We start from the raw sequence: 71,401 nt of genomic DNA, 5'->3' as shown, positions 1-71,401 counted from the left end.
TGCCTGGGAAATCCCACGGATGGAGGAACCATGGGGTCGCCAAACAGTCGGTGCTACTTAGCAACTGAGCAACAACAGCAACAAATAACAGGAGGACAAGTTTTGTTTTGTTTTCTCTCTCTGCTCTGAAAGAAAGACGTGGGCTGGAAGCTGGAGATGTGACTAGAGGCCAGGGGAGCTGATTTTGCTTTTGAACCGAGGACGAGGGTTGTTAGAGCCTGCAGTCTGCCCCTGAGGGCGGTCCAGTACAAGCCATTTATGGACTGTACAGGAGGAAGAGGAAACATAGTCAGGAATGAGGTCCTTGGAGAGGCAGAGAGAAATGGCATCCATGACCCCGTGGACAGGAACCCAGGTTCCACAGGTGCCTCAGCACGGCTGACCTCAGGGCAGGGACGCCGACCCAGGTCCTGACCACAGAGGATCTGAAGCGGCTCATTCAAGGCTGAGAGGATGAGCACTTGCTCACTGACTGCTGAGCCTCCAATGCACGATGCGCGCACTTTAGCCCCTTCTGGTCTGTGGTTGCTATGGTCACCGTCCTCATTGTCATACAAATAGCTTAAAGAGGTGAGGTCATCTGATCCCAACCACAGAGCTCCTGGAAGGCAGAGTAGATCTGAACTCAGTTCTGCCAGCTTCCCATCTCAGGGCCTTGCTACCTCTAGCACCAGATTGCTGGGATCAGCTCAGCACATGGGTGTGGCTGAGGCTATAGTGGAGAGACCCTCCACGGCTGCCCTGAAGGGGTCCTGAGACAGGGGGCTCAGGGACATTGCTGTGGATGAGGGCTCAGGTAGTTTGATAGAAAAATAAGAACACAAGTCAGAGAGCCTGGATGTTTTAACAACCCATCCCAGGAGACTCCTTTGATGGTTCTGTGGATAAGGCTGAGCTCCCGATGTAGCAGGCCCCAGTTCAATCCCTGGTCAGGGAAGTAGACCCCACCCGGCACAATTAATTTTTTTTTTTTTTCTAAGTCCAGGCTTAAGGAATCTCTCTTTATTCTGTGGATAGAGAGAAATTCTGAGAACTCAGGGGCTGGGAGGACAGATGCCTCATCACCATCCTAAAGCCTGCCTGGAAAAACAGCAGGGCCCAGCTGTTCACCTTTGACACTTTCTCCTCCCTAGGGTCGCAGATGTGTTTGTGCCCAGGTTGACCGTCACCGGTAACTACGACCTGAAGAAGACGCTTTCCCACCTGGGCATCAGCAAGATCTTTGAGGAACATGGTGATCTCACTAGGATCTCCCCTCATCAAAATCTGAAAGTGGGTGAGGTAAGCCTGCCTGGCCGGGATGCTACCCTCCTCCAGCTCAGGGAGCCTTCTTACCACCCCTGGCCAGACACACTATCACAGCAGCTGTACAAGCCAAGAGTGCCCCCACCAGTCAGGCCAAGCCTAACTGCCCCAAACTGCCTATGGTCCTGGGCAAATCACATACCCTTCCAAGCCTCATGTTTCTAGTCTTCAAAATCGGAACTGTCCATGTCCTATTCCTACTTTGGAAGTTGATTCAGTGCAACAGTGGATGGTGGCTTGGAGCAGTCATCAGGCCTAGAAGTGACCCAGGCTTGTGACGAGTAAGTTGTGAACATTTTTCTGCATAATGTAGAGATAAGCAAGGTAAGGACCCCTCGGTCTCCAGCAAGGCTGAGCCCCTGCCTGCTTGTGACAGTCAGAAGGACCAGATGGCGGAGGTGCCCAGATGTAGCAGACAGACTGCCATACACCAGGGACTGCCCTGGTGGTCTGGTGGTTAAGACTTCGCCTTCCAGTGCAGGAGGTTAGGGTTCAGTCCCTGGTCGGGGGATCTAAGATCCCACATGCCTCATGACCCCAGAAACCAAAACATAGGACAGAAGCAATGTTGGAACAAATTCAGTAAAGACTTTCAAAATGGTCCAAGTTAAAAAAAACTTAAACTAATAAAACACAGGACATCAGCGACTTCAAATTTCATATAAGTGATGAATGAATATTTTTTGTATAGCCTAAATATTGCATGGGATATACTTATGCTGAAAATTTCATCATTTATCTGCAATTCAAATTTAGTTGGAAATTCAAATGTATCTGTACTTTATCTGGCAATCATACCTGGAGATTCAAAAGGCACTGAGATCGGGGAAGATCTCAGTAAGCAGAGACAGGTGGGAGGAAGATCTTTCAGGAGGAAAGCACCCCAGCCTGAGGCTGGAAGGTGAGAAGGCGTGGAGTCTAGGGGGTGAAGTTTACAGCTGTGATTCTATGTGTAGACATCAACTATTGACTTGCCAGTAAAATAATTAGCATTCTGTAGAACAGAGTGAGATGACGCTAGTGGTAAAGAACCCACCTGCCAACGCAGGAGACGTTAAGAGACTCGGGTTCTATTCCTGAGTTAGGAAGATCCCCTGGGCCAGGGCCTGGCAACCCACTCCAGCGTTCTTGCCCAGAGAATTCCACGGACAGAGGAGCCTGGTGGGCTACAGTCCATGGGGTTGCAGAGTTGGACACGACTGAAGGGACTTAGCAGCAGCAGCAGCAGAATAGAGTGAAATGTATCAATATTTAACAGAAGCCCATTAATTTTCCAGTGTCCATTACTTCCTCGCGGATGTTGATGCCTTTGGGGTGGATCTGGGACCTGAGTCATCTCTAACAGCTACCCTGGAATCAGACTCCCTCTTAACATTCCACCAGGAAAATGAAAGGAGTTAAGAGGGGCTGGCTGCTTTGGGCCAGGGGTGCCTTCATCTCCCTCCCATCCAGCTAAAGTTCAGCCTTTCTGCGATTATTACCATTGATGAATCCCTGCAAGTCTTGGGAAATATAGAAAATCCCACTCCGTCTCCCCTCCCAGTAACTGATGCTCTCCTGCATCACTTTTTTTTCAAGCTGCATCTCCTTGCTGAGTATCCTTAGCTGATGACAGCAGAACAGCCATGAGCCCTGGGGTCACTGGCACCAGTCAAGTTACTGGGTGACGCAGGCAGGGGCTTCTTCTTCTCTGAGCCTTGTTGACTTAAAAAACAGGCGCAGTCTCAAAGTTGAGAGTTATGTTTTATTCAACGGGAATTTTTAGGACTGCAAGCCTGTGAGACAGCATCTCAAGTAACCTTGAGAAAACTGTTCGGAGGAGGTAAGGGGGTGGGGGGTGAAGGAGCTAGGTTATATAGACGTTGGTGACAAGGGGCAGGTAGTCTGAACATCAAAAGATTATTGTTAATTAAAGAAAACCAGAGATTTCAAATAAAGGAATTTACTGTTTTTCTATGTCTGGGAAGATGCAAGTGTCTGGCTTCACTGAAATCATTCCTTTCATATGTATCTCAGCTATCTGGGGCCAGCATCCTGTGATTTGATTTTTCACATCCTTAGTTCCTTGACCATCGTTGGATCCTAGGCACTGTTCTTTCTGAATGCTCTCCAGGCTCAGAAAGTCCCATCTGGAGGGCCGGAATAGCTGATGGCTCTGACATCCTTGTTTATTGATATGGCAGGAAATACTTCATTTCAAGGATTTCCCTGGTGGTGCTAGTGGTAAAGAGCCTGCCTGTCAAAGCAGAAGAAGTAAGAGAAGAGGATTTGATCCCTTGGTTGGGACGATCCTCTGGAGGAGGGCATGGCAACCCGCCCCAGCACTCTTCCCTGGAGAATCTCACAGACATGGGAGCCTGGCAGGCTGCCATCCGTAGGGTCACAAAAAGTCGAACATGACTGAAGCCACTTAGCACGCATGCATGCACTCTGTTTCACAGCCTCTTGTTAGCTTTTGCCCATCCAGGGCCTCCAAGTGGCTTCCCAAGCACTGACCCTACTCCCGCTTCCCGCAGGCAGTACACAAGGCTACCCTGAAGATGGACGAGAAGGGCACAGAGGGAGCCGCAGGCTCTGGAGTGCAGACACTGCCCATGGAGACACCGATTCGGGTCAAGATAAACCGCCGCTTCCTGCTGATGATCTGGGAGACTAAAATGAATAACCTGCTCTTCTTTGGAAAGATTGTTAATCCTTCTGGGAGATAAGGCGGAAACCCGACCTCCTGCAGACCCCAGCTATGTCCTGGGGTTGGATACTTTTTGTCTCCTTGAGACCACAGGAACTTTCTCATCTCATCTCACATTATCCTGAGCTCTCCACACCACCATCCAAACAGGCAGCACCACTGGCTTCTGGGCACCATTCCCCCCCCCCACCGCCTTAGCCCCCTCACCGCCCATTCAGATTTCAGGATTAGATGCGCCATCCCTACCCAGTTGATAGTAACCTTCTCCCCTGCCCCTGGTAGGCAGAGGGATTTTGTGATTTAATAAACGACACTCCCAAGATCTGCTGACTGTTGGTGGATAATATGGGGATGCTGTGAACCAAGGAGAGTACCCGCCTGGGGTTGAGAGCGAAGGAGACCTGGGTTCCATTCTCAGAAACAGTCTTTGGGAAAGTTATACACTCTCCGCACTTTTGTTTCCCCATAGAACTAGACCAAGACTGAGGACAATGATACTTCTCCAGGGCTCCGAGGAAGCTACCACGCCACTTGAGTAAAGTTGGTTCCTCTTTGTGAGCCCTTGGCTTGGGGTGTTTGGCATGTGAGCTACACAGATATCCTCTGCACAGAGTCCACTTGGGAGCTTTGGGCTCAGCCAAGCATCCAGGCAGATGACAAAACAGGAGTGGGGCTGGACCAGCATTAGGCGGATGAAACCCAGAGTAGAGTAGCCAGGAGACCCAGAACAAGGTTTGTCTGACTCCAGAGCCGCTGTTTCAGGCACAGCGTGGAGAGCATGGGGTTTGAACCTGTCAGCAAACTCAGCTGAAGTCATCGTTTCGGTGCACCTGCCCGGAAAGCATGGCCATGCAGGGTCTGCCTATAACCACTAGAGGGCACCAGTGTTCGCAGGACTAACTATGCCTGTGGGGTTTCTTTAAGCACCAGATTGCTTGGTGAATACTCAAAGCCAGTGCTGAAGGTGTTTAAGGAGGAAGAATCCTCACTGGCTTGGCACTAAGAAGTCTGAGCTGGCACCAGTTGCCGTCCTCTGTCAATTCACAGCTCACCATGCCTCTCTGTCCTGGTTACATCTACCCTGTCCGCAGCCAGAATGGACATTCGTATGAGAAGATGTGGGAAGTGAGGCTCGGAGAGGAGAAGTGACTTCCCTGTGTCTTTGTGGTTAGTGACAGGCAGCAAACAGCCGTGTCATCTGGTCTGGGGTGGGAAGGGAGGGGTTCCACATAGACCTGGGGGCCCAGCTAGTCATTGCATTTCTCAGATACAGTCCCAGGTGAGAGAGCTGCCCTGTCCCATTTGGCGTGTGTGTGCACGCACGTGTGTGTGTGTGCGCGCGCGCGTGCACGTGCGCGCGCACGTGCACGTGTGTTCAGTAAGCACCTCCTCCTCTGTCCTGGACCCTTGCAGGGCCCTGGAGACCCAGCTGCCACACAAGCTGGTAGGGAAGGTAGCCTAGAGAGGGAGAGGACTAGTTTAAGATGCTAAGTGCTAAGATCAGGCAGCACCAGAGTAAGCAGCCTCTGTCTGAGAAGGTGGGAAGGGTGAGAAGGTTGAGATTCTGCACCCAGGACACAGATGTGGGGGGGCAAAAGCACCCCCTGGAGCACTTTGCTGACGATCACCATTTCCCAGGTACCAGCCTGGGGGCTGAGGGGAGGGAGGACACCAGGGGAACCCCAGAATCGCCAGGAACTCACTCAGGTCCATGACATGTGCCACTGAGGACAGGGGACAAGAGGGTAAGCCATTTAGTAACTGGGTGACTTGGGTATGTCATTTAAAGCCTTTGAGCCTGAGCACCTCCTCATGTGTTGAAAGTTGCTATCTCCTCTACCGGTCATGCTCACCTTCTGCCTAATGAGCTCCTACTCATCCTCCAATGCCCAATCCATAATAATCTCTTTATGGAATTTTGTCTACCAAGCAGTTGTCCGATAAAGTACTCACCTCCCATGCATTGTGATGGCTCATGGATCTGAATTTCCCCACCACTCCCACATGGGTTACAATCAATCCTGCATGAAATGATGGCTCATGGGACAGCAACCCCTGGGCTAGTTGTTGATATGAACAGACCTGGCCCCTGCCTTCATGGAGCTAATATCCAGTAAAAGAAACAAGCATGAGTCAAATAATGACATGACCATGAGCTCTAGTGAACATGATGCCAAAGCTGGCCACGGGTGCTTTGAGAGTTTGTAACAGGTCGGTCTGACCCAGCCTGGGGACTCAGATACTGAGAACATGACAACTGGGAAAAGTTCTGAATGTGGAGAGCATGTCTGTTTTGAATCATAGCTATTAATTAAAACTGCATAAGGGTGTGCTTTTCCTCATATAGTTAATAATATGTAAAACCCTGATTGGTCTTTCAAATATTAATAGAAATGAAGGTTAATGTCTCATGCTCCATTCATCTTTATTTTAACTAGCTTTATTCTAAATAGGACTGGTGTTGTTGGTCAGTCACTAAGTTGTGTCTGACTCTGTGACCCCATGGACTGCAGCACACCAAGGCCTCTTTCACTGTCTCCCAGAGCTTGTTCAAACTCATGTCCATTGAGTCAGTGATGCTACCCAACCATCTCATCCTCTGCCTTCTCCTCCTGCCCTTAACTTTTCCCAGCATCAAAGTCTTTTCCAATGAGTTGGCTCTTTGCATCAGGTGGCCAAAGTATTGGAGCTTTAACTTCCCCACCAGTGCTTCCAATGAACAATCAGGGTTGATTTCCTTTAGGATTGAAGGGTTTGATCTCCTTGCAGTCCAAGGGACTCTCAAGAATCTTCTCCAACACCACAGTTCAAAAGCATCACTTCCTCGGCACTCAGCCTTCTTTATGGCCCAAGTCACACAACTGTACATGACTACTGGAAAAACAAAAGCTTTGACTAGACAGACCCTTGTTGGCAAAGTGATGTCTCTGCTTTTTGATATACTGTCTAGGTTTGTCTTAGCTTTTCTTCCAAGGAGCAAGTGTCTCTTAATTTCATGGCTGCAGTCCCAGTTTTTCTGTAAGATTTCCTACTTATTTATTGTTCAGCCATTCAGTCATACTTGCCCCTTTGCAATCCCATGAACAACAGCACACCAGGCTTCTCTGTCCTTCACTATCTCCCAGAGTTCGCTCAAACTCATGTCCATCAGGTCAGTGATGCCATGAAACCATCTCATCTTCTGTCATCCCCTCCTCCTCCTGCCTTCAATCTTTTCCAGGATCAGGGTCTTTTCCAGTGAGTTGGCTTTTTGCATCAGGTGGCCAAAGTATTGGAGCTTCAGCTTCAGTATCAGTCCTTCCAATGAAGATTCAGGGTTGATTTCCTTTAGGATTGACTGGTTGGATCTCCTTGCAGTCCAAGGGACTCTCAACAGTCTTCCCAACACCACAGTTCAAAGCATCAATTCTTCATTGCCCAGCCTTCTTTATGGTCCAACTCTCCCATCCATACATGACAACTGGAAAAATCATGGTTTTAACTATACCGACCTTTGTCGGCAAAGTGATGTCTCTGCTTTTTAATACACTCTCTAGATTTATCATAGCTTTCTGTCCAAGGAGCAAGTGTCTTTAATTTCATGGCTGTAGTCACAGTCTGCAGTGATTTTGGAGCCCAAGATAATAAAGTCTCTCACTATTTCCATTCCCCCACCCCCATCTTTTGGCCGTGAAGTGATAGGATTGGATGCCATGATCTTAGTTTTTTGAATGTTGAGTTTTAAGCCAGCTTTTTCACTCTCCTCTTTAACCTTCATCAAGAGTCTCTTTAGCACCTCTTTGCTTTTTGCCATTAGGGTGGTGTCATCTGCATATCTGACGTTACTGATATTTCTCTTAGCAATCTTGATTCCAGCTTGTGCTCTTCCAGCCCGGCATTTCACATGACATACTCTGCATATAAGGTAAATAAGCAGGGTGAGGAAATACAGATTTGACATACTCCTTTCCCAATTTAGAACCTGTCTGCTATTCCATGTCTGGTTCTAACTGTTGCTTCTCTACCTGCATATAGGTTTCTCAGGAGGCAGGTAAAGTGATCTGGTATTCCCATCTCTTTAAGAATTTTCCAGTTTGTTGTGATCCACACAGTCAAAGGCTTTAGCATAGTCAATGAAGCAGAAGTAGATGCTTTTCTGGAATTCCTTTGCTTTTTCTATGATCCAACAGATGTTGGCATTTTAATCTCTGGTTCCTCTGCCTTTTCTGAAGGCTTGTACCTGGAAGCTCTCGGTTCACGTAATATTGAAGCCTAGCTTGAAGGATTTTGAGCATTATTTTGCTAGCACGTGAAATGAGTGCAGCCATATTTTCATTCTTCACTACAGAAATAAATTCTATCTGGGTAACCAAGAGAGGGAAGGCTGTGGTGGGGAGCAGAGGGAAACTGTCCCAAGCAGAGAGGATGGTGTGTGCAAAGGTCCTGAGGTCAGAAGGTGATGTGGACAAAAAACTGAAATGAGATGAATATACTAGAGTAACAAAATAAAGCAAGAAGAAGTGGGCAGTGAGGCTGGAGAGGTAGACTGGGTCCTCCTGGGCCACAGGGAAAATGGTGGTCTTGAATTGAAGGACTATGGGGAACTTCAGCAGGCGTTTAGTTAGAGGGTGACCCAGACAAACTCTGTGTTGTAAGTGTCCCTAAGGCTGCAGACTGGGCATCTCCGAGTCCCCTGGGGCCCAGTTGTCAATGCATGTAATGGAGAAGATGCCCAGCACATGTTTGCTGAAAAGAAAGAACACCCCAGTCATCGCCCACATTCCAGGCATGGCCAGCCCCTGCCCGAGCTCTCCCCTGCTCAGGGAGGGAAGGCCACGTGCCTTAGCCCGCCTGGCAGGCCCATCACGGGGCTCATCCATGCCTCTTTTTCACATGGATCTGCGGAACACACCCTCTGCGTCACACCCTCCTGCCATCCCACCCCTCCCAGATACCTCCCGTGTTTCCCATACTCTCCGCCTCCCGGAGTTCCTCTCAGCATGCTACTCATCTTTCTAGAAAAGACTGACCCCTACGTCTTCTAAGAAAGACACAGGAGTCAGACGCAGGCCTCACCAGGCCACGTGTTTGTGGACTGACAGACCTCATGAGCAAATGAATATGTTTAAATGCCTCTTAGGAGCCTGGCACTAAATAGGACTTGCCCCCAAGCTCCTGTCAGCCCAACTCTTCAAGTTAGTATGGCCATTCCATTTTACAGATGAGAAAACTGAGGCTCAAAATCACTTAATTTGCCCAAATCTCCACAGCTAGAAAGCCACAGAGTTGGGACTCTGGAACATTTGTCCAGCCAGCCATCCATCCAACAAATATTTGCCATGTCTACACGGTGCCAGGGATTGTTCTAGGGGCTGGCACGTATCAATAAACAAAATGTGCCAGACTCCTTGCCCCTGCAGGAGTTCCAGGCTTGGAGGCAGAGGCAGATCATAAACAGTATGAGTAATAAATAAATAAGAACATTGTATAGAGCAGGTCATGGTGATTGGAGGGACAGCGGTGGTCAGTTTGCCCTCTTTGGGAAGGTGGCACCACTGAGATACTCCTTTCCTCAGTCTGTGAGGCAGTGCCTGGAGACTTCTGAGCCAGGAGATGCCCATGGGTGGGTGTACTCCTCGAGAGGAGAGGGATTAGTCTCCATCCTCCACCCAGGATGGAAGTGCCTGACATCACAATCCCAGAGTAGGAAGGACCCTGGGATGTGATCCAACCTGACCTTCCAAGTAATGCAGAATGCCTTCGGGCAGCTTCCGAGCAGATGGCTTTTCAAGTGCCCGGCAGGTGCCAGGAGGCTGGCTTCCTGTCTTCCCGAGTGGAGGTCATTCCTGTGGTCACACACTGGAAGTGACAGGCTGGCATGCTGGCGAGAATAATCACAGGTTAGAAGCTCCTTCCCAGCCCTGCTCTTCCCTGCACTGTGTGGTTCGAGCAAACACCTCCTTCTTCCCAGACCTGTGTTTCCCATTTGTGCCATGATGGGGTGTCCCTGGATGGTCCCCCAAGGCCCTGCTATCTTGGACAATACTTTGACACTCGTACTGGAAATCCTCAGAACTAACTCCAGAGCTTTATTTGCATTTTCATTCTTCCGCGCCTTTAGTCAACAAATAGTTTTTGAGCATTTGAGTCTGGGCCAGGCAGGGTCCCAGGCTTCCCAGGTGACCCTAGTGGTGAAGAACCCGCCTGCCAATGCAGGAGACATAAAAGATGCGGGTTTGATCCCTGGGTAGAGAAGATGCCCGGGAGGAGAGCATAGCAACCCCCTCCAGTATTCTTGCCTAGAGAATCCCATGAACAGAGGAGCCTGGAGGGCTACAGTCCATAGCGTTGCAAAGAATCAGACTTGACTGAAGCGACTTAATGCGCACCCACGCAGGAAGGGTACCAGTGTGGTGAAGCCAGGTGAGAGTTTAGGGTCCCGTGACTGACTTCCTCTGGCTCAGGTCCAGCCAGGAGAGCGTTTCCCATCCCTCCTGGGTCACCAGGTCAGTGATCAGGTGTAATCTTAAGCTGTCAAGGCTGACACATCCTCTCTCTTTGTGAAATGTTGCTTCCATTTCCACTTAATTTCCCAACTTACATCCATTCCTGAAGCCCTTTTCTGATTGTGGCTGAGTCCTCATCTCTTTCCTTCGGTTATTGACCTTTAAATCAATTAAAAAAATGTTTCAACAGGAAAATTAATATCACAGTCGTATATAGAAAACCCCCCAAAACTTGCATAAATAAAAATTAATTATAAAAAATATACAGCAAAACCAAGCCAGTGATTAAATTCCACTGAGACTATTGTTTCCTAAAGCCTCTGAACATGAAGCCTGGTCTACTTTGTTGAAAAGGAAAGTCAGCAGCCATCCAATGGCTGTAAAGACATGCTGGAACCAAGGAGAGACTATCTCCTTGAGGAGATCAGGAAGCAGAGCTGGTAAGGGAAGGATACAGTCACTTCGTGGGTCCATGTCAGGGGAAAAAAGCACAGACTTTTAATGTGTGAATGCAAGGAAGTTACCTTCCCCACCCCACGCCCCACCACGCAGAGTCTCAGATCAACGTTGGAATGTGTTCATGACTTACATACCTGATTGGCTATTCTCTTTAAGATAAATTTTAAATTTTTGAATAATTTTAGACTTACAAAAATGGTATGAACATAGTATAGAGTTTCTGCATTCTCCGGCCCCGATATCCTCAATACTAATATCTTATATAACCTGTAAAGTGAAAGTCGCTAAGCTGTGTCCGACTCTTTGCAACCCCATGGACTACACAGTCCACGGCATTCTCCAGAGCAGGAAACTGGAGTGGGTAGCCTTTCTCCTCTCCAGGGGATCTTCCCAACCCAGGGATCAAACCCAGATCTCCCACATTGAAGGCGGATTCCTTACCAGCTGAACCACAAGGGAAGCCCAGGAATACTGGAGTGGCTAGCCTGTCCCTTTTCCAGGGGATCTTCCCCACCCAGGAATCGAACTGGGGTCTCCTGCATTGCAGGAAGATTTTATACCAACTGAGCTATCAGGGAAGCCTTCATATAATCAGGAGACATTTGACACAAAGAACTAAAACTGGTACAGTACTGTTAACTGAACTTTATTTGGATTTCAGCAGTTTTTTCACTAAAGTTTCTTCATCTGTTCCAGGCTAAAAGCCAGGGTATTGTGTTGCAAATTAATGACTTTTCATTTTAAGGACTTTGGCAGGGCCTTCAAAGGGCTGGAGATTGGGGCAGGAAGCCCTGGTGTCAGACAGGCTGAAGTTCATGTTCAAAGCTCTGCCTTGCATTTGGATTGTGACATTAGGCAAGGCACTTAATTGGGCCCGACCCTTAGTTTTTCCTCTCCGTGAAGTGGGGATCTAGAGAAGGGAATGGTAATTCACTTCAGTATATTCTTGCCTGGAAAATCATCATATCCATCTCACAAGGCATTTGAGGGGGATTAGGTGATGAAATGCGTGTGAATCTACTTTGCACCTGGTGGGCACCCCTCCATATCTGAGATGCCTGTTAAAGGCACCAGATCTGTAGGGCAATGTACTGTGCGTGCTCCCGTGAAAGCTGCTTGCCCTTCCAGCACGAGTCACATTTTGGCTGTTGTTTTTCTTGGCTTACTGTGAACAGATGATTCACAGATTCCTGGACTAGGAATAACCAACTAGAAACAAACAGAAAAAAAAGCTCCTCGGGGTTTGGGCATCTGTCTAGACCTGCCTCCCTTCCCCATCTCCACCCTCAGCTTGGCTCAGATTCCTGAAAGTCAGGCGACCATCCAGGCAAGCTAAGAAATGAGCAGTTCTGCAGCAAAAGAGGTTGCCGGGAGCTCTGGGGAGCCCTTCCCCTTGAGGCAGGTGCACAGGTCCACAGTGGGTTACGTTGGGTCCTTGTTGGGAAGCTCTGAAGGGTCACTTCTGGTTAAGATGGTGTTGCAGGGTCAGCCTTGAGGCACCCAATCTGCTCTACAGTTAAGAGCAAGAGTACATTAAATAGGACTTCTCTGGGGCACCAGTGGTTAAGCATCTGCCTGCCAATGCAGAGGGCATGGGTTCCATCCAAGATCCAGGAAGATCCCACAGGCTGTGGGGCAACAAGCCCCATGTGACACAGCTGCTGAGCCCGCGCTGTGGAGCCCCCTAGCTGCAGTTACTGAAGCCCCCACACCCCAGAGCCCACACTGTACAGTCAGAGAAGCCGCCACAGTGGGAAGCCCGCACACTGCCCCCAGAAGGCAGCCCCTGCTCACTGCAACTAGAGAAAGCCCCTGCACAGAAGCAAAGACCCAATGCTCTTCTTGTTCAGGCACTAAGTCCTGTGTGGCTCTTTGAGACTCTCACGGACTGCAGCACGCCAGGCTTCCCTGTCCTTCACCATCTCCCAGAGTTTGCTCAGACTCATGTCCAATGAGTCGGTGATGCCATCTAACCATGTCATCCTCTGTCATCCCCTTCTCTTCCTGCCCTCCATCTTTCCCAGCATCAGGATCTTCTCCAATGAGCTGGCTCTTCTCGCATCAGGTGGCCAAAGGATTGGAGCTTTAGCTTCAGCATCAGTCCTTCCAATGAGTATTCAGGGTTGATTTCCTTTAGGATTGACTGGTTTGATCTTGCTGTCCAAGGGACTCTCAAGAGTCTTCTCCAGCACCACAATTTGAAAGCATTGGTTCTTCAGTACTCAGCCTTCTTTATGGTTCAAAAGTCCCTGGGTCTGGGTGAGTCAGCAGAACCTGGCCCTTGGGGCTCCCATCTTCCCATCCACAGCCTCCACCATCTTTATATTCCCCTTTAATCTTCTCCCCATTCCTCCCTGATCATATTTCCTGCCCCAGAGGAAGCCACAAAAGGTCCAGACTCTCCAACCAGGGAAACAGACACACAGGAAGGTAGATCACTAGGGTTTGTTGCAGGGGTTTGTAAAAGGAGGGGCAAACATTCTGTGGGATCCAGGAATACTTGGTGCCCAGGTGATTTGGAACTGGAGCTGGAAGGATGAAAAGGAGCTTGTCAGGTGGGGAGAATGGCCAGGGCAATCTGGACAAATGGACAGTGGTGCAGGATCATACAGCATGAGGGAAAAACTGGCAGGGCTGCCTTCATTTCATGTTATTGCATTTAGTCTTTTTTACTTAGGTATTGTGAATATAGGGCGAATTGCACAGTATTTCAGGCAATTATTTCTTCAAAGCTTCTTCTGTCTTCCCATACCCAGCTTTTGCCTAGATTATAATTACAAGTATGTTAGGCCACTTCATTTTGTCCCATGGGTCCCTGGGACTCCTGTTTTTTCCACCAGTTTGCCGTCATCAGTTTGGATTTCTCTTCCTGCTCTATTTTCAAGCTTGTTGATCTCCTCTATAATTTAAATTTTCTCATAAGGCTAGCCAGCCAGTTTTTCATTTTGGATACTGAATTTTTCATCTCTAAAAGGTCAATTTGATTCTTTTTATACATTTGATTTTTCTCATGTTATATCATGCTTGATTATAAAAGCTTCCCAGTAGCTCAGAAGGTAAAGATTCTGCCTGCAATGTAGGAGACCTGGGTTCGATCCCTGGGTTGGGAAGATCCCTTGGGGAAAGGAATGGTTACCCACTCCAGTATTCTTGCCTGGAGAATCCCATGGAGAGAGGAGCCTGGAGGGCTATAGGCCATGGAGTCACAAAGAGTCAGACACTCCTGAGTGACTAACACACACAAACAGCTGTTTTAAAGTTGCTGTCTGTTAATTCCATAATTTCAGTCAGGTCTGCGTCTGTTTCTATTGACTAATTTTTTTTTTTTCTGGACTTGGATAACATTTTCCCATTTCTTAGAATATTTAGCCTTTTTGGCTGGATGCTGGACATTGTGGCATTGCAATTTTTAATCTAGATTTTGTTGTCTTCCTCTGTGGTGTGTAACATTGATTTTGACAGTGAAAATTACCTTCAAAACTGTGGAATGATCGCCCCAATTAGGACCCTAAAAAAAAATCTCTTTTGATCATTTCCAGTCAGTGTCACCCTTCAGAATGGGTACATTTAAACTGGCAAGTGATGTGTTGACACGGAGAACGAGGAAGAAGGAGGTCCAAGCACAAATCCTATGTTTGAATAGCTAGTTGAGTGGTGGTGGCCTGGATGGAGATGTTGAAAGGAAGTTTCAGTTGTAACTCTCCTTGGGAGAGGGTGTTTGGAAAAGAGTGTCAGTTCCATTTGGGTCATGTCGAGCTTAAGGTTCACTTGTGGCATCAGGAGGAAATATCAAGCAGGTGGTTAGATACAGGAAGTTCAGATGAAATGGAGATTGAAAGTAATGAGTGATTTGAATCTTACTAGTGGACCCGTGGGTGTGATGAGATCAGCTGGGTAAAACAGAGATATTAAAGTGAGGAGGGCACCACAGCCAAGTACAGATGCTGAAAGGCTTGCCAACACATGAGGACATGGAGGAGAAGAGGGACGAGCAGAGGGGACCAGGAAGAGGAGCAGAGAGAGAGACCAGGAGAAGGTGGTGTCCCAGGGCCAAGGGCACGACTACTTAAGGGCCGAGTGTGGTCTCCAGTGTCAGAGGCTCCTGGGAAGTCAGGTAAGATGAGAAATCAGGTATGCTCTTGGACTGGTCCTGGGTCTCTGGACCCAGAAGCCAGGCTGGAGTGGACCAAGGAGTGAGTGAGGGGTGAGCCCGTGAATACACAGCTCCTGTGGATTTGGGCCATGATGCGGAGGATGGAGACAGGGCACTGGCTGGAAGGGAATGTGTTGTTGGTCATAGTGGTTTGTCTTACTGGACAAGACTTGAGCATATTTTTAAAAACAGACTTATGGTTACCAATCAACCCTGAATATTCATTTGAAGGACTGATGCTGAAGCTGAAGCTCCAATATTTTGGCCACCTAATGTGAAGAGCTGACTCACTAGAAAAGACTCCTCAATCTGGAAAAGATTGAAGGCAAAAGGAGAAGAGGGCAGCAGAGGATGAGATGGTTGGACAGCATCACTGACTTAATGGACATGCATTTGAGCAAACTCCGGGAGATAGTGAAGGACAGAGAAGCCTGGTATGCTGCAGTCCATGGAGTCACAAAGAGTCAGACACAACTGAGTGACTGAACAAAAACAATGGTTACCAAAAGAGGGGGATAGGGATAAATTAAGAGTTTGGAATTAATATATACACACTACCATAAATAGCATAGATAACCAGCAAGGACCTATACTGAACTATACTCATTATCTTAAAATAACCTATAAAGGAAAAGAATCTGGAAAAAAAATAGATATACATGTATGCATAACTGAATCACTCTGCTGAGCCCTTGAAACTAACACAACATTGTAAATCAACTACACTTCAGTAAAAGAAAATAAAAAAATAATTTTTTGAAAAGCCTATGGCAAGGACCCAGTTGAGAAGTAGTATTTAAATTCAGAAGAGGGGGCTGTAAGGCTCCTCATCAAACAGACACAAAACTGTGAAACAAAAAAAATGCTGAATTAGATAAGTGGAAATGGAGAGAAACTTGCAGTTTTCAGAAATTTGCAGATAGATGGGGAAACAGTGGCTGACTTTATCTTTCTGGGCTCCAAAGTCACTGCAGATGGTGATTGCAGCCATGAAATTAAAAAACACTTACTCCTTGGGAGAAAAGTTATGACCAACCTAGATAGCATATTGAAAGGCCTAGATACTACTTTGCCAACCAAGGTCCATCTAGTCAAGGCTATGGTTTTTCCAGTGGTCATGTATGGATGTGAGAGTTGGACTATAAAGAAGGCTGAGTGCTGAAGAATTGATGCTTTTGAACTGTGGTGTTGGAGAAGACTCTTGAGAGTCCCTTGGACTGCAAGGAGATCCAACCAGTCCATCCTAAAGGAGATCAGTCCAGGGTGTTCATTGGAAGGATTGATGTTGAAGCTGAAACTCCAATACTTTGGCCACCTGATGCAAAGCTGACTCATTTGAAAAGACTCTGATGCTGGGAAAGATTGAGGGCAGGAGGAGAAGGGGACGACAGAGGATGAGATAGTTGGATGGCATCACCAACTCAATGGACATGAGTTTGGGTGGACTCCCGGAGTTGGTGATGGACAGGAAGGCCTGGCGTGCTGCAGTTCATGGGGTCGCAAAGAGTTGGACATGACAGGACTGAACTGAACTGAACTGAATTTATCGTTTGTCCCGTCAGACAGAATTTTCATATATAGTTATGTGAAAGTTATTAAGTATTATTTCTGAGTATTAAGTACCAATCTGTCCATTATAAAAATTAGTTACATCTGTTTATGAAAGGTTATTAAACCATGAGGTGTTAGTCGCTCAGTCATCTCTTTTCGACCCCATGGACTATAGCCCACCAGGCTCCTCTGTCCATGGAATCCTCCAGGCAGGAATACCGGAGCAGGTTGCCATTCCCTTCTCCGGGGGAGCTTCCTGTCTAAGGGATCGAACCGGGGTCTCCTGCATTGCAGGCAGATACTTTACCGCTGAGCTACCAGGGAAGCATTAAACCATAGCATGTTCATTTATTTACTTACTTTTTATTTTGACTGTGCTGGGTCACTGGTGCTCAGCTTCTCCCGGTGGCCACTCTCTAGCTGTGGTGTGCAGGCTTCTCATTGTGGTGGCTTCTCTTGCTGTGGAGCATGGGCTCTAGAGCGCATGGGCCTCAGTAGTTGTGCACACGGACTTAGTTGCCCCATAGCACATAAAATCCTCCCAGACCAGGGATCGAACCCTTGTCCTCTGCATTGCAGGCAGATTCTTAACCACTGGACCCCCAGGGAAGTCCAAGCTTCTGATCATATTCAATGCCCGCCCCCCCCATCCTTTCAGGCACTCAAGCTAAAAACCCTGGGATCCTCCCTGATCACTCTCTCTTCTCCAGCCCCTCATCCAGTCCGCCAGGGGATCCCAGTAGCCCCACTTTAAGAAATACCTGCAGTCTGGTCCCTGCCCCCCATCTCCATGACCCCCAGCATCTGACCGTGGCACTCAGCAGCTTCCAAATGACAGCAAGAGCGGTCTGGATCCTGTCCTCTGATTCTTCAGAACCAGAGCTGCAGGGGGTGCAGAGACTGCTCCACTCTCCTCCCCCCCTTCCTCCACCCTCCTCTGCCAGACAGGGTATTCTGGCTCCTTCCTTTTTAGATTCTGGGGGTGCCAGTATCCCATACCACCTCAGATGTGCTGCTGCTGCTGCTAAGTCACTTCAGTTGTATCTGACTCTGTGTGACCCCATAGATGTCAAATGTGCTAGGGAGCCTTATGTTGTCTTTTCCAAGTTCTTTAAACAAAAAGAAATAGGGAGAAAAGCAAATAGCATGTATTAACCCATATATAAGGAATATAGAAAAAAGGTACTGATGAGAGTTGGACTGTGAAGAAGGCTGAGCGCCAAAGAATTGATGCCTTTGAACTGTGGTGTTGGAGAAGACTCTTGAGAGTCCCTTGGACTGCAAGGAGATCCAACCAGTCCATTCTAAAGGAGATCAGTCCCGGGTGTTCTTTGGAAGTACTGATGCTAAAGCTGAAACTCCAGTACTTTGGCCACCTCATGCGAAGAGTTGACTTATTTGAAAAGACCCTGATGCTGGGAGGAACTGGAGGCAGGAGGAGAAGGGAACGACAGAGGATGAGATGGCTGGATGGCATCACTGACTCGACGGACGTGAGTTTGAGTGAACTCCGGGAGTTGGTGATGGACAGAGAGGCCTGGCGTGCTGTGATTCATGGGGTCGCAAAGAGTCAGACACGACTGAGCGACTGAACTGAACTGAACTGAACTGAGCCTATTTGCAGGGCAAGAACAGAGACACAGACCTGGAGAACAAACATGTGGACCCTGGCATGAGGGGAGGGGAGGGTGGCATGGACAGGGAGGCTGGCACTGACACACAGGTGCTCCACGTGTAAGGTAGACAGCTAGCAGGAAGCTGCCGCACAGCGCAGGGAGCTCAGCTCTGCGCTCTGTGATGACCTAGAGGCGTGGGGTTGGGGCGGGAGGGAGGCTCCAGAGGGAGAGGATATATGTACACGCTTATAGCTGATTCACACTGTTGTATAGCGGAAACTAATACAACATTGTAAAGCAATTATGTTCCAATAAAAAATAAGTATACAGTGACAATTTTCTTTTTTTTTTAAAGAAAGGAGCAGGGACTTCCCTGCTGGTCCAGTGGTTGAGACTCCGTGCTTCCACAGCATGGGACCCTGGGTTTGAACCCTGGTGGGGAAACTAGATCCTGCCTGCCAGTGTGTTGCAACCAGAGAAGCACAGAAACAGCCTTTCTAGCCAATCAGTGCATCTCCCACACCGATCATTTCTTTATTGGAAAATCCCTTTTTGAAAAACCATCCATTAGGCTTATTAATGTGGATTTTGGATCCAACATCTCAGATCAACCTAACATTGATGCTAGTTAGCCAGAGCAAGCCAGCCACCTCTGTCAAATGCTAGGTCCCCCTGAAGTGTCTATTACTAATGGGATTCCTCAGTTGTTAATTCACTATCCCTAGGATGTAAAAAAAATAAGTAAATAATTGCCACCTCCCTCATGTCTGTGCTGAGTGTTTTAAAGGCATCATATAAACACTTGACCACTCAAAATATTGGAACATCTGGCTTTTCTAGGTGGGTGTTACTTCTCCACCTACCCAGTGCCCTGCCCAGTGAGTTCACGGGCAGCCATTGAGATGAACTGGGCACACGCTATGGGCCAGACAGAGCGCTGAGACTGGGCCTACAACAAGGAACTAATCCTCCTCATAGTGCTTATAATCCTGGGAGGGGGAGATGCTGTAAGTGATGGCTCAATACAGCCTTTCACGAGATTTCAGGATAAGAAATTGGAGCTAGCGATGTGACTCAAAAACATCCTCCTGGGCACAAGCACTGAGAAAGCTCCCTGAGGGCAGTGCAGTCACCCCAAGTGGCATCTCTGCCCCCTGGGGAATGACGGCCACTGTGTGCCAAGGCAGGCAGGAGCTGGGACTGGAGGTGTGGCACCCATGTCCCCACCCACCCCCACCCCTGTGCTGGACGGATAACACGGCACAGGGATGACGAAGTTCGGGAAAGAGAATTTCAAAAGGTCCCCCGTTCCAGCTCCCAGTCACGGTCGGACACCCAGGGCTCCTGCTTCACTGGGTGGTCATATGAGTCAACATAGACAGTCCTCGGGACAATACCTTGCCGACTGTTGGCACCCCGTGAAGTCTACCCATTAATGTCATTGTTCTGACTGTTTCTATACCAGGAACATTTTAAAACAACAAAGATGTTTCTTTCTAGCTCCTTCCCCGTCTGGGAGTTGAGAAGAAAAGACACCTGTTTGTGCAGAATGTTGTCCTCAGCAATATCCCTCACTGTCTGCCCAGCATCCTCCAACCCACTCCAGCTCAGGACCATCCGCAACCCAGGGGACCCTTTGCATTCTGCAGTGTGGGGCTGATCTCTGGTACTAATACACCCTCTACCTTCCCCAGCTCAGCAGATTCACAGGAAGTGTGTTCAGAGGCCCCGGTTTAAAATGAAATGCTACAGAACTTATTCGGGCTTACCACGTGGCACTAAAGGGAAAGAATCTGCGTGCAATGCAGGAGATGTAAGAGGTGCGGCTTCCATCCCTGGGTCAGGAACATTCCCTGGAGGAGGGCATGGCAACCCACTCCAGGATTCTTGCCTGGAGAATCCCATGGACAGAGGAGCCTGGTGGGCTACAGTCCATAGGATCGCACAGAGTTGGACATGACTGAAGAGACTTAGCACACAGGCATAGAGCTTATTTATATCGATTGAAGACGAAAATTAAAATCTGTCTGTACCAAAGAACAAAAGTTACTTAAGAAAGGAGGCTGATGTTGCTGCTCTCTGTAACAATGTCATTGCAGGGACTTCCCTGGTGGTCCAGTGGTTAAGACTTCACCATCCATTGCAGAAGGTGCAGGTTCGATCCCTGGTCGGGACATGCCTCAAGCCAAAAAACCAAAACATAAAACGGAAGCGATATTGTTACAAACTCAGTAAAGACTTTTAAAAAACGGTCCACATCAAAAAAAAAAAAAAACCTTCAAAAACATATTATCATTACTGAAGATGAGAGGAAGTAGTTAAAGAATTTTTAAAAGCCATTTTCTCCAAGAGTTTTCGACACATTATAGTCCAGAATCTATCACCATTAAAAAGAGATGACTGGCCAGGGGACTCTGAGTTAGGAGCGTGGCTCAGGTGTCGGGTGGACACCGATGTGAATCCCAGCTCTGTCCCCCACTAGCTGTGTGACTGTGGGTGGGTTACTGAACCTCTCTGAGCCTGGGTCCATAGCTCTGAAACAGGAACAGTGAGAATGCTTCCTGCCTTGGTGAGACTGTTGTGAGGGTTGAATGAGACACCGAAGATCAGGTGTGATACTCAGTGTCATTCGGCATAGAGGCCGCCACTGTTGCTATTCAATGTTCACAGGGGTCTGGGCAGAGGGAGGGCTAGATACTGCAGCTCTTCCTTCATCTAGCTCAACCCCTGCTCCCCAATTAAGAAAAGAAGTGCCCCCAAGGGACCCACCACATACGGGCAGAGGCATGGCCCTTGGGAGGAAGTGGGGGCTTCTCTGTAAAGACAGGGCCCCTCAAAGGAATCTAATGTGCTCATTTGTTCATTTACTGAGTATTTGTACACCTGCTGTGTGCCAGCACAAAGGAGAGGATCACGAATCACATGCAGATGACTCCAAGATTTCAGACGGGGAGGAAATGAACCCAAGTATTTAGTGAGACACGGTCGTGAGAGGCGAGCATGGGGCATTGTAGGAGCTCACAGAGCCTAGCCCCACCCACATGGAAGGAGAGAGGGTGGCTGTCAGGAAAGGCTTTCTCAAGGAGAGATCTGGACTGAGTCCTGAAGAAGGAGCTGAGTTAGCCTGAGAAGGAGGAGGAGTGGAGACAGGGTTCCAGGCAGTCGGAAGAAGTGGCTGGCTCCCATGGGACTCTGAACCCTGTAGAATGTCAGATGTAAGCCAGGAGAATATCATGTATTGGGTACCTACTAGGTACTTACATTAAATCATCAAGCTGTCAGCATGCTCAGTTACTCAGTCGTGTCTGACTCTTTTGCAATCCCATGAACTGTGGCCTGCCAGGCTCTTCTGCCCATGGGATTCGCCAGGCAAGAAATACTGGAGTGGGTTGCCATTTCCTGCTACAGGGACAACCTCTCAGAACAAGCTGCAAAATGAATACTATTTCTCCACTGCAAAGGAGGGAGCTAAGTCTCAGAAAGATGAGTAACTCGCTCAAGGGGCCCCACAGACGCCAGACAGGACTCTGGTATTCACCTTCAGGTCCTTGGAACCCCAGCTCATCATATTTCCTGTGTAGCCTACGGCCACCGCTCATCTTTGTTTTTACAACAATAGCTTTACTGAGCCCATAAATTGCGTATGAAAAATTCATCCGTTGTACATGTCTAATTCAATGATTTTTTTTTGTTCGTTCGTAACATTCTGCAGCATCATCTCTATCCAGTTATAGAACTTTTTTTCAATTACCAGAAATGTCCTCAAGCCCATTTTAGCCTGTTCTAGTAGGTGTTCTTGTTCCCAGAAGAGTGTGTGTGGTGGGTCCGGCTGCTCGCTGCTCAAAAGCCAATAAACAGGCCAAGTTGGTGGAAAGGAAAGTTTGCTCTATTTCAGATGCCAGCAACTGGGAGGCGGGGGATGGAGTATGGAGGGTGGCAGATGTCTGTCCAAAGGCTGACTCCCCCCCTTTAGGTAACCATGGGGCAAGAGATTTTATACGTGGCGGGTGAGGGGAGGGGATGGGGGGACCTACAGCAGAAACAGCACCATCGTCTCTGACAGTCATCTTGAACTCGGTCATCAGTGGTCTGACCAGCGTCATCCTGGGTGTTTTAGGTACAGTTAATCATCAGTGCCAGGGTCTGTTTGTTCCTATTTTGTCGAGGCCAGTTCTCAGAACTGTAGCAGCTTATGTCACAGCTGCAGCCTGGTCATCGTGTAGTTAACGTCTTCCACCTGGTGTTTTAGTATCTGTAAGACCGCTCAAAGGATATGGCTCAGAATATTATCTTTAGTCCTTGAAAAGGAACTAAAGGTCCTCGACCGTGCTTAATGACTGCATTGTTATTACTTGGTCTCCTTTGGCTGTTTTCCTTTCTTTCTGCTTTTCCCATTTCTTTGATTAAACTCATTCTGCCACGCAAGTTTTCCCCAGACAAAAGGCAGACAGAGGACTTGGGGCGAGGGGGTTGGGGAAGCAAGGATCATAAGATCCTGCTGTTTCATCTTCAGCTCCAGGTCACCACTAATCTGCTTTTCCTAAAACTTTACCTTTCCTGGATTTATTACATTAATGATATGGTACATAATCTTTTGAGTCTGGCCTCTTTTGCACTTCCTTAATGACTAATGATGCTGAGCACATTTTCATGTTCTTATTAGCTATTCACATGTCTTCTTTGGTAAAATGTCTATAGAGCCTTTTGCCCATTTTCAAATTAGATAGCTTTTCTCTTTATTATTATTTGTTATTAATTTTTATCAGGGTATAGTTGCTTTACAATGTTGTGTTACTTTCTACTGCACAGCAAAGTGAATCAGCTATATTTTTATATATGTCCCCTCTTTTTTTAGATTTCCTTTTCACTTAAGTCACTGCAGAGCACTGAGTAGAGTTCCCGGTGCTATAAAGTAGGTTCTCATTAATTGTCTATTTTAACACAGTCTCAATAGTGTATATTGAGTTATAAGAGTTATGTGCATATTTAGGATGAAAGTCCCTAAGTAGATCTATATTTTGTGAAAATTTTCCCTAAGTCTGTGCCTAGTTGTTTCATTTCCATTATGTCCAAAACACCAAAATTTTAATGAAATCTAATTTATCAATTTTTTAAATTCTTGTCTGATTCATGCTTTTGGTGTTAGATCTAAGAAAACTTTGCTTAAATCAAGGTCACAAAAATAATTTCCTCTGTTTTCTTACAAAAATGTTATGATTTTAACACAAACATAAAACTAAGGCCTGTTTAAGTTGAATTTGGTATATGCTGAGTGATCCCATCACTTCATGGGAAATAGATGGGGAAACAGTGGAAACAGTGTCAGACTTTATTTTTTTGGGCTCCAAAATCACTGCAGATGGTGATTGCAGCCATGAAATTAAAAGACACTTACTCCTTGGAAGGAAAGTTATGACCAACCTAGATAGCATATTCAAAAGCAGAGACATTACTTGGCCAACAAAGGTCCATCTAGCCAAGGCTATGGTTTTTCCAGTGGTCATGTATGAATGTGAGAGTTGGACTGTGAAGAAAGCTGAGCACAGAAGAATTGATGCTTTTGAACTGTGGTGTTGGAGAAGACTCTTGAGAGTCCCTTGGACTGCAAGAAGATCCAACCAGTCCATCCTAAAGATAAGTCCTGGGTGTTCATTGAAAGGACTGATGCTGAAGCTGAAACTCCAGTACTTTGGCCACCTCATGCGAAGAGTTGACTCATTGGAAAAGACCCTGATGCTGGGAGGGATTGAGGGCAGGAGGAGAAGAGGACGACAGAGGACGAGATGGCTGGATGGCATCACTGACTCAATGGACATGAGTTTTGGTAAACTCTGGAAGCTGGTGATGAATAGGGAGGCCTGGTGTGCTGCGATTCATGGGGTCACAAAGAGTCGGACACGACTGAGCGACTGAACTGAACTGAAATGAAAGACTCCGCCTGCAATGCATAAGACCCTGGTTCAATTCCTGGGTTGAGAAGATCCCCTGGAGAAGGGATCGGCTCCCCACTCCAGTATTCTTGGGCTTCACTTGTGCCTCAGCTGGTAAAGAATCTGCCTGCAATGCAGGAGACCTAGGTTCAATCCCTGGGTTGGGAAGATGCCCTGGAGAAGGGAAAGGTTACTCACTCCAGTATTCTGGCCTGGAAAATTCCATGGGTCACAAAGAGTCAGACATGACTTAGCAACTGAGCACACTCCCCATTTAATTATCTTGGCACTTCCTTTTCTGATATAGGTATTTAATGTTATAAATTTCCCTCTCAGCTGCTTTAGCAGCATCCCATAAATTATGATATGCTGATATTTTTGTTTCATTTAGTTTAAAATATTTTTACTTTCTCCATGATATCTTCTTTGAACTATGAATTATGCAGAAACACTTTGTTTATTTTCCAAATATTTATGGTTTTCTTTCAGATTTATGTCTGTTATAAATGTGTCATAGTGAGACAAGTTGTTGTTTGATCATTAAATCATGTCCGACTCTTTTGTGACTCCATAAACTCTAACCTGCCAGGCTTCTCTGTCCATGGGATTTCCAAAGCAACAATACTAGAGTGGGTTGCCATTTCCTTCTCCAAGGGATCTTCCTGGCTCAGGGACTGAACCCATGTCTTCTGCTTGACAGGAGGATTCTTTAGCACTGAGCCACCTGGGAAGCCCACTCAGACAACATACATCTTATTTCTCTTCTCAGTTTATTGTTAGACCTATTTTGTTGAGAAGACTATATACTATCCTTAATGGCTTTTCCCATCATTTTAGCCTATTTGTGTCTTTGAATCTAAGCTGTATCCATTGTAGATAGCATATAGGTGGGTCTTGGGTTTTTATTCAGCCTGAGAGTCTGTTTCAATTAAATGCAAAGTTTAATGCATTTGTATTAATATATTTATTGATCTATTTGAATTATATCTCATATTTTGCCAACCTCATACCCATTTTGCTTTTCTGTTCCTTATTTATTGCCTTCTTTGGGGGTAAGTAAACATTTTTAGTGAATCACTTTAATTTCTCTTTGAATTTTTTTCTTTTTGCTCTAGGGATTGCAATATAATCTTAATTTATCATAATCTGCTTCAAAGTAGTATTAACTTAATTTCAGTAAAATATACAACATTGAGCCCAATATAAGTTTCACATCCTTCCCCTCCTTTGTGCCGTCCCATCACATGCTCAATCATGTCCAACTCTTTGTGACCCCATGGACTATAGCCCACCAGGTTCCTCTGTCCATAGGATTCTCCAGGCAAAAATACTGGAGTGAGCTGCTGTTTCCTCCTCCAGGTTGTGCTATTATTGTATATATATATATAGTATGTATGTGCATGCATGCAAAGTCGCTCAAGCTGTGTCCGACTCTTTGCAAACCTATGGACTATAGCCCGCCATGCTCCTCTGTCCATGGGATTCTCCAGGCAAGAATACTGGAGTGGGCTGACATGCCCACCTCAAGGGGATCTTATTGTGTGTATATATGTTATAAATGCAACAACACATTGTTCTATTTATTGCTTTATACAATCTTATGCAATTTAGAGAAAATAATAATGAGAATATATATTTAGAGTTTTTTATATTTACCTACATATTTACTATTTTTGGTGGTGGTGGCAGTTTAGTCAGTAAGTCATGTCTGACTCTTGGCGATCCCATGAAGTGGGAACCTACCAGGCTCCTCTGTCCTTGGGATTCTCCAGGCAAGAATACTGGAGTGGGTTGCCATTTCTTTCTATAGGGAATCTTCTGGACCCAGGAATAGAACCCAGGTCTCCTGTATTGCAGGCAGATTCTTTACCAACTAAGTTACAAGAGCAAAATTTTTTTTTTAAACCATTGTTTATTTCTTCCTCTAGATTGAAGTCACCATCCGGTATCATTTCCCTCCAATCTGAAGGACTTTCTCTAGTATTTATTGTAAAAAAAAAAAAAGTTTCTCTAGCAACTATTCTCTGAATATTTATTTATCTGTAAATGTTATTTCGCCTTCATTTTCAAAGGGAAGCTTTGCTGGAATTCTTTGTTGACAGGTTTTTCTTTCCTTCAACACTTTAACTGTGTCATCCAAATGCATTTCCCCCTCCATTCTTCCTAACTAGAAGTCAACCATTAATTGTTATGTTATTCATTTACATGTGATAAGTTATTTTTCCTCTTGCTGCTTTCATGATTTTCCCTCTGCCTTTCAACAATTTAATTACAGCATCTAGGTGCGGATCTCTTTGGGCTTCTTGGGTTTGTAGATTAATATTTTTCCACCAACTTTGAGATTTCCATCAGTATTTCTTCAAATATTTTTTCTACTCTTTTCTCTCTCCTTCTTCTGGGATTCCCATTACCCTTATGTTAATATACTTGATCTTGTATCACTGGTCAATGAGAGGTCTGTTCACTTATTTTTCAGTTTTTAAATTTTCCTTTGTCTGTTCATATTGGATCATTTCTATTGGTCTAGCTTCAAATTCACAGATTCTTTCTCCCATCTCAAATCTACTATTGAGTCCTTTAATGAATTTTTATTTCGGTTATTGTGCCTATATTCAAATCCAGAATTTCTATTAAAAATAATTTCTATCTCTTTATTGAGTTTCCCTACATATTGTATTGCTATCTTCATTTTTCTTTCATTCTTTAAACATGGTTTCCTTTATTTCTTTAAATGTATTTGTTATAGCTGCTGTGCAGTTTTTGGCAGCTAAATCTAACATCTTTGGACACTCAGAAACCATTCCTATTGATTTATTTTTTTCCTGAATACGAGTCACACTTCCTTATTTCTTTGCATTTATCACACATTTTTTGTTGTTGTTGAATACTGGATATTTTAGATAACATATAGTAATAACTCTGGATTCTGACTCTTTCCCTCTTGAGGGTTTTGTTTTTGTTTGTTTAGAAATTTGATCTATTTAGAAATTTGCCTGGACTGACCTGTGAAGTGTGGTTCCCCTGCAATTACTGACCAGTGGTGTTTCTTCTCAATCTTTCTTTATTTTTAAACCTGTTTCTTAGAGGTCACCCTGTATCTGAAATGTTTTTTATCCCCATTTATTATGTTTTTCTATTGGAATATAATTGTTTTTTTCTTCGGAATGGTTTTGGTCACTGCCTCTTATATGATGTTATGAACCTCCATCCATAGTTCTTCAGGCACTCTATCAGATCTAATCCCTTGAATCTATTTGTCACTTCTACTGTATGATCATAAAGGATTTGATCTAGGTCATACCTCAATGGCCTTATGGGGCTTCCCTGATAGCTCAGTTGGTAAAGAATCCACCTGCAATGCAAGAGACCCCAGTTCAATTCCTGGGTCGGGAAGATCTGCTGGAGAAAGGATAGGCTAGCCACTCCAGTATTCTTGGGCTTCCCTTGTGGCTCAGCTGGTAAAGAATCTCTCTGCAATGGAGACCTGGGTTCTGTCCTTGGGTTGGGTTCCCTTCCCTGGAGAAGGGAAAGGCTACCCACCACAGTATTCTGGCCTGGAGACTTCTACGGACTGTACAGTCCATGGGGTCGCAAAGAGTCAGACACAGCTTAGCAACTTTCACTTCACTTCACTTCAGTGGCCTACTTCTCTTCAGTGGTTTTCCCTACTTACTTCAATTTAGTTCTGAATTTTGAAAAAAGGAGCTCATGATCTGATCCACAGTCAGCTTCCAATCTTGTTTTTGCTGACTGTATAATTTCTCCATCTTTGGCTGCAAAGAATAATCAGTCTGATTTCAGTATTGACCATTTAGTGATGTCCATGTGTAGAGTTGTCTCTTGTGTTGCTGGAGGAAGGTATTTGCTTTGACCAGTATGTTCTCTTGGCAAAACTCTGTTAGCCTTTGCTTTGCTTTATTTTGTATTACCTGCCTGTTACTCCAGGTATTTCTTGATTTCCCACTTTTGCATTCCAGTCCCCTAAGGACATCTTTTGGTGTTAGTTCTACCAGGTCTTGGAGGTCTTCATAGAACCATTCAACTTCAGCTTATTTGGCATTAGTGTTTGCACTAACTACCCCTCTTAGTGGTAGTTCTTTGGCATAATTAATTTGATTACTGTGGTATTGAATGGTTTGCCTTGGAAATGAACCGAGATCATTCTGCCAGTTTTGAGATTGCACTCAAGTACTGCATTTCAGACTTTTGTTGACTATGATGGTTACTCCATTTTTTTCTAAGGGATTCTTGCCCACAGTAGTAGATGGTCATCTGAATTAAATGCACCCATTCCATCCATTTTATGTCATTGATTCCTAAAATGCCAGTGTTCACTCTTGCCACCTCCTGATTGACCGCATCCAATTTACCCTGATTCATGGATCTATGAACATTCCAGGTTCCTATGCAATATTGTTCTTTACATCATCAGACATTACTTTCACCACCAGACACATCCGTAACTGGGTGTCATTTCCGATTTGGCCCAGGCTCTTCATTCTTTCTGGAGCTATTTCTTTGCCATTCCACAGTATCATGTTGGACATCTACTTTGGTGCAAGTTGACCCCTTCTTTGGTATAATTGTTCTTCAGTTTATGGGTCACCTGCCTGGTGGCTCTATGGTAGGGATGATAGCAATCTCCTCCAAGAAGACTTATGCCAACATGCCATGTCTCCCAGAACTGCTGCTGCCAGTGCCTCTGTCTCCACGGCAGGCCACTGCTGACTCATGCCTCCACAGGAGACCTCCAAACACTCACAGGCAGGTCTGGCTCAGTTTCCTGCAGGGGTCACTGCTCCTCTACCCTGGGTCCTGGTGTGCACAAGGTTTTGTTTGTGCCCTAAGAGTCTCTGGCAAGAATAGGGTTTGATTTTAACATGACTGAGCCCCTCCTGCCATCTCATCGTTACTTCCTGGTCCTTGGATGTCAGGTATCATTTTTTGGTGGGTCCCAACATCCTCCTGTCGAGGGTTGTTCAGCAGCTAATTGCAAATTTGGTGCTCTCACAGGAGAAGATGAGCCCTTCTACTCTGTCCTCTTGGCATGGGTTCATTTCACACGCTAGCAAGGCAATGCTCAAAATCCTTCAAGCTATGCTTCAATAGTACATGAACTGAGAACTTTCAGATGTACAAACTGGATTTAGAAAAGGCAGAGGAACCAGAGATCAAGTTGCCACCATTCTCGGCTCACAGAGAAAGCAAGGGAATTCCAGAAAAGTATCTTCTTCAGCTTCATTGACTACATTAAAGCGTTTGACTGTGTGGATCACAACAAATGGTGGGAAATTCTTAGAGATGGGAATACCAGACCACCTTACCTGCCTCCTGAGAAACGTGTATGCAGGTCAAGAAACAACATTTAGAACTGGACGTGGAACAACAGACTGGTTCAAAATTGAGAAAGGAGTACATCAAAGCTGTATATTATCACCCTGCCTATTTAACTTATATGCAGAGTACATCATGCAAAATGCCAGGCTGGATCCGTTACAAGCTGGAATAAAAATTTCTGGGATCAACAATCTCAGATATGCAGATAATAACACCCTAATGGAAGAGAGCAAGGAGGGACTAAAGAACCTCTTAATGAAGGTGAAAGAGGAAAGTGAAAAAGCTGAATTAAAACTCAACATTCAAAAAACTAAGATAATGGCATCCAGTCCCACACTGCATGGCAAATAGGGAAAAAGTGGAAACAGTGGCAGATTTTATTTTCTTGGGCTCCAGTATCACTGGGGACAATGACTGCAGCTATGAGATTAAAAGACACTTGCTCCTTGGAAGAAAAGCTATAACCAACCTAGGACAGCATATTAAAAGTGGAGACATTACTTTGATGACAAAGGTCTGTATAGTCAAAACTATGGTTCTTCCAGTAGTCATGTATAGATGGAAAAGTTGGACCATAAAGAAGGCTGAGCACTGAAGAACTGATACTTTTGAAGTGTGGTGCTGGAGAAGACTCCTGAGAGTCCCTTGGACAGCAAAGAGATCCAATCCGTCAATCCTAAAGGAAATCAACCCTGAGTAATCATTGGAAGGACTGATGCTGAAGCTGAAACTCCTGTCCTTTGACCACGTGATGCAAAGAGCTGACTCACTGGAAAAGACCCTGATGCTGGGAAAGATCGAAGGCGGGAGGAGAAGGAGGCAACAGGGAATGAGATGGTTGGTTGGGTGACATCATCAATTCAATTGATATGAGTCTACCATACTCTGGGAGATGGTGAAGGACAAGGAAGCCTGGTGTGCTGCAATCCATGGGGTTGCAAAGAGTTGAATATGACTTAGCGACTAAACAACAATAATTGCTTTACAATGTGATATACGTTTTTGCTGTACAACAAAGTGAATCGGCTATGTATATACATATATCCCCTCCCTCTCGAACCTCCCTCCCACACCCCATCCCACCCCTCTAGGTCATCACAGAGCTGTATTGCTTATTGTTCAGCCATATTTTGAAAGAAATTGCTTTCAAACACCTCAAGCCAATAAAAGTTCTACTTTCTGATGATGGATCTGTGTGCAGGCCAATGAGTCCATTCAAACCTCACATACTACCATATTTTACTTTCCATCTTTCTCTCTTACTTCCCCAGGGGCCAGGGAGGTGTGGGTAGCTTGGATCTACTCCAGTCTCTGGTGCCCATGTGCAGAAGCACCTTTCAACTTGGGACATGCCAAGAGCTCATCAAGCCCCCTACAGCTGTCACACCTCTTGGAACTCCTTGTTTAATCCCATGTTAATCCACTGGTTAATCCATTGATTGATCCAAATACAGCTGCAGGTTAACAGAACCACTGCCCCCCCTCCCCCCAACCCATGTTCACACATGCTTTGCTTGTCACCAATATCATCACTTTAACTGACAATGTTCCAAGTCTGGTGAGTCTGCCCTGGCAGCAGCTGTTGGACTCTGGATAGACCACCCACCAGCAGAACCCCAGACCAGCATGTCAGAGACTCCCTCTGTCCTTACAGAGAGTTCAGTATTTTCATTAATGAACCTTTATTTTCATTACCCTTCATCTTTGTTGTGGGCCTGTGGTGAATTTCTCTAGCACTGAAATGGTTGTTTTTTGGTAGATTTTGTCCACTTCTTTAGTTGCTATTGAAGAGAACATTTGGCAGTCACTGCACCCCACCGTAGGCAATGGCACCCCACTCTAGTATTCTTGCCTGGAAAATCCCATGGACAGAGGAGCCTGATAGGCTGCAGTCTATGGGGTCGTGAAGAGTTGGACGCGACTGAGCGACTTCACTTTCACTTTTCACTTCCATGCATTGGAGAAGGAAATGGCAACCCACTCCAGTGCTCTTGCCTGGAGAATCCCAGGGACGGGGGAGCCTGGAGGGCTGCCATCTCTGGGGTCGCACAGAGTTGGACCTGACTGAAGTGACGCAGCAGCAGCAGCAGCAGCACCCCATGTCAGAACTCAATTTTGCCTAGACTTGGGAAAACCTTGCAGGTAAAGCCTTGACCACCACTCTCCCAGGGAACCCCAGCCAATCCCAGCATCCAGAAGTCCCTCTTCAGGCTTCCTTGACAATATGTTGACTCCTGCCTGTTTTTTAAGACTTCCAGGAACAGTTACTTCACCTCCATGAGTTGTCCTGATTATTAACTGTGCCCTTCTCTTTCCATACGCAGCTCCTTAGCGCAGTGTGTGCTTTTCAGGAACCAGCCAAAAGGTGGCCCATGGTCCTTTTACATGTTTGTTTCTTCCTCAACACAAAGATATCCTTGAAGCTGGGGGTTCTCCTCAAGGGTGAGAATCAGGCCCTAAGCATCATGCCCCTCCCTGCCCCACCCCCCACCCCTGTACCTAGCCCAGAGCATGGATCTTACTAGAAGCTAAGTAAGTGTTTGTTGAAATAACGCATGAGTAATTGAGTGAACGGTAGTTCCAACAGTGCCACAATCCATTGACTCGTTCACTGCTTCCCTGGAACTGAAATGATTCACTTCTTGTTTTGTCTTCACAGTATTTGAACACAGTTATTTGGTCAAGTTAGTATTAATCCAGGTTTATCCATTTCACTACACCAATGGCAGTATAAATAAGTCACTGACAGAGGCAAAGAGCAACATCAGTAGATAACAGCAGGCTCCCCTGAAGGGTAAGTCAGCTTTCTTCTCTTGGGGACAGTGAGATTCTACATGGGTAAGTGTTTTATTGCTCTTTTGCTATGGTTCAAGTAGCCTCTGCCTTGGGCAAGACGATGAAAGATCCAGGATAACAAGGATGTGTATATTTTCTAGAATCTCCTGCATCCACTGCTCTCCCCACCCTGTAGCTCTCTTCCACTCACTGGCTCCCTCAACCACAATGTCCTCCATTCTCACCAACCCTTCTCCCACTCAGATGAGGTAGATGGAGGAGGTGATGAAGGGGGCAAGGCTGGGAGAACAATGGTTGGCAGTGAGAGGTAGGGGCTAATTGGAGGAGACAATGCAGGACTGATGTAGACTGCTGAGGACCGGATTGCTGAGTTGGGTTGGCAGGAACCAGGGTATGGCAGGACTTTTCTGCCACCTGAAGAATTTGGACTCCATCCCCTTGAAACTCATGGGGAACCAAGAAACGGAAGTGATTGACACTCTGAGGAGCCCACTCTGGCCGCAGGGTGTCCGGAAATGTTGGTGGGGGGAAGATTGACAGGGGGGCTGCATAACAAAATACCGTAACCCACATGGCTTAAGCAATAGAGATGTATTCTCTCACAGCTCTGAGGCTGGAAGTGCAAGGTTAGGGTGCCAACATGCCTGGATTCTGGAGCAAGTTCTGGCTTGTAGATGGCTGTCCTCTCATTGTGTCTTCACCGGACCTCATCTTTGTGGTGCACACGCAGGGACAGAGTGGGGAAAGCCCGTACTCTGGTGTCTCTTCTTGTATGGGCAACTAATATATGCCTACACACAAGGGACACTCATGACCTCATCTGACCCAAATTACTTCCCAAAGGCCTTCCTTCCAAATACTGTTCCATTCAGAGCTAGGGATTTTGACACAGGAATTTAGAGGGGCATAAACTTTCAGTCCACAGTAGATGCTATTTAAGTAGCATGATAAGGGACACCAGGGGTGGCAGGGATAATGCAGGGAAGTGGACCCTGTACCTGGAACTGAGCTGGGTGCCATAGGGAACTAAGGAAGTGAGGACAGGCCCTGCCCTAGGGAGGTAAAATTGAGCACAAAATCAGGCCACGGTTCTCATCTTTTTCCTTTCCATCAGTGCGGCCAGAAATCCTGCCATCTGCACTCCCTTCAGGTGCAAGGCCTGGCTTCTGGTCTCAATCGTAGGGTCACACTTGGGGACATTAGTTCCTTCATTTATGATTGCTCACTCAGTTGTGTCCAGCTCCCTGTGGCCCCATAGACTGTAGCCCTCCAGACTCCTTTGCCCATGGCATTTTCCAGGCAAGAATACTGAAGAAGGGTGCCATTTCATACTCCAGAGGATCTTCCTTACCCAGGGATCAAACCTGTGTCTCTTATGTCGCCGGCAATGGCAGGCAGATTCTTTACCACTAGCACCACCTGGGAAGCCCAATATGGGGACAGAAAGAGGGTTTTGCCCCGACAGTGGGTGATGAGCAGTAGCTGATGGCATGGACAGGGCTTAAGTGAGGCAACCAGGATTTCCTGAGATGACCTTCACCAGGCCCTTGGTTAAGCCGATGTTCAAGTTGTCTGAGCACCACCCGGGGTTCACTTTAGAAATCACACCAGCATTTCTAAAGTCGGATTTGGCAGGCCTGCATCTGGACTTTGGGCTGCTAGCAAGTTGCTTTTGGAAAGGTTGAATTTTCATGTTAAAATCTGGATTTTTAGATGCTTCAGAAACAAATCAACAACAACAACAACAAAGACACCCGGCACCACTGCCCCCGAACTGATCCTAGTCACAGCTGGAACCAAGTAATGCCAGCCCCTTCAACCTGGGCACATTGGCCCATTTTCCACAGGTCCCAGAGTGCCTTATTTCACTACACTTACTGTCTTTCCATGTGGGTATTTCTGGCCAGACCTCTGTGGGTGTTTGAATCTGCAATCTTTGCTCTCTCTCCTCTTGTTTCTTTCCTTTCCACACTTTTCAGGATTGTGTCATGAACCCTGTATTTAAAAAAAAGAAAAAAAAGTGTGGATGGAGAAGACCCACTTGCAGGGTCAGCTAGGAGCAGAACTAAATCCCTCTTAACCAGGTCACTTTAATTTGTCTTAAGTCAGGTTCCAAAATCCTCATTAGACCTTCCTCATTGGACTTAGCTGCTTGCTGCTGCTGCTGCTGCTGCTGCTGCTGCTGCTGCTGCTGCTGCTGCTGCTTCTGCTGCTGCTGCTGCTAAGTCACTTCAGTCATGTCTGACTCTGTGCAACCCCATAGACAGCAGCTCACCAGGCTCCCCTGTCCCTGGGATTCTCCAGGCAAGAATACTGGAGTGGATTTCCATTTCCTTCTCCAATGCATGAAAGTGAAAAGTGAAAGTGAAGTTGCTCAGTCATGTCCGACTCTTAGCAACCCCATGGTCTGCAGCCCACCAGGCTCCTCCATCCATAGGATTTGCCAGGCAAGAGTACTGGAATGGGGTGCCATTGCCTTCTCCATTGGACTTAGCTAGCATTCTCCAATCCAGGACTAATAGCAACCCCACCCAGGTGAGCTGCATATAGATAAAATGAGCCTTTTTCAACCCTTACAGCATTGAGAACACATTCCATAGAATATTCACCCATATACCTCTTCCTTCCACTGACAGCTCTGGGTTGCCGCAGAAATGTCCCACAGGAGAATGCAGCTGGCCCTGTCTCTGGTCTTCATCCTCTGTGGCCTGTTTAATAGAATCTTCTGTGAAAAGCAACAACACTCTCAACAGCACGCAAACCTAGTCTTATTAAAGAAAATTTCAGCTTTCTCCCAGAAGATGGAAGCTCACCCTAAGGCTTTCGCCCAAGAATTGTTCAAGGCTTTGATAGCTGAGGATCCCAAAAAGAATATCATCTTCTCCCCCGCGGCCATGACCATCACCCTGGCCACCCTCTCCCTGGGGATCAAATCCACAATGAGCACCAACCACCCTGAGGACCTGGAACTTGAGCTCAAACTGTTGGATGCGCACAAGTGCTTACATCATCTTGTCCACTTGGGGCGTGAGCTAGTGAAGCAGAAGCAACTGAAGCACCAGGACATTCTCTTTCTCAACAGCAAAATGATGGCCAACCAGATGCTTCTGCACCAGATAAGCAAGCTGCAGAAAATGGACATCCAGATGACTGACTTTTCAGACACAGAAAAAGCCAAGAAGGCCATCAGCCACCACGTGGCTGAAAAAACGCATACAAAAATCAGAGACTTAATCACCGACCTGAACCCTGAGACCATCCTATGTCTTGTCAACCACATTTTCTTCAAAGGTGAGGCTTATTAAGTGCATGAATTCCTGTTTTGGGTAATCTTTGCCCTTGTGTTTCCTAACAGGTTTAAGTCAGAAAAAAAAAGAGAAAAAGCCATAATTTTTGTCAGTATATCCCATTTTCTCAGAAACCAGTAGATTCAACTCTTTAATTGACTTTGATATCACTGCATTGTCTAGCATTTTTCGGCGTTTCTTCTCGTAATCCTCTCAGTCATCTTGTTTGTGGTGCTTAAGATATTTTGGAATAAAACGTGATCCCTCTCTCTGATAAAATAAGGGGGAAACAAAGAAATCTTTTTTTTTTGCAGAGCCATGAACATCGGCTAATTCGCTTGTCTTGTATGGTCAGATTAGTGTGAGATGAGATGCTTTCTGCAGCTGTGTCCAGTGTGGAATTCAGGGTCACACACCAGGTGTCTAAAACATCAGTGTGAATTCCTGGTCACAGATCTTGACATCACCAATGTTTCTTCAGGCGGCCTCAGAGTTACCCCTCGCTGGTGTCTATTCACGTCCTCTTCCTCCACTCAGCATCTCCTGTCTCCTTCTTCCACTGACTCTCAGCTGTGATGTCTCCTACTGCCCGAACGGGGACAAGAAAGCAGGTCAGGCAAGATGTCCTCCACATGCTGTCCAAGGCACACACACATCTCCTCTCACTCTCCCCCTTTCATCATAGTGAAGAAATAGCTGTGCCCTAGTCATCCTCAAGGTGGCTCCCTTTCTGTCTGACTCCTCCCACCTTGCTCTTACCCCAGAGCACTTCCTTTCTTGTGTCCTTTGCTGTTTTCTCTTCTCTTGAATTCCAAAAGTGTCTCTCAGCTCACCTGGGTTCACAACCTCAAACACCGCCTGTTCTCTATTCCCTAGTCTCCAGATGAGGCCCAGACCACCTCCCCTGAGGTCCAGATTCTAAAACCTTTGGGAGGATGTTTCACAGACCCTCAAACACAATCCCCCAACCTGGAGCCACCCCCAACACCCTGTGTCTCCTCATCTCAGAGAATCACAGTGCCATCTACCCAGCTGCTCCAGACAAAACCTCCAGATCCAAGAAGACAAGTCATATGGGTTCTGCCTGCAGAGTCGACCTGGAATGTGTTGACTTCTCACCATCTGAGAAGCCTAGCCCAGAGGCTTCCAGCCCAGGCCAACACTAACTCTTGCCTAGATGACTTTCCAAAGTGGATTACGCTGTTGCCATTCATGCCTGCCTCCAACCTCTTCCCCATTACAAGGCCAGCACAGTTTTCTTAAAGCATAAATCAGCTCTCTGTTTTTATTCATTGCTCTAACCTCAGTATGTAGTATGGTACCTGGAACATATTTTGAGTTCAGGAAAGTTTAGGTTTAAATGAGTCAATTCATGGATATTCTATTACTGATTAAACAGGGTTCCTACCAGGACATGAATAATGTTTGTCCTGTGTAAGATAAGTGAGGGAACTGCTCACAAAACAGTGCTTCCCAGCGTAGGATGCTTGCTGAAGCCACTGGGACCATCTGTTATTTACATTTAGGCCCACAGTTCCCAACTATGTACCTGGGACATAAAAAGTGTTCCACAAATGATTTTTTTTTTAACTGCACTGTGTGGCCTAAGGAATCTTATTTCCCCAACCAGGGATTGAACTTGTGCCCCCTGCTTTGGGAGCAGGGAGTCTTAACCACTGGACTAACAGGAAGGTCCCAACATGAATGATCTTGGAGGGATCATTTCTCTGGATATTCCAGAGAACTCTCCAGCATGATCCCTCCTTGGCAGTGGTGGTTTAGTTGCTAAGTCATGTCCAGCTCTTTGCGACCTCATGGACTGTAGCCCTCCAGCTTCCAACAGTTTTCCAAAAGCTTTATCCATATCACTCTCTAGAAAGCAAGTAGCAACAACAGAATAGAGAGGACCACAAGTCTGCCTCTAGAATCAGAAGCAAGACTAACACTTGTAGAGATTTTCCAGACCAGACCAGATGGCCATTACTCTGGGTGATGGATGCCTTTTTTAACTGGTGTGTACTTTGAATTTTTCTTAAAATCCACTGCGAATTGCATTATTTAAAATAGAATTTCATGCAGGGATGTGCATGTGTACTGAGGTGTGAGTGCCTTTCTGATAAAAAGCTTACCTCCTTGAATAAAATTAATATACTTTATTTTAAATAATTAAGTTTTTGGAGTATAATTGCTTTACAATGTTGTGTTAGCTTCTACTGAACAACAAGCTTAATAAATTTTAAATAGATTTCTTTACCATTCTTTGAACTCTTAAAACACTCAAATGCAGTAGAAATTTTCAAAGAAGGGATGCTGTGATCAATGTTTCCTAAATTATTTGATGACAAAATCTTTTCTTGGTGTTATAGTTCCAAAGGCAGTTATTTTGGTAAACATCTTTTGAGAAATACAGAGTTAAAGAAACTGTAGGGTGATTATTTTTGAAAATCATGTGTTTTCCTTTATTTCCTTTGCACCAGTCTAGAATTTTAACTATTCTGCTCACTAGAGTCAAGGTGTCACCTTAAATGGACTGCTTCCTTCTCAAGCAGATCACCTCTGGGGGCCCCAAACATGAAGGTGGTGATGACTTTTCCACCAGATCACTCTTTGACTTTTCCTTCCTGATTTTCCCAGGCATCTGGAAAAGAGCTTTTCAGCCCAATCTCACCCAGAAGGAGGACTTCTTTTTGAATGACAAAACCAAAGTGCAGGTGGACATGATGAGAAAGACAGAACAGATGCTTTACAGCCGGTCAGAGGAGCTATTTGCTACGATGGTTAAGATGCCTTTCAAAGGAAATGTGTCCCTAATCCTCATGCTCCCAGACGCAGGACACTTTGACAATGCTCTTAAAAAGTTGACTGCTAAGCGAGCTAAACTTCAGAAAATCAGTAACTTCAGGTATGCTATTCTAAAGGAATACTTTAGATTTGAATTAGATTTTTGCTCTGCCCTCACTTCCTCTATGCAAAAGCTTTATTTGGGCTGCAAGGGTGGGCGAGTTTGGCGTCTGGTTATTTCCTAGGATATTTGTAGACAATGAAACGAAGCAAACAGGAAGAATGGTGGCCTGAATCCCATTACCAAGTTGGAAGCCCCCTTAAACTGTTAATTATGGTTCTTTTGATGACATGCACAATATCAGAAACCCACTTCGTAAAAGATCAAGTTGGATACAGAGAGGAATTATTGGAAAGATACATGGGAATTTCACGAAACTTACAAAATACATGAAATGGAATTACAGGGAATAAACACAGTCAGGTTTCATGAGGGATTGGAACAAGGGACAGCAAAGTCACCTGGAACTCCGTCTCTCTTGTCACAAGTCCTTGTTTCTACCTCTCCAGCTCAGCAAACCAGCTTTCCCACACACATTAGCACACAATCCACTCACCCCCAAAATATTTTCTGAGCATCTATTCTATGCCAGAAACTGCTTGGTGCTGGAAATACAATGGTTAGCCAAAATCACCTCTGTTCTCATGAAATTTTCAGTCTGGTAGGAAAGGTAGAAAGTCAACTAACAAATATGCAGCTTCAAATTGTAGAAAAGCTATAAGAGAATGAGCAGGGTATATAACATAATTCAGCGGTGGAGTGTTCATCAGGGATCTTAAGTAGGAAATGATCTTAAGGAAGTAACTGTCAAGCTAAGACCACTGTGGATAGACATGACTCTCTTCCGTTCAACCAGATGTTCCAACCCACTCTGCATTGAGCATCTTTCAGTTCCAATTACGTATTCATGGAAGAGAGAATTGGATCGATCCAGCTTAAGTACCGTGTCCATCGGGCTCCAATCAATGAGGATAAATTACATAGCAAAAGTGTGATCTTCAATGGTCCACTGATCTTAGTGGCGAGAGTCGGGGAACAGTCTTCGGGCAACAAATGTGCAGATTGGGAAGAAATCTGTGAATAGCATTTACTCCTACAGTAGAGAGCCACTGCAGAGTGGATCTGTTCTTTTCTGCCACAGCTGTGTGTCCCACAGTATTCCTAATTGGGGCAGAGGGGATTCAGCAGTGGAGGAACCCAGCTGAGTGGGTCGCTATCCAATCAGAAGCTCAACACACATTGACACAGGCTAAGATGGATTGGTCTGTGAGCAACCAAAAATGTTGGGTGAGAGGGCTGGCACTACACATTCTAATGCTTTGTTCAGTTGCTAAGTCATATCTGACTTTTCGCGATCGCTTTCTAATACTCTCCCTTAGTTACAGAGTTGCTGATCTGTAGGAGTCCTCCTCCTTTCTGTTCCAAAGATTATCATTGGAGATGGAACTTCCTCTCCTGTGAAAACTCCCTATGCTCTGCCTGGGGCAAGAGGACCCCATGTCCCCCAACCCCTCAGCACGTTTAGGGTCACCACACAGTTCAAACTGCTGCTTCCAGATGGAAGGTTAGAGGGACTCAGGGCTGGATACCCTTGGTCTGACCTTCATCTCCTCTTGTATAGAAAGCCTGTGAAGGGAATCATTTGAATAGTAAAGTGTATTCTGAGTTTTAGCTCAGACCCCAGCATCTTTAATCTCCGCCCCAAGCAAGCCCTGAGAGCAAACACTTCCATTAACATTTTCACTAGGAAAAGATCTTTCAGCCTAAGCAAGGTGCAGCCTGTGGACGCCAGGACAGAGACATAGCTCAGCTTCCTTGTCATTTTCATTCTCAACAGACTGGTGCACTTAACTTTGCCCAAGTTCAAGATCACCTTCGAGATAAACTTTAAGCATCTGCTTCCCAAGATTAACTTAAAGCATCTGCTTCCCAAGATTGACCCCAAACATACGCTGACTACCACAGCAAGTTCACAGGACGTCACATTGAAGGCTCCCCTGCCTAATTTGGAGGTGAGTGGGGCAATTTCTAGGGTCTCTGTTTTATTATCCACCACTGCTAAGTCACTTCAGTCGTGTCCAACTCTGTGCGACCCCATAGACAGCAGCCCACCAGGCTCCCCCGTCCCTGGGATTCTCCAGGCAAGAACACTGGAGTGGGTTGCCATTTCCTTCTCCAATGCAAGAAAGTGAAAAGTCAAAGTGAAGTCACTCAGTCATGACCAATCCTCAGCGACCCCATGGACTGCAGCCTTCCAGGCTCCTCCGTCCATGGGATTTTCCAGGCAAGAGTACTGGAGTGGGGGGGCCATTGCCTTCTTCGATTATCCACCACAGCCCTGATTGAAAATCAGTTTTTTAATACAGCAGTTATAGCTCTTATCTGCCCAGATCCCTGGGCTTTGGGGGTCCTTTCATTCACTCACTCAAAGGTTATTGCTTCAAGCCCTGGAGGCACTGAGGGGTGAAGTCATGGGCCATCCAGACAACATCTTACTCTCATAGCTGTTATGTTCTACTGACAGGGAAGACAGCGAGCATGCCCACAGACCTGTATGCTCTACGTCCACCCGCAATATATCATCTGAAGGAAAGAAAGCAGAGAAACCAGGAGCAGTGGGCTGGGGTGCAGTGGGCAGGCATTCGAAGGGCTGGGTTGGCCTTTATGCCAAGTCTTGGATAAAGGCCAAGGGAAAGCAAGGGGGTATATGCCTCAGGACTCGTGTTCTGGGCAAAGAGACCAACCAGTGTATCCAAGGGGATGTGAACCCAACATTTTTTAAGAACCCCGAGAAAGCCCAGGTAGCTTGAGTGATGAGTGAGACCGAGCCTGGTAGGAGGTGAGGGCAGAAGCCAGGCAGAGACAGGTCACTTGGTTTTCCCAGGCCCTGGATAGGACTGGGGTTTTATTTGATCAACATGGGAGATTACCAAGGCTGACATGAGCATTTTATGAAAGATCACTTTTTGCCATGTGGAAAACAGGCAGTGTCCCTGGAGGAAGAGTGGACTCAGTAGGAAGTTTGGCGGGTAACCTAGGTGAGAGATATTGGCGGTTAGATGGGGCATTCAAGGGAGAGTTAACAGTGATGAGAAGGTGCTGTGGGCTTTTTAGACAGAGCTGGGGAGCAGGAAGGGGAGTTGGTTTGTGAGCTGGAAGAATGGGAAACAATGGAGCCAATGTCTGAGGCAGGAAAGACGAAGGAGGTGTGGGTCTTGGGCAGGCAGAGACTAGCTCTGCTAAACTGGAGATACCAGTTAGACATTTGGATGCCAGGAAGCATCTACTCATGAGATAATTTTACCCACCCTGGTGGACACAGGGGTTGCCCTCCAATGACTCCGCCAAGGTCACTAACTAGCTGACTGCCTTGTGGCTGCCCTGTAACACTTTGCCCAGAACGTAAACAGCATCACCATCTCTCATCCTGGTACAGTGCTTGACAAACCACAAAACACTTTCTCACAGTTTCTCTCGCTCAGTCTCCCAATGAACCCAAAGAACCCTGTTCTTTAATCGGGAGATGAGGACCTGCTGCTCAGAGACATCGGGTGGAGTTCCCAAGGTTAGGACCCCACAGGCATGCTGTGCTTTCCATGGCCCAGTGGGTATAAGTAAGTAAGTGTTAGTGGCTCAGTCGTGTCTGACTCTTTTGCAGTCCTGTAGACTGTAGCCTGCCAGGCTCCTCTAATCCATGGGCTTTCCCGGGCAAGAATATTGGAGTGGGTTGCCATGCCCTTCTCCAGGGAATCCTCCCAACTCAGGTGTCAAACCCGGGTCTCCTGCACTGCAGGCAGCTTCTTTACTGCCTGAGCCACTAACAAAATCCACCCAGCAGATGTGCCCTGAGTGCTGGGTTTGGGAGATGTTGGGCTCTTCACAATCCAGTACAAACAATGTCATGGCCGAGTTCCCCAGCAGGGCCTCCTGCAGATCAGGGGTCATGTATGTTCTGGCACAAGTGCTTTTTCTCAGAGGGCAAATTGTCCTTGGTTGGATGGAGACAAGAAAACGTAGCTCCCTGGTGGTTTTCATCACACCCTTTATAGAAGTGTTGGAAAGGACTGTCTCTCAGTTATTTTGCGGCATGTTTTCTAAGCCTTCAGACCACCCAGCCTTCGTCTGTGTTTTCTTCCCCTTTTCTCCCTTTTACATGCGCAGACTCCTTGAGTTATCCACCCAACCCTGAGGATGTCTGAACCCAACAATCCCCAACCCTAGTATTGACCCCTTTTGGGGACATCTGACGTTGAAGGGCTAATTCGGTTGCTGGGAGCCAAGGGCAGCTTTCCAGGAGTGGAAGCTAGCCTTCCTCCAACTGCTGGAGGCTTTCCAGGAGTGGAAACCAGCCTTCCTTCACCTGGCATCAGCTGTCGGGGAAGACTGCCCCTCGATCTTGCCATAGGAGATTGCTGGGCACATCCTACCCCAACTGCCACCCCCACTCCAGCCAGCTTGGTCTGGGGCTAACCCAGAATCTGTGTCTTCCAGGCCCTGCATCAAGTTGAGATAGAGCTGAGCGAGCATGCCTTAACCACGGACACAGCCATTCACACAGATAATCTGTTGAAAGTCCCCGCGAACACGAAGGAGGTCCCAGTGGTTGTGAAGTTCAACAGACCCTTCTTGCTGTTTGTGGAGGATGAGATAACTCAAACAGACCTCTTTGTGGGCCAAGTCCTCAACCCCCAAGTTGAGTAGAGGCGGGGCCATGCTGTGCAGCACAGAATCTTAGCAGGCCATGAATAAAAAGAGTACAATTCACCAGCCGTGTGTCAGAGCCACTGGGACTGAGAAGCATGGTCTGGGAATGGAGTGGGGACGGGTCTTCACTGGTCTTCTGTCCAGGAACAGAGCGGCATAAGGGGGTTGAGGGGGGCTGCCAGGGATTTTTGGCCAGGATGTCTTCTATCCCGGAACAAGGCTGACATAGGCAGAGAAGCAATTCTGAGTGGGTGAGCAGGTGCAGAAGGGCTGTTTCAGTCGGAGGCTGTCTCACAGCCTTGCTTCCTGCCCAACTGGCAGTCAGAGCATGGCGCCTCATCTGTACTTTCCCTCTGCCCCCTGCCCCCTGCCCCCGGCAGCCCCAGGAAGAGGCAGGTCCCACTACAGAGAGGAGGCTGGGAAGAGGACAGACCCCTGGGGGGGCTTCTGTATGTTCACCTAGCTCCAGGGAGAAATGAGGGTGCCAGAGAGGTTGAAAGTCCCAAATATGCTGACAGCATCTTCTCTGTCCCTCACCTGGTCTCTTTCCATCTTCACAGCAAGCTTCTGGTAGTAGTAGCTGTAATTCAGTTGCTGTCCTGTCCGACTCTTGCAACCCCACAGACTGTAGCCCCCCAGGCTCCTCTGTCCATGGGATTCTCCAGGCAAGAATACTGGAGCGGGTTGCCATTTCCTTCGCCAGGGGATCTTCCCGACCCAGGGATCGAACCTGGGTCTCCCGCATTACAGGCAGATTCTTTACCAACTGGGCTAAAACAGCCTTCTATGAGAGGGTTATTATTGCCCCCTACCGCACAGGAAGTAAAAGCAATGTGGGAAAAAAAGGACAGTCATGCACAGAATAGGGTGTGTGTGTGTGTGTGTGTGTGTGTGTGTGTGTGTGTGTGTGTGTGGCTGGGACTTGGGTATTACCCGGCTGGATATGAACCTCCTTGGACATATAGAATCAAGGAGTCTGATGGCAACCAGACATTTGACAAGTCAGGTCCAGAGGCCAAGGGCACAAAGACATCCAAAGAGGCTGACCCAATACTGCTACCCATGCAGCAGGACCTTGCCTGGATGGGTTAGCTCAGCAGAGCAGCCAGAGAAGACTAGGCCAGATGGTGAAATGAAACTCTTCTGGTAGAAATTCCAGGTTCAGTGCTGAAAACATAAGGCCAGGAGTGAGACGGGTGGACAAAAATGGGGCAGGAGGCACTGACTCCTGAGCCACGTAATGACATGACCAAGACAGAACCTCATGGGGGCCACCAGTAGACCCAGGAGCCTTGGACTGGACAAGAGAGACCTGGGCCCCCTCAAAACATGAGAAGTCCCTCTGTGGTGGGATTTAGGACACAACCCAAGTGTGCTCTACTGGGGATGATGTGAGCCCGAAAGAACCCTATCCACTACCAGAGGAGTCATTTCAGGGCTAGAACTTTCATTCTTTTAACAAAGATGCCCAAGAAAAGGCCTTGCCATTGGCATTATCACTTAAACCCAAGCTGCAAGAAAGGAGAGGCCTGGGGATGGGCCACAAGAGTACCTTGGAAAAACAGTTCAGTAAAGGAGCTAACTCAAGAGAGGAACCATGAGGTGGATCGTTTTAGAAAATGTGGAGGAAGCGGAGTCAGAAGCACAAGCAAAGGAAGAAGCCAGGAGACCCACGCTTGGGCTCGGATCGTATCCAAGCAGATGCAAGGCAGAGGCAGAGAGGGAAGGTGATCACAGAGGAGGCTGAGGGCCTGGTTCTGACCTTAGTGGCCCCAACCTGCAGTGGCTTGAAGCAGGTTTTCAGTTCCTTATAAGAGACTGAGGTCAGGTTGCTGCAGGGAGAGAGTTCCTAATCACTAGACCAATGGTCAGTGACAAGGCCCTGGCCCCTTGGCTCTGCAGAAAAGAATTCCCATAAATACAGAAAGTACTGAAATAATTAAAGTGTTTATTTGGGGAAAAGAGAACAGGACATGTAGGCAGACATGGGTAGACAGAGAGAGAGACAGTGGCAGTTTTAATCACTTATATGGGGCATTTCTTCTGGGTTTGCTTGGTTCTGAACCTGTAGTTGGGCTTCCCTGATAGCTCAGTTGGTAAAGAATCTGCCTGCAATGCAGGAGACACCAGTTCAATTCCTGGGTTTGGAAGATGGGGCTTCTCATGTATACCGGTGCATCTCTCAGTCAAGATGAGTTCCATCGAAGACGACTGTGGGTAACTGACATCACTTACTATGGAGTGGCTCCCCCTCCCTTTCTAACCTCCAAGGAGCTTTTCGGTCGGGAAGATTTTCTTGACTTTGAAAATGAGAAATATGTGGTCCCTTATCTCTTATCTGGGCAAGGCCCAGCCTCCTCTCCTGATGGTCCTGCTATTGATATTTTGGAGTTTTGGAGCTTGGATATTCCACAGAGAAGAAACTCCATCTGCTTACCCTGGGGATGGGGGGCATCTACTGCCTGCCTCAGTTACATTAGGTAGAGGGTGTCCATGAAGGATTTATTCAAGGTGTACAGGATGATGGTTTGATTTCCACATGTTGTGGAATGAGTACCACAGTACTTTTAGTTAACATCTCATATTCAGAGTGATTCATAAAAGACAGGGCCCAGAACACACAAACACACCAGTAATGAGTCAGCAGCTGCCGCATCACGACCCCCTGACGGCACATCCGTATGTGAGTGTCTTCACTCACCAAGCCGGGTCCAGGATCTCAATTCCCTCTGCAGGACAAGCCGCAGGACGGAAACTATAAAGAAAAGGTCACTTCCGGCCTTCATACCAGTTCTGGGAATTGACCTGACAAATATTAACTAGGCTGCCGTGATCGTCAGGCACTATTTTCCTGCGGGTAGGAGGCTAGGCGGTGCTGGAGACCCAGGGCCCCCAGCCCAGGGACCTTGCTGTGAGTACCACGCTCGAGTCTGAAATGAAGGTGGGGGTGACGGCACTCTCTCTTTCCCTCCCTCCTCCTCTCCCTCCTCCTCTCCCTCCCCCTGCGCACCACCCCCAACCGGTCCCTCCTTCTCACTTTGTCGGAATAACCGGCAGAACTGAGTTCCCTGAAGGAAAAATGCAATGATGTACTTCTTCTAAGTCTTGAAGCGGGAACTTCAGGTTTTAAACAACCTTTTATGAATAACTTGGCCTTTAAATTTCTTTTGAGAAACTCCCGGTATTTCTCACGGCTAGACAAGAAAACAGAGCAATACAACCCAAAGCAAAATGATCGCACGGTTGTAGCAACTTTACGGGACATTTTATTATATGAGAGGGATGCTTCAGGGCCCTGGTCTAGATTTGACCCATGCTCCTGCCACTTGTGATCGTCTGGCCTCGAGACTCAGTTTCCCCATGTGTACAACAGGGATAATATTACCGAGGTCTTGGGTTCTCATAAGGATTCCACAAAATGACATGAAGCAATTTTCCTCTGCTGGGGCACTGCCGGCATGTGGGGCAGACCATGCTTCCTGGCTTGCGTCTATTCTAGCATTTCCAGAGCTTCCTCTCTCCCACCACACTGCAGTTGCATCTCCTTCTCCAGACTTTGAGATGATCCAAAATATCAGCCCTGCTTTTGCACACGATCCCTCCCACAGCATCTGAGAACAGGCTGGGAACTAGTGATCCAATACAGCCAATATCTCCATCTCCACCACAAAAGAAACAACAAATAGGGATATTACACCTAATTCAAGGGATTCTTAATTTTCTTCTGAGATCTTTTGGGAAAAGGAATATAGGAATAACTTTGGTATAACTACATCCAGCCTCAGTAGAAAGGGTGAAAATTAACACTGCATGCTTCCTACATGCCAGGTGCTTTTTACATCATATCACGTCTTATGATCCTTAAGCAATGCCACCCCCAGGAGGTAGGCATTGTCATTTGCATTTTGCAAATATCAACGAGCAGCTCAGAAAGCTTCCTTAACACAGTGTCACCCGGTGATTTAACTACAGAGCCTTGATTCAAACCCAGGCCCTCTGACTTACAATTCAGTCCTTTGTGAAATAGATACTCTGCAGGTCTGGGTGTCGGGGGGTGCAATAAATAGAAAATGGTAGTGAGTTCACTGGGGTAAAAAGAATAAACTGGAAAAAAGTTTTATTACAGCTGTATTTCTAATTTTCTCCAAGGGCAGTCCAATTTTTAAGCTGTTCTGTTTCCCAATGTGAATGAGAATCATTACTAAGTGGGCCTGTTCAATTCAGTTCAGTTCAGTCACTCAGTCATATCCAGCTCTTTGCGACCCCATGGACCGCAGCACACTAGGCCTCCCTGTCCATCACCAACTCCTGGAGCTTATTCAAATTCATGTCCGTTGAGTCAGTGATGCCATATACTGAGCTGCAATGGAGAGGTTAGGACATGGCCTTGGGGATCTGCCTGCAGTACTTTGACCAGCAAATGTGTTTCGACATAATCAATAATGAGACTACATTCTCCCCTCCCAACAACTGGCCTTGGGGGTTTAATGGGATTTTTAGGGCACCAGGTGCTATAAACCATCTGCAAAAATATGTAAATTGCCCAGAGATCACTGGTTTGGGTGAAAGGCATTAAAGGTGCTGATTAACAACTTACTGACCAGAGATACATCTTTTGTTACTGGAACATTATTGACCAGAGTCATTTCAATATTCACTTACATAACAAAACACCAGCAACAGGATTTGGTTTCTGCAAAATCCCCTGGTCAGTAGTGTGTTAAGACTTAAAATATATCCAGATAGACAAACGAGGATGGGGTGGTGAGCTGTGGATGGCCACTGTGGCATGGGACAACAGAAGAGTCAGTCTTGAAAGGAGCAAGAGGATGGGACTCCTTACGGAGGACAGCAAGGTGCGGGTTGGGGGGCCAAGTGCATGCTCTGTGTGGATATGGGCTTGGGTGTGTGATAAGCCTTCACCCCGAGCTAACGCTGCACTCCTCACCCCGAAGCACTTTGACCCCCTAGGGGTGGCACGAAGCTCTTCTGGCCACTTTATATTAATAGAGTGATATTAATGATACTATGGATGATATTAACGGAGTCATATTAATGAGCACAGGAGCTATTGCATTTGTTTCCTAGGCTGCATTAACAACCTTCCACAAACTGGGTGGCTTATAGAACAGAAACGGATTCTCACAGTTCTGAGGACAAGAAATCCAAGATCAAGGTGTCAGCAAGGCTGGGCCCTGAGACTCCATGGTGGACGTCTGTTCCAGGCCACTCTCCTTGCTCCTGTAATCTTAGGCGTTCCTTGGTGTGTAGAATCATCACCCTGATTGATCTCTGCCTTCATCCTTACATCTCCTTCTCCCTGTGTGTGTGTGTCCCTGCGTTCAGCTCCCCTTTTTATAAGGACATCAGTCATATAGATTAGGGCCCATGCAACCTCATATTAGTGCTTCAGAGACATAAGAGACACAAGTTCGATCCGTGAGTCAGAAAGATTCCCCTGGAGGAGGACATGGCAACCCACTCTAGTATTCTTGCCTGGAGAATCCCATGGACAGAGGAGCCTAGCGGGCTACAGCCTGTAGGGTTGCAAAGAGTCGGATGTGACTGAAGCCGCTTAGCCTGAATGCACACAACCTCATATTAACTAATTATAACTCAATGACTCTATTTCCCAACAAGACCACGTTCTGATATGCCGAGGATTAGGACTTCAACATTTGAATTTGTGGGTGGGAGACTCAATTCAGCAGATGTCTTTCCTAAATCTCTCCATTAGTTAAAATACAGGTTTCAGCCCCTGCAAGTGACAAGAGCTACTGGAGATAACAGAGATGGAGTAAATCTCTCCCCAGGCCTCATTCATCCCTTGGCTTTGCCCGGCCTCATGAGCTGCCCTCACCCATAAGGTCTCTGAGGCCGATCGTCGCATCCACACTCCACCTTGTGGAGACCAGAAAAGAAGAGGGCATGCCTCCTTCTGGGAGAGCCTGGCCAGGAGGTCCATGCAGCGTCTTACCCCCTCCAGTAGGCAAGATGCTAATTAAAGGCCACACCCAAGTGCAGGGGAGGCCAGCATCACTCCTGTCAAAGTGTCCTGACTTTTGTCCTACACTATTGAAGGTCACCCCAGTCTTTGAAAGTTAACAAATGATTGAAAGAATGACTAGAAAGCAGAAAGAAAAAGGAAAGACGGGAAGGAGGGAAGAAGGAAGGAAAGGAGGCAGGGAGGAGGAAGGCAAGGGGTAAAGAACATGAAAGTTGTTGTTTACTTTGTGGTGGGAGGGGGGTTAATCACTCAGAAAAATCAACAAAATCTTGTAGATGAATCAATACATAAAGCTGAGAAGGGGCTTCTGCTGTGACTGAAGCCCTGGGGGAAAGTGTCTGGAGCCAGCTTACTCACCCCCTCCTCACCCTCTGCAGTGCCCCACTTGACATCTCTGTGGGATCCAGCCTGGATGTGGGTTTACTGTGTAAACACAAGGCTGTTTATGAAGAAGGATGACGTGTTCCCCATCTTGTTTTCAGAGGATGGGGCCAGCATGGCTGTGGCTGCTGGGAGCTGGGATCTTGGCCTCTGTCCACTGTCAGCCCTTTCCTGCCCGTGGAGATAAGAGCCTGAGGGTGCCTGAAGCTCCCCATGGTCAGCTCTCAGAGTCCTTCCCCGCCTACCAGAAAATCACACCCACCCTTACCAGCTTCGCTTTGCGTCTGTACAAGCAGCTGGCAGCAGAAACCCCAGGAAACATCTTCTTCTCCCCCGTGAGCCTCTCCAGTACCCTGGCCCTGCTCTCTTTGGGGGCGCAAGCTGATACCCGGACTCAGATCCTGGAGGGCCTCGGCTTCAACCTCACTGAGACCCCAGAAGCCGACATCCACCGGGGCTTCCAGAGCCTAATCCACACCCTTGACCTACCCAGCCCCAAATTGGAACTGAAACTAGGCAACTCTCTGTTCCTGGACACGCAGCTGAAGCCTCAGCAGCACATTTTGGACAACATCAGGGAGCTGTATGGAGTTTTTGCCTTTTCTGCCAACTTCACAAACTCTGATGCAACTAGGAAGCAGATTAATGGCTACGTGAGCAGGCAAACGTACGGGCAGGTCGTGGACTGCCTGGAGGAGTTCACCCAAGACACTCTCATGGTTCTCTTGAATTATATGTTCTTTAAAGGTGAGGGCTGGCTCAGGCGCCTCCATTTCCAACCCTGCCCCTAAAAGGCACCTATCTAAAATCTATAGCTGTATCTTCTGGAAGTTACCTCCCTATATTTAAATACTGGTCTTATCTGTTTTTATTGTTGTTTAGTCACTAAGTCATGTCTGATTCTTACCACACCATGGGCTGTAGCCTTCCAGGCTCCTCTGTCCATGGGATTTCCTAGGCAAGAATACTGGAGTAGGTTGCCATTTCCGTCTCCAGTGGATCTTCCCAACCCAGGGATTGAGCCTGCGTCTCCCACGTTGGCAGGTGAACTCTGTACCACTGAGCCACCAGAGAAGCCTTGGTCTTACATCACTACTTCTTAATTTATCAATATTTGATTTCTTTTGCCATGTTTTTTTCTGTTCTACTTTTACTCTGATTTTTTAAATACAATTTAGAGTTAATCTTACTTTTCTATTAGTAATTCACTATTAGGGAAATATTTTATGCTTTATATTATTGCCTATTTCAAACTTACAGAAATATGTAGAAAATGACATAAAACCCACCATGTACCTAGGATTAACACATACTAACATTTTGCCATTCACGTCAGGTTTTTTAAAAAAGTAATATTGCGGATAAGTTCAATTTCTTCTTAATCCTTCCCTGGCTCCATTTTCCTCCTTCCATCCCTCCCTAAAGGCAACCAGTATCCTAGGGTTGGTGTGTATTCCTCACATCCGTGGGTTCACACCATTAAGGTCTGAGTCTAAATCATGATTGCTTCTCCTGAGTCTGACACAGGTTTAAGTATGTGTTCAGGTTAAGGACATTTGCTGAATGAATGATTTTCAAGGTAAACTTTGGCTTTCTGTTTAAGGCCTCTAGGAATGTTATTCATTCATTCAAAAGCATACATTAAGTACAAACTATATCACAAGGACTTTCATTACCTTTTGGGGAAATCTGCTGAAGACAAAGTTTCAGTCTCTGGGTTGGGAAGATTCCTTGGAGAAGGAAATGGTAAGCCACTCCAATATTCTTGCCTGGGAAATCCCATTCAGAGAGGAGCCTGATGGGTTACAGTCCATAGGGTTATACAAAGTTGGACACGACTTGGCTACTACACAACAACAATATGAATAAGACAGTTTCCTCATTCTTGTGTAGGCCACAGTCCCATGTGAGTTGTCAGTAAGTAAAAGCACAACTACTACTCAGTAGGAAAGTGATGCTCTTCTGGATAGATACGGGTGCACTGGAGTTCTTGGAAGATACAATTTTCTAGATTCAAAGTGCGAGGGAAGGCTTCCTGGAAGAGAAGTCATCTAAGCTAAGACACACAGGATGAGTTAGACATACTCAGGCAAAGAGGCTATGGGAGAAATGAATGGAAGAGGGTTCAAGTTGAAATACAGTATGTGAAAAGGTCCAAGGAAAAGAGTTACCATTGCATTTTCTAGAAAGAAACAAATTTAATTAGACTGGTGCAAGTTCAGTCTGGCTACAATCTGGAAAATGATTTGGAGGAGAATAAGGGTAGAACAGAGACAACAGGAGATTCCTGAAACGACTCAAAGTCAGATCGTGGCCTCAAAATAAAGTGGTAACTTTGGAGACAGAATCATGCCCAACTGGGGGAGAGCATGAGGGACAGGATGAGCCAGCCCCTCCCCCATCACCAAGACCAGTGTTTTCAGGAGGTCAAGTCAGGAGATGACTGTGGGTGGAGATGGTAAGTAGAAAGAAAGTACTGCAGGCATGGACAGGACTGTGAGAGACTCTGCATCTCTAACCAGCGTGGCTTAGTGTATGTCTCCCCAGGCTTGCCCTTGTAGAATGTCTTCTCATGGTTTTGTGGGTTTTGTGTCCTAAGCCAAGTGGAAGCATCCTTTCAATCGTTACCAGACCCAGAAGCAAGAGAGCTTCTTTGTGGATGGGAGGACCTCTCTCCGCATCCCCATGATGCACCAGAAGGAAATGCATAGGTTCCTCTATGACCAGGAGGTGGCCTGCACTGTCCTGCAGCTGGAATACAGCGGAAATGCCCAGGCCCTGCTGATCCTCCCTGACCCAGGAAAGATGGCGCAGGTGGAGGCTGCTCTGCAGCCAGAGACCCTGAAGAAATGGGATAAATTGCTCCTCTCCAGGTAAGTGCCAGAGCGGAAGGACTCTGGCTAACTTTGTATGAGAAACCAGCAGGTTTTGATCAACTCCAGTTGCAAGATCCTAAGCCCTAGCTTGGCTCTCTGCACTGCCAGTTAACCAACTATGTGATCTTGGGCAATTCTTGCCATGTGGGTCTCAGTTCTTAGTTGCTCAGTCATGTCCAACTCTTTGTAACCCCATGGACTGTAGCCCACCCGGCTCCTCTGTCCATGGAATTCTCCGGGCAAGAATACTGGAGTGGGTTGCCATGCCCTTCTCCAGGGTGTGGGTCTCAGATTTTCTCAAATGTAAAATGGGGCCATTATAACCACCACACTGGGTTGCTTGGAGGATTAATCAAGTTAATACGTATAGAATATGAGAGTGGTACCTGGTGCAGGAGAAGGGCTCACTGGGTATTAATCACGTTTACCCCTTCCTGGACATCTTTCTGCTTTTCCTCTTGTCTTTTTCTCCAGATAATAATTTACTACCAGAAGACAGCTAAGTGTACGTAACAAATCAGATCGAGGACAATTCTTCAATATTAAGAATAATTATGATCCACAAGAACAGTGGGTATTTCTTAAGAGTGGCTCTTTTTTAGTTAAAAAATTCCTTAAAGAAGCTAAATACCAAGAAGAACATTGTAAAAACAAAAATGTCGATTGCCAGTTTGGGGAAACTCTACCTATCCCCTTCTCTCTCGCTTGCTTTTCGGTTTGTGGTTTTTCTCATAGTGGTTTTAGCCTTTTTTGGTTTCCTTAGACCACATACTCCAACTAACCCATTCTTGAGATGTATCTTCCTTTATTGGGTACTCTGGATAAAATCTGGCCTCAAGTTCTAATTACCTCTTGCTGCATAACAATCCACCCCCAAAAGAATAGCTTGAGAAACACCCATCTAGTATCTCTCTTGATTCTGTGGGTGGGCTCGGTTCAGCTGGGCAGTTTTCACTTGGGTCTCTTATAGACGGAGTCAGATAGTGGCCAGAAGTGGAGCATTGAAGTTTCCCCTACTTGAATGTCTAGAGCCTGGGTTGACTGGCTGGCTGAGCTAAGAGCTTAGCAGGCATCTCTCTCTCTCCATGTAGCATCTCCATGAGGCTAGCTTGGGCTTCTGCACAGCAGCTCAGCACAGTTGATATTGCTATATGACAGCCCAAGGATGCAAGAGGGAGCATTCTGAAAGGCAGGAAGTGAAGGCTCCCGCTCTTTTAAGGCCTAGTTTCGGAAGTTAGCCAATGTCATTTCTGCCATGTTCTATTGGTCAGAATATTCACTGGCTTCAAAGGGATGGGGTATAGACTAAACCTCTTAAATCCACCATCACTACTTGATAGATGTCAGTCACCTTCATCCCCATGGGAGCTTTCTCTCAGCACCCTAATGGCACAGGTACCAAGGATAGAGAAATGGTGTTTTGTGTTTGGGTAGAGATTCAAGCACCAAATAAAAGATACAAGTCAAGGACAGAGGCCGGGATTTAAAGTATTATTCCTGTTGTCTGTGAATCTACACAGCTCTGGTCAGTTTGATTTCAGCCCCATATTCTCAAGCTCCCTGGAATGAACCTGCCTTTTCCCCCATCACAGGAGGAAATACCATAGAATCTTCTAGACCAGTAGATTTTTTTTTTCTTAAGAAGGGTCTGTTTTGACCTCCCACTTTGACCTTCAAAAATCAAAACCAACCTAGTTGGTTTTATCTAAACCTCAGTTGTTCCCTGATACCATGTGTTGTGGCCAGAGAGTTACAGTATCGTGGTGACATTTGAATGGGCTTCCAGACATGGAAAATTCAAGCTGCCAGGTTTCTCTTTCACAGAAGGCAATGGCACCCCACTCCAGTACTCTTGCCTGGAAAATCCCATGGACAGAGGAGCCTGGTGGGCTGCAGTCCATGGGGTCGCTAGGAGTCAGACATGACTGAGCAACTTCACTTTCACTTTTCACTTTCATGCATTGGAGAAGGAAATGGCAACCCACTCCAGTGTTCTTGCCTGGAGAATGCCAGGAACGGGGGAGCCTGGTGGGCTGCTGTCTCTGGGGTCGCACACAGTCAGACACAACTGCAGCAACTTAGCAGCAGCACAGCAGGTTTCCCTTTATTCAGTTATGAGAAAGGCTGGTCTGCCCAGGGGAACTGTGCTTTCTGATAACTCCATTTCTTTATTTACATTGATTGAACACCTACTCTTATGTTGGGCTCTCTAAAAGACACAGCTCAGCTAGGCTGTACTCAAACCCTGCTCCATGGTGGGACCTGCCTTCCAAATGCTGCCTGTGAAAATTGTGTCTGGTAGGCTCAAAAATTGGCCAGTGTAATTTCTGCCATACTCTATTGCTTTCTGTCCTCCACATTTGTTTCCTTTTTATCACTGTTCAACTCACTGACTTCCCACTACCTCCCACTTCAGTTAGACATCTGTACCCTCATATTGGCCCAAGAGTTAAACCAATGAAAAGTAATTTGAATTAACATCTCTAATTTGAATTTATTTGAGGGACAAGTTTCCAAACTGGCTGGTAATTAAACCAAGCTTGCAGGTGTCATGTCCACTATCAAACAATAATGTCAGAGATGAATAATCCCAGGAAGAAAGGGACAGAATTCTCTGGGTCAAAGGAAACTCGTGAATATAACACTAGGAATAGGACAATCTGATGGCAGACGCATGGCAGTAACAGGAGAGAGTTACTCTGGACTCATGACGTCACTTCACATGCAGGGTCTCTCAGCAGATCTTCAACAGCCCCTGAAGTCCAGATAGGTGAGAGATGGTGGAGCTTTATTAAGGGGTTGCCAGTAGATGGGTTTAGGATATAAGCCAACAGAACTTGTTCATGAATCAGATATGGAGGTGGGGCAATGTTAACAGCATTTACCTTCCATGGTTACTCTGTGACTTTAATCAGCGAAGCCTTGGAAACCTAACCCAATGTCCAGCACCGAGAGGGTCCTCCAGAAATGTGACAAAGAGGAAGACCTATGGCTGTGCCAGGAGTCTTCTTAGATCCAGACAGGATACTCTGTGTGGTCTGAAGAAGAGGGTTCTGGATTGGGGGATCTTCTGGCATAGTAGGTGGTATCATGAGAAGCCTGATTCCCCCACCCTGGGGAGCACGTCTCCCTCCCAAAGCTCAGGCTGCCCACACACAGGGCAAGAGCAGCCTGTACAATGAGACAGCAGAGCTTCTCCATCTGATTCTCTCCCCAGCCTGCTGGATTTGCACCTGCCAAAGTTTTCCATTTCTGGAACATATAACCTGGAGGAGATACTTCCCTATATTGGTCTCACTGGCTTATTCAACTCAGAAGCTGACTACTCAGGAATCACTGGGCAGCTCAACAGAACCATCTCCAGGGTAAGGTGGTGTATGTGGGTGTGTGTGTTGGCTGGGAGGGGGAGGGTATGTTCTCCTTTGACATAAGGTTCATTTGAGAGTCAAATGCTCCTTTTTTTCTTTTCTGATTCCTTAATATCACAATCTTTAAGGCTTCTTTTCACTGGCAGCTCCCCTTTTCCTCCCCTTTCTTCTAGACTTCTATGTGTTGCAAAGAAGCAACAGAGTCTTGAATAGAGTAGACGCCCATCCATGGAGCCAGAATTTCCCCAGGGGTGGGACCAGCCTTCTTTTCATCCTTTAAACTTCCTCCAAAGGCAGCCAGTGAGATTCTATCTACCTTTGTTACAACTGTAGAGAGTAGTGGGCATGAACAGGAAGTGTATCCATCAGCTTTGCTATAGTAACAAACAATCCCCAACTCTCAGTGTCTTCTTATAACAGAGGTTTATCACCTGTCCATGTGACATATCAGAGATGTATCACTACATCTCACTGCAAATCTACTTCGTATGTCTTCTTCATTCTAGAATGTAGGTTAAAAGAGAGGCTTCTATGTGGGGCATGCCATTCTCATTGCAGTGGGGAAAAAAACAGAGAAAAAATGCAATGTCTTAGCACTTCTCCTCACTCATGGCCTCTGTCAGGGCCGCTCATTGACAAAGACGAATCCCACAGTTAAGACAGCCGTCAGCGGGGTGGGCTCATGTTCTCTCGCAAGAAGAACTGCAGGCCACAGGCACAGGCCAGGGCTGATGACAGCCTACAGGAAGGGAGAGTTCGTATTTGAGAAGAAGAATGCAATTTTCCATAAGCGGGAAGACCAGAAAGTCCCTTCTGTTCTTCCATTACCTTCCTAAGGTAGAGTCATTAATTATTAGTTTAGTCTTTGCTAGGAATTTCATAAAGAAAGTATATTGTCTTCAATTTCAGAAAGAGCAGCTGAGATTTGGAACATGAAACTAGGGAACAAAGACAGGGTTCTGAGTGTGTGTGTGTGTGTGTGTGTGTGTGTGTGTGTGTGTGTACCTGCCCATCATGGAGAGAGCAAACAAGAGGAAAAAGGAATAATTTAACCTTTTAAAGGATTTATTTTACGGTAACTTTCGTTGTTAGAGTTATCTCTTTACAAATCTTTTTAGAAATGAAAGAGATTGTCAAGGCCAACATTTTCAATTTCATTAAATTTAAAGCCTCGGAAACTTTCTCAAGGAGTTGTGTGAAAATGAGGCTTCAAAGGGCTTCCCAGGTGGCACTAGTGGTAAAGAACCTGCTTGCCAATGCAAGAAACGTAGGAGATGTGAGTTCAATTCCTGGGTTGGGAAGATCCCCTGGTGGAGAAAATGGCAACCCACTTCAATATTGTTGCCTGAACAATTCCATGGACAGAGGAGCCTGGTGGGCTACAGCCCATAGGGTTGCAAAGAGTCTGACGTGACTTAGCACACAGGTACAAGGTTTTAAAAGAGCAGAATTCTTTTTTAGAAAAGTTAATTAGTTTATTTTAATTGGAGGCTAATTATTTTACAACATTGTGGTGGTGCTCACCACACATCGACATGACTCAGCCATGGGTGCACATATGTCCCCCCATCCTGAAATCCCCTCCCACCTCCCTCCGCATCTTATCCTTCTGGGTTGTCCCAGAGCACCAACTTTGAGTGCCCTGCTTCTTGCATTGAACTTGCACTGGTCATCTATTTTACATATGGTAATATACACGTTTCAAAGCTATTCTTTCAAATCATCCCACCCTCACCTTCTCCCACATAGTCCAAAAGTTTTGTTTACATCTTTACTATCTTTCTAAATTCCACATATATGTGTTAATATACTGTATTGATGTTTCTCTTTCTGACGTACTTTACTCTATATAACAGGCTCCAGTTTCGTTCACCTCATTAGAACTGACTCAATGTGTTCTTTTTTATAGCTGAGTAAAATTCCATTGTGTATACATACCACAACTTCCTTATCCATTCATCTGCTGATGGACATCTAGGTTGCTTCCATGTCCTAGCTATTGTAAACAGTGAAGAGCAGAATTCTTTTCATGGAGCCCAGTAGAGTGCTTGGCACATCAGACAACCTGGTTTTGCTGAGCTCATTTTGGAAACCATTGACTTAGGTGGAGCAAGCCATTTTAACGATGAGAAAACTGAGACTTAGCAAGAACAAGCGCAGCTCGTAGCAGAAAATGAGTCTCCAGCCTGTGCCATGTACACCGGAGCGCTTAGGAAATGCTCCTAAAAGTCGCTGTTGGGTTTTTACAGACTGATGGGTGCATGCTTGAGCAGGCTTCCCATGTGGTGCAGTGGTAAAGAATCCACCTGCCAATGCAGAATCCATCCCCGGATCAGGAAGATCCCCTGGAGAAGGAAATGGCAACCCCCTCCAGTATTCTTGCCTGGAGAATCCCATGGACAGAAGATCCCGGTGGGCTACAGTCCATGGGGTTGGACACGACTGAGCAAATACGCATGCTCGTGCAGCCCTCAGCCCCGTTCATGCCTATCTGTCTCTCCTTCAAAGAGCAAACAGCATGGCCAGGGTGACACCCCAGGAGATGACGGAGGCAGAGAAACCTGTGAAGGAAGCAAATGAAATAAAGGCAGGAGTTGCTTCCTGGGAGGGCGGGGCCTGAGTGGGGTAACTCCGCCTCCATCTACCTCTGCTGCAGTAGGTGGCCTCGCCCCCTTGAAGCGCCCTGACCCCATGCTGTCTCTGCCCCTCTGCCCTCCTTCTAGGTGTCACACAAGGCGACAGTGGATGTGAGTGAGCGGGGAACCGAGGCAGCTGTGGCCTCCAGCCTCCTCTCCCAGCCTCGGTCTCTGAACGTGACATCAGCCCCACACGCCCGTTTCAACCGGCCTTTCCTCCTGCTCCTTTGGGAGGTGACCACCGAGAGCCCACTCTTCCTGGGAAAAGTTGTCAACCCAGCTGCTGGGTGACTATCGTGGGAGGCCAGGGGGTGTCTTGTCCCTTTTTGAAAAAACAGGAGGGCCAGCACCAACCTGCATCTCAGGGCTGCTGTGAGGACCAGTGAAACAGTGTGCAAAGATGCTAATAAAGTTGCCCCTGGGTTTTGTGAACAGTGAGGAGTGATGCTTACAAGAGGGCGTTGAGCACCCGGAGCAGAGGTCAGTCATTCACTCTACTGTCCCCTCCAATCTGGAGTCAGCTGTGGCTAGAAAGTTGGCGATGAGAACAGCCTGGGGTTATAGCCTCCCTGGAGTCGTCCACCAAGGCTGCAGCTGCTGCTGATTCTTCCTGAGTGTCCTTTGGGCAAAAGTCCTAGGAAAAGGCACAAAGGACATCAGGAGGAGTAAGTGAATCTCTCGCTGCTTGGTGACCCATCTTGGCTATATAGCAAAGTGATGTCAACCTGAAATATCATTGCCTGGATGTCAGTAGTTAGTTCACCTTGAGGGGAGATTGAAGCAGGGCAGGAGCTGTAAGTCATGTTCTATGAAAAGAAGGGTGTGAGAGGATGGGCCAACTAAATAAAATCCAGAAACAGAGGTCAAGTGTCCAAGGACAACTCCAGATCAAAGAAAGTGGAAAAATCAATATGGCTTGGTGAGACAGTGGGCTTATGGTGCAGTCTTGATCAGTGGGATGAATTTGCATCTAAGCAATGATGCATCCTTTTGGGGGTGAGCAGGCCCACCCCACAAGTGTGCCCCTCCAGTCTTAAAAAGGCATCTGTCTGGAAGTAGTAGGGAAACTCAGAAATGCCAACACAGCTGCATGTATGTACTATGCATGTGACAATACATCCTGACAGTGAAGTTGGTGCCTGGAGGGTGACTGTGGATGGTACATGTCTAGGAAAAAGCTGTACCAACAAGAGCAAGTGGTAGAACTCCCCCATCCTCATCCCAAGGAGGTAAGACTTGAATTGGATCTCAAAAGCCAGGGAAGCATGAAATAAAGAGAAAGAGGGTAAGACAGTCCGGAAGAGGATGGAGGAGATATGTTATGGGCAAAGACCACCAGAGAAAAGAAAGGAAAATGTATGTTCTGAGAAAAGAAAAGACCAGCTTCACAGCAATAGAAGGCTTGGATAGGATCACAGGAGAAAGTCACGATGGAGAGGGATACAGAGCTAAATGTTGGAGGCTTTGGTTCCCAGGGTAAAGGGTGTGGACTCCTTTGTCCACAGTGGGGAGTGGCTGTACAAGTGCGTAAGCAGATGTGGGTGTGGACAAAGCAGTGATTGGAGAATCCTGACAGGTGGGAGTGGATGAGACCAGGGTAAGTGAAGCCAGTGAGAGGGGTCAGCCAGAAAAGGTATTGCACCAAATCCACTCCCACCTCGTCCCCTGTCCTGGCCCATCCCCCCTCCTGCCTCTGCCAGGCCACCAGCACACGTGACCCCAAGTCCAACCAGCCCCCTTGGGCCCTCTGCACCCCTCCCCACCCTGCGCTGCCTGCCTCTGTGGACCATACTTCTCTTATTAGAAAGGAGGGGATCCCAGGAGGCCCGCCTCATGTCCTAGCAACCTGCCAAGCACAAAACCTCTCTGTTGCTTTGAACTAAAAACTGAATAAGAGTTAACCTTCAAAAGCTTGAAGAGCTGCCAAAATCCTTTTCAACACTGGAATTGGCTCTTGCAGAAATAAAGAAAGAAACTTTTAAGTTTAAAGAAATTAAAGTATGGAGGTGGCCATCACGTGGGCTAGATGCACCGTATGGAGACAAACACGTGCTCTGCCTCAACGCAGATTTACTGAACACCTACTATGTGCTAAGTGCCGGGCACTGTTAGGCACTGGGAATAGGGCAGTGAAAAAAGCAGACAATAAGCCCTGCCCTCATGGGGCTTACATTCCAGGGGCGGAAAGGAAACAGGTAAATAAAATAAGCACTAGAGCAGAGGGTCCACCCTCCAGGATCTAATGCCTTCTGATCTGAGGTGGAACCAGCAATAATCCTAGAAACAAAGTGAACAATAAATGTAATGTGCTTGAGAACATCCCCAGCACCATGAAACTTTATCTTCCACGAAACCGGTCCCTGGCACCAAAAAGGCTGGGGACCCCTGCCCTAGAGAGAGACAGCAGTGAGGATGAGTTCTCTGTGGGTGAGAATGCACCCAGGAAAGTCTGATGCACGTGAAGGACCCTTGATGGTAACTGAGCGGAGCACCCAGGGATGAAGCTGAATTTCAGCTGAGTATGTTGTGTGCTCCCTTTTAGCCTTCCTACCCAGGAAACTACAACAAGTGGAATCCAATCCGCTCTACTGGAGAAGAGGCTCTGAATTGAGACCAAGGCGGCCGGGGGGTCTAGAGATATTTATTAACTCTCTGCTCCAGCCTAGGCTTGGTGATCACAGAAGCGTTGACCAGTCTTTCAAGTCTCCCCCTCTGTGTCCAGTGCCCACTGTGCATTCAACATTATGGATTAAACAGCGTTATAGGCAATTGACAGATATCAGTAAATTTATTAGTTGCCCCCCTGAAATCATGAGAAGTAGTTCTGCTCTGCATCCCTCTTCCAGGTGGGGAAACTGAGGCATGGTTTGCTAGCGCCTGGCAGAACCTGGAGTTGAACCAGGCTGTCCAGCTCCAGAGCCCATATGCTTCACCTCTAGGGCACACCTCCTGGACTTCCCTGGTGGCTCAGATGGTAAAGCATCTGCCTACAACGCGAGAGACCTGGGTTCAATCCCTGGGTCAGAAAGATCCCTTGGAGAAGGAAATGGCAACCCACTCCAGTACTCTTGCCTGGAAAATCCCTGGGATGGAAGAGCCTGGTGGGCTACAGTCCATGGGGTCACAAAGAGTCTGACATGACTGAGCAACTTCACTTCACTTTCACCTGCCAGGAGAACAACTTGAAAGTTACCCAAACACACCACCTTGGCTCCAGTACTGCAAGGACCTGACCCCCTAGGCTGGAGAAGGGAAGGGGGGCGAAACCCCGTGAGTAGGAGCCTTTGGGGGAAACGTTACAGGGAAAGGGAAAGACCCAGAAGCATGCCTGGAGAACAGAGACGCGCCCTTTCATCTGTTTGGAGCCATTACCTGAGTCTGGGACTGACACAAAGGAAGCAGAAACACGTTTACTAATGGAACCCTGTGAGGCGGGAGGTATGCCACGGGAGGTATGCCACCTGGTGAAATTTTGAGGCAAAGCCTCAGAGGTGAGAAGGAAAGAGCCTGATGAATGACGTGGTGTAAGGACACACAGAGTCCCATGCGAGGGTTTAGTGGAAGGGAATCCACTCCCTTTCAAGCTGGGCAGACACCCCACTCTCTCTACTGTCTTCTCTTTTCACCTTTCCTTGGGAGACCAGTTGAGGCAGACTTCTGGACATGAGTGAATTCTTGCTAGTCCCCCCTGGCTGGACAACCTTGGACAAGATGCTTGATCTGCCTGTGCCTCAGCCTCTTGGGCACAATGGAAAACACAAAGCCTGATGTACAGGGCTTCCCTGGTGGCTCAGGGGTAGAGAACCTGCCTGCCAATGCAGGAGACATGGGTTTGACCCCTAATCCAGGAAGATCCCGCTTGCCATGGAGCAACTAATCCCGTTCACCATAACTACTGAGTCTGTGCTCTAGACTCTGGGAGCTGCAACTGCTAAGCCCAAGTGCCTCAACTACTGAAGCCCGTGCATTCCAGGGCCTGTGCTCCACAACAGGAGAAGCCACCACCGTGAGAAACCCACCCGCCACAATGAAGAGTAACCCTGGCTCAGGGCAACTGGAGAAAAGCCATGCAGCAGCAAAGGGCCAGAAATAAATAGGTATTTATGTATATTTATTTCACTGATGAGGCAGTGAAATGCTATAAATATAAATATTTATAAATAAAATACTTATTTTAAAATAAGAAATAGATAACTCAAATACTGTTATATCCATTAAAAAACACACACACAGAATTGTGAACATCAAATGGGGTCATGAGTGCAAAGCATTAAGCACCGGTTATACAGTAGGTGGAGAAGGAATGGCCCCCCACTCCAACATTCTTGCCTGGAGGATCCTGTGGATGAGGAACCTGGTGGGCTGCAGTCTGTGGGGTTGCACAGAGTTGGACACGACTGAAGTGACTTAGCAGCAGCAGCAGCATACAGTAGGTGCTTAATGAACAGTGGTTTTATCCCCACCCTCTTCTCTTGGCTGCCCCAGCTCTCAAGGTTGCCCTTTATTCCCACAGAGCATAGGTCAGCTCTAGGGAATGTCCACATCCCTCAGGTGACCACTGGTCCAGGTGTGCGATGTAACCCCTCCCAGTGAAACCATGTAGGTAGAACATCCTCAGAACCCAAAGGTGTGCATGGAGAGCCTTCAGGGACTTTGCCCAGGGAATCCGCCTGGAGGGCGAGACGGCTCTTGCTGCAGGGACATTTGCTGTGGGGGGACATTGGCTATGACAGTACCGTGGCACCCAGAGGGAGCCGCTGGCCCAGGAATGAGGGCTGAGACTACAGAGGCATGCGTGGGTGAGAGCCCTGTGAGTTTTCTCTAGAAACATCATTGTTGGTGATCATTCACTGGGCTGCTTCTTCACTCCCTTCTTAAGCTGTCACTTCCAATCACCTGTGAATTGAGTATGTTTCTCCCCAAGTGCAGGTTCCAGATGGATTTAGACTCCAAACCAGACTTCGAACCATCTAGAAGAGCATAATCATTTTCTTTTTTTAAAATTCTTATGTCATATGGGAATATGGTTGACTAAAAATGATGTGTTCGTTTCAGGTGTACAGCAAAGTGGTTCAGTTACACGCATACATGTATCTGTTCTTTTTCAGATTCTTTTCCCACTTAGGTTATTACAGAATATTGAGCAGCGTTCCCTGTGCTGTGTAGTAGATCCCTGCTGGTTATCTATTTTAAATATAGAAATATGCACATTTCTATCCCAAACTCCCAAGCTCTCTCTCCCTCCCCCTCCCCCTTACCCCAGTAACCATAAGTGGATGAAGAACCTGATCATTTTCAAGGTAAGTCAACAGCCACCTAAAATTTATATTTTTAAAGATTTTATCATTTTCTTTTTGGTAGGTCTTGAACCATCTCTGCCATGCCTTAGAGTGCCAGGTACACTTATTTTGCCCTGGGTTGTAGGTAAGTAGGCCCTGAGTGCTGGAACTAAGGCCCTGGCCATGTGCAGCCTGCAAGAATACACAGGACCCTGTGGGGAAAATGTCATAAAAGCCACTGTCTATCACCCTGCCTGCCAATGCAGGAGACATAGGTTCGGTCCCTGGGTCAGGAAATATCCCCTGGAGAAGGAAATGGCAACCCACTCCAGGATTCTTGCCTGGGTGATCCCATGGACAGAGAAGCCAGGTGGGTTACAGCCCATGGGATCACAAGGAGTCAGACATGACTGAACACACAGGCCACTTCAGTATTTTAGGCTGAAGAGGTTGGTGACTCTGTTTCCCCAGCTGCAGCCTTCCAGAACTGCATCCCCTCATCCAATCCACCCATACCCCTGAGAGCCCCAGTTCCTAGAATAAAACCCTTTATTACAAAAACACGTGCAGTGCCTCTTTTCCTGATCAAGAAACCAGACTAATTCACATGAAAGCACCATTATTTTGCCTTCCTTCTTGAAGGATAATTTCACTGGGTATTAAGTAAGCAGATTTTTTTTTCAGTGCTGAAAAGATGTCATTCCATTATATTTGACTTTCATGTTTTTGTCTGAAAAGCTATCTATAATTTTTATAATCCTTTGAAGGTAATGAATTTTTCCCCCTCTGGCTGCTTAAATTTCTTCTCTCTCTCTCTCTTTTTTTGGTCTTTCAACTGTTTTAAAATGATGTCTCTGTGTGCAGTTTTTCTTGTACTAATCCTGTTTGCGGTTCATGTAACTTCTAGAATATGCAATTTGATGTCTGTTTTGAAGAATTCTCAGAAATTATCTCTTTAAAAATTGCTTTTATCCCAATTTTTTCTTCTTTTTCTGGGGCCACAATTATGCATGTATTAGATGTTTTCATCCTGTCTCATGTGTCTCTTATGTGCTTTTCTGCATTTTCTGTTCTTTTTTTCTCTCTAGGCTTAATATGAATATTTTCTGTTTGCCCATCTCTCACTCCTTCTCTCTTTTCCTCTGTTTGGACTGTTATTGAATACCTCTACTGAACTCTTAACTGAAGTTGTTTTATTTTTAATACTAGAATTTTAATTAGATTCTTTTTGTGGATTCCATGTCTGTCTTTTCTTCTCTTTCATTATACAGAATAATCATGGTGAAAGTCTGCTTGATAGCTCCAATATCTAGATACCTGTGAATGTTTATTCTCTATTTTTCCTCTTCATCTTCAGCTATTTTTTTCTGTTATTTGTTATGCCTGGTTGTTTTTATTAGATGCCAAACAATGTATATCAAAAATTATGTAGTGGTGACTATTTTCTTTTCAAGAGAATATTTTATTTTCTTCCTTTGGGCAGAGAGAGGACAGAAAGATTCTCTCGAAGAGTCAAGATTGGGTTTCAGTGTCCTTTGAGGTCTGGTTTATTTGGCCTTCCCCCACCTAATGTAGCAATAAGAAGGTCTCCACTGCCCCCTTCACAAACTCATATACCAGTTCTTGTCCCCTGAATACCATGAGCCTGCTGAAACCTCTGTTGCTTTAGCAGGCAACTTCTGTCTGATTATTCAGTATCCCATGCATTCACTGCTCCAGTATTTCTGTCTGGAGAATCCCATGGACAGAGGGGAAATGGTGTGACCCATGGAGGACAGGCAGAAAATTCCTTGAAGGGAAATTGTGTGCAGAACGCTGAATTCACTTCTTTGTGGGTCTCTATTTTCTAGATAACTGGTCCCTCGCATCCTAACTTCTTGTTGCTTCTGAACTCTCCTTTTCGCTTCCTCAGTCTAGTGACAGTGTTATAGGCTCTAAGCCACAGTGTTTGCCCACTTCTGTGCCCTAGACTGGAAATCAGCAAAAGTCCTAGAGAGGAGAACCAGCAGCAAATGTTGCTTCACTGCAGCACACTTCCTTTCTCTCTGGAATCTTCTCCCCGTCCTTACCTCAAGCTCCTACACTGTTCTCCAGTACCTTTAATCATCTATAGTTTATATCTTAGCCAGCATTTATAGTTTCCTTGAGGAAGGATTAGTGTGATTTTAGCCTGTCTCTCATAGTCAGAAGCCAAATGCTTACAAAGAGAAGCCTGAGCTATGATCCCATGCGTTTGGTGGTAACCTCAGATTACATCTCCACTTGGTTGGTCCATGGAGTGAGTGCCCAGTCATTTGGTGCCCAGACATTATTCTGAGTGTTTGCATGTGTGTTTTCGATGAAATTAACATTTAAATGAATTAAAGCAGATTGCCCTCCATAATGTGAGTGGGCCTCATTCAATTCACCGAAACCCTGAATAGAACAGGCAGGAGGAGAAGGGGACGACAGAGGACTTGATGGTTGGGTGGCGTCACCGACTCAATGGACATGAGTCTGAGCAGCTCCGGGAGATGGTGAAGGGCAGGGAGGCCTGGCATGCTGCAGTCCATGGGGTTGCAAGGAGTTGGACACGACTGAGTGACTGAACAACAACTGAACAGAACAAAAAACTGACCCTCCCCTGGGAAGGGAGAATTTACTTGTCTGATGGCCCTCAAACTAGGACATCAGCTCTACAGATTTGGGACTTGCCAGCCAACATAGTTACATGAACCAATTCCAATCAGTTAAAGATGGTAGATACACAGAAAGATAGATACCTACATAGATGGTAGATGGATAGGTTGATAGACAATGAGAGATATACAGATGGATACATAGATAGATGATAGATCAATAGATAGATAGTAGATAGATAATGACAGGTAGATGATAAAGCTATGTCAAACCTAGACAGAGTTTTTAAAAGCAGAGACATCACTTTTCTGACAAAAATCTGTCTAGTAAAAGCCATGTTTTCTCCAGTGGCCATGTACAGATGTGAGAGTTGGATCATAAAGAAGGCTCAGCACAGAAGAACTGATGCTTTCGAACGGTGGTGTTGGAGAAGACTCTTGAGATTTCCTTGGACTGCAAGGAGATCAAAGCAGTCAATCCTAAAGGAAATCAACTCTGAATATTCATTGGAAGGACTGATGCTGAAGCTGAACCTCCAATACTTTGGCCATCTGATGTGAAGAGCTGATTCACTGGAAAAGACCCTGATGCTGGGAAAGATTGAGTCAGGAGGAGAAGGGGACAACAGAGGATGAAATGGTGGGATGGCCTCATTGACTCAATGGGCATGAGTTTGAGCAAGCTCTGGGAGACAGTGAAGGACAGGAAAGACTGGCGCGCTGCCGTCCATGGGGTCACAAAGAGTTGGAAAACAACAACATAGATAGATAATAGACAGATGATAGGTAGGTAGATAATGATAGGTAACTAGATAATGATAGATAGATACTCTTTTTTATTAGTTCTTTGTCACTCTAGGGAACCTTGACTACATCATACTCTTTTGCAATCTCCAGTGGCAACTCCACGGTGTAAGAAGACCCTTGCCAATCTTGTTACCTCTTCTCTGAGTCTCTGAACATTATAGAGGAGATTCTTATTTATTTTGCTCCCTGATGGGCTAGAAATCAGTATGCTATTAAAATTATAAAGGAGGGGGTCAGGAAACACCTGACCCACTCCAATTCACATCCCACTTCACCAAGAGTTTCCTACTAATGAAGAAAGCTAACTTAAAGCTCAACATTCAACAAGCTAAGATCATGGCATCCAGTACCATCACTTTATGGCAAATAGATGGGGAAAAATTGAAAGCAGTGGCAGCGATTTTCGAACAAGATGCACAAGACAGATGGAAATCCAATATTTGTTTGTTGGTTTGTTGTCATTATTGTTGTTGTTTTGTGAGTGTGTGTGTGTTTTCACTGTTGCCAATGGCTTTGCACCAATATCATCCACAAAGCCCTGGTCAGTCAAGCTGGACCCAGTGACATCTGCCTCAGATCTACAAGAACTGTTTCCTCCAAAACCTAAACCCAAGTCTGGAATCCTAGATGCTTCAAGACAGAAAGCCAGTGGTAGATAAAGGGGTGAGGGAGTACGGGGGTGAGAATGTACTCAGAGAGCTGACTGAGAGGGGATACGCTTGACCTGATACCTCCTGTTGACAGTGTGATGGCAGAGGGGTTCGTGTAAGAGAGAAAGCCCTCCCCATAAGCTCAAGGAAAGGATGACCCCCTTGAAAGCCTATCTGAAAGGCTCTGACCTGGATTGACTTACTATTGTTATATGGAGATGTTAGAAAGCAGAGCTCTCTCCTGGAACCAGAGATAAGAGCAGATTCCTCGACTGACAATTTAGCCCATGCAGTCTGCACTTGGGGCTTCCTGGGTAGCTCAGCTAGTAAAGAATCTGCTTGCAATGCAGGAGATCCCAGGTGGATTCCTGGGTCATGAAGATCCACTGGAGGAGGGCATGGAAACCCATTCTAGTATTCTTGCCTGGAGAATCCCCATGGACTGAGGAGCCTGGCAGGCTACAGGAGCCTTCAGTTTGGAGGACACCAGTTGGAAATACCTATAACACATTCAGGCTACTAAATGTTTTAATAATGTTAGGGTAACGTAGGCCCAGAAACCCATGGACTTCAGCACCAAATAGAGTAAGATTAATGGAGAAAGAAATGGCAACCACTCCAGTATTCTTGCCTGGAGAATCCCATGGACAGAGGAGTCTGGCAGGCTATAGTCCATGGGGTCGCAAGAGTCGGATTTGACTTAGCAGCTAAACCACTGCCAGAGAGGCAACACTGAATCGTGTGTATCTGTCTATGGTGATGTCTTGATCAACTTCATGTTTGAGAGAGAAATGTTTCTCAAAGGAACTGGGATCTCTCTCAAATAATGAGTACTCTCAGCCTGTGTTTTATCACTCATCATTCATATACCAGGAGAGAGACACTGAGAAGAAAAGATGTTGCTTCCGTATCTACAGTGGTGCTCTCAAAGGCTAGCCCTGCCCCTGCTGGTTACAGACAATCACTGGTGCATCCTAGAAGCAGCTCAGTGTTCCCTTCTCTCCCTTGAGACTGGGCCAAGGAGGACTTGTGGGAGGGGATGGTTGCCAGACAAAACAAGAGCACACACTTAAACTTGAATTTCCATAATTAATCTTTTAGTATAAGTATATCCCATGCTATGTTTGGAATGTACTTGTACTAAAAATTTTTTTATTGCTTACATAATATTCAAATTAATAATTTCTATATTTCTACTTGCTAAATCTGACAACCCAGAGAGGGGTATAAATGGTCAATATATGTGAAGGAGTCAGAAGAAAACAAAGGCCCACCAAGCTGGAGGGTATTAGGGTAGAATCAGAGTTCTTTGGTTGAAAGAAGATGTGTGAGGCAGAGCCAGCTCAGGACACTTGAGTGTCGGCAAATTCAGGGTAGTCTGCTGAAAGATGAGACACATGACTCAGGGGTCTCCATCACCATGGTTGACATCCAACCTCTTGCAAGACTGAGTGAGGCCATCCTAAACCAGTGGCCAGCTGACCTGCCAGCTGACCACAGATGCTGAGCCAGCTGATCCAAAATCAGCCAAGTCCAGGCCAGAACTACTCGGCCGACCTGCATATTCATGAGCTGACTTCTGGAGTGGTTTGTTATACAGCATAGGTAACTGACAGAAAGGAGACAAGAGGCGTAGGAATGGGCCTTGTGAATTCCAGACCGAGAAGACAACATAATGAGTTGTGGTGCCTGAGTGTCCAAGTTCTCTAGGTCCCACTACTCCTCTCCCTAAGGACTGAATCAGCAGGTTTTGAGGTACTTGATCATGTCCCCCAACTCAGGGGATCTGCCAGCCCCGAAGGCCCTTGAGCAGGGACAGCTGAGTGAGGGATGCAGCTTGATTCAAAAGCAAGGCATTCATTGGTTGGCTACCCATGAGTTGCGGCCTGGCTCAAAAAGATGGGCTGGGTCTATCAAGGCCTTTCCTGGCAATTAATGAGAGCACTCGGGAGAGGGGCCAGGGCTGAAAGGTCATGGGTCAGTCATTAAAGGACTCTTGTGAAATGGAGAAGCAGAGGATGTTGGTTAGAAGTAAAGAAAGCAGATACACATGGAGTCACAGAGTGGGAGAGAGATGGATGAGAGAATGGCTGGTCTCCTTCTCGGTGCTGGCAAAGGGGTTGGTGGGTGATCATCTGGGCCTACTGAACCCTCCTGCAATGCAGGAGACCTGGGTTTGATCCCTGGGTTGGGGAGATCCCCTGGGGAAGGAAACAGCTACTTACTCCAGTATTCTGGCCTGGAGAATTCCACCAACTGTAGAGTTCATGGGGGTCACAAAAAGTCAAACATGACTGAGCGACTTTCACTTTCACTTTGGCCTGGGCCCAGGGAGCAGAGAACCACTCAGGCTGGTATGAGAAGTATGGTATTCATTGTAAGGATGTAGGACCATCTCAAAGAAACTTCCGCAAGCAGAGCCATCAGACAGGATAATTTCTCTTTCCTTCTCTCCTGCTGAGGTCCTCTCTCAGTGCCAGACCTTCTTGCTTCATTTAATCCAGTGTTGATCAAAGTCATTTGATCACAGAAATATTGTCTCATAACACATCTTAACATACCATGGATTTTGTGTTTCGTGTGATCCACTTTAAGGAAAAGTGCTCTGCGGTCTGCATTATGTTATCCACTGCTCTTTCTTCTTTTAATTTTCCTTTTTCAAGAAGTGCCTGAAGCCTAAAGAGGTTGTTGTCTTGCCCAAAATCACCCAGTTCTTTAGAGGCAAAGTTGGACTAAGATCAAGAATGCCCTTTGGGCATAGATTAGGAAACATTATTTATACAATTTACACAAGAAAAAAAAAAAAACCAGCAGCTATCACTGCTGAGCGTTAAGTGACAGGCACTGTGTGAGATGTTCTGGGGGTTGAGAGGCAGGTGACAGATAAACCCTCTGGACTGAAGGAGAAGACCAGAATAAGGGAGACTTCCTGGGAGGAGAGCTTGAAACCATGTACAAGTCCCTGTGTCCTTGTCTTTTGTGATAAAAGGCTGACTCAAGAGTAAATGATTGGGAAATGTGAAGATGTAGAAACAAAGAAGAGTTGTCTGGCTGGGGAACTGGTAACAATTTAGACTACAAATCTGCCACATGGCGGAACTCACAGTCCTTGAGGGATATAGACATAGGCCTGACACATATTCCTCAATTGCTTTTACAGGAAGCACACCCCCTCCAGATGAAAACTATTGACGCCAAGAACATAGACTCCAGACTGGTTGGAACCAAGAGGCTGATGATGCTGTCTCCCCATTCCCTCACCACCAACCATGAGAAGAATGTCCACAAGCTGATCACACCCTGCTCCTTGAACACTTTATGACTCCTCATTATCCCCTCCAGGACAGGACACATGGTTTTGAGGGCACTAGCCCACTGTAGCCCTGTCTGCCTGGAAAAATAATAAAAGCTACTCTTTTCTACCTCACCTAAAATTTTGTGTCCACTTTTCTATTTGGAACCAGAACAGAGGCTGAATTTTGCCAACAAGTTCCTGGCTATTCATCTCTACACCTGGACACCTGTGCCCACACCCCTAGGTAAATTTCTGAATCTGGTAAGCAGCGGCTGGACCACCAGCACAGGGGGCTCTCAAGTCAGAATAGGCTGAATGAATTGGCAGATG

At 46.4% G+C, this 71,401-nt stretch overlaps 2 protein-coding genes across 5 annotated transcripts in view; both read left to right on the top strand.

The window, feature by feature from the left end:
• The window catches only part of SERPINA12 (serpin family A member 12), a 9,385-nt gene extending 5,372 nt beyond the window's left edge, over positions 1-4,013 (top strand). The window contains exons 3-4 of the mRNA XM_069559934.1: positions 1,134-1,281; positions 3,822-4,013. Of these exons, the coding sequence (XP_069416035.1) occupies positions 1,134-1,281; positions 3,822-4,013 (340 nt within the window). The remainder of the gene's footprint in view (positions 1-1,133; positions 1,282-3,821) is intronic.
• Positions 4,014-32,241: 28,228 nt separating this feature from the next.
• SERPINA11 (serpin family A member 11) lies at positions 32,242-58,854 on the top strand. Of its 4 annotated transcripts, none has more exons than XM_069559350.1 (8): positions 32,242-32,319; positions 34,958-35,612; positions 38,243-38,510; positions 40,288-40,462; positions 49,644-50,289; positions 52,142-52,415; positions 55,636-55,783; positions 58,510-58,854. In XM_069559350.1, exons 2-8 carry the CDS (start codon positions 34,976-34,978, stop codon positions 58,711-58,713), a joined length of 2,352 nt encoding a protein of 783 aa, XP_069415451.1. In that variant the 5' UTR covers positions 32,242-32,319; positions 34,958-34,975; the 3' UTR covers positions 58,714-58,854. The 4 variants fall into 4 exon arrangements, with proteins under 4 accessions (XP_069415451.1, XP_069415450.1, XP_069415453.1 ...); XM_069559349.1 differs by having other exon boundaries at positions 32,284-32,363; XM_069559352.1 differs by lacking the exons at positions 32,242-32,319; positions 34,958-35,612; positions 38,243-38,510; positions 40,288-40,462 and adding an exon at positions 45,932-46,065.
• Positions 58,855-71,401: the final 12,547 nt, after the last annotated feature.

Source organism: Ovis canadensis, chromosome 18 (assembly GCF_042477335.2).
Source record: "Ovis canadensis isolate MfBH-ARS-UI-01 breed Bighorn chromosome 18, ARS-UI_OviCan_v2, whole genome shotgun sequence".
Classification (NCBI taxonomy): domain Eukaryota; kingdom Metazoa; phylum Chordata; class Mammalia; order Artiodactyla; family Bovidae; genus Ovis; species Ovis canadensis.
The sequence above is the reverse complement of the archived record's forward strand: the minus strand, read 5'-3'. Positions and strand labels throughout refer to the sequence as shown.

Excerpts from the sequence above, each read along its gene's own strand:
- SERPINA11 (XM_069559350.1), top strand. The coding sequence starts at position 34,976 with ATGTCCCACAGGAGAATGCAGCTGGCCCTGTCTCTGGTCTTCATCCTC. Across the intron at positions 38,511-40,287 it reads CAGAAAATCAGTAACTTCAG|ACTGGTGCACTTAACTTTGC; the intron begins GTATGCTATTCT and ends CATTCTCAACAG. Across the intron at positions 55,784-58,509 it reads TCAACAGAACCATCTCCAGG|GTGTCACACAAGGCGACAGT; the intron begins GTAAGGTGGTGT and ends CCCTCCTTCTAG.